At 38.6% G+C, this 72,089-nt stretch overlaps 1 protein-coding gene across 1 annotated transcript; it reads right to left on the bottom strand.

Annotated features, from left to right (window-relative positions):
• Positions 1-18,893: 18,893 nt before the first annotated feature.
• AKAIN1 (A-kinase anchor inhibitor 1) lies at positions 18,894-66,680 on the bottom strand. Its single transcript, XM_036905875.2, has 2 exons — positions 66,297-66,680; positions 18,894-20,911 (listed from the first exon to the last, which is right to left on the bottom strand). Exons 1-2 carry the CDS (start codon positions 66,310-66,312, stop codon positions 20,718-20,720), a joined length of 210 nt encoding a protein of 69 aa, XP_036761770.1. The 5' UTR covers positions 66,313-66,680; the 3' UTR covers positions 18,894-20,717.
• Positions 66,681-72,089: the final 5,409 nt, after the last annotated feature.

Raw genomic sequence — 72,089 nt, 5'->3', positions numbered from 1 at the left:
CAACAAATTCCTTAACCTCTGTAAGTCTGAGCTTTCAAATTTGTACCATAAAGGTGAAGGTAATATTTAATGTGGCAGGGCTGAGGATTAAATGAAATTATACTTTGAAAATGTTTAGAGGGGCAGAAGCTTAGAAAGTGTTACTTATTACCAATGGCTCTGCTGCCTACACCTGGTGCCTGGCCTTGCATCGGCCTTACACTTACATCAGTAGGTCTCCAGCAATTCCTGCCTGAAACCTGGGGACCCCTCACCTCTTACCTCTCAACTCTCCCACTGGCTTCTCTCTCAGGTTCATCAGGCTCCTTCCCCACCCCCATGCCTCATCATTTCACATTTCAAATGGAGCCCTCTGTGATATCAAGCTCTTAACTTGTCTAAAAGAAAAATTCTCTCAATGGTTGACCATCAATCAATAATTAGTACAGTAACAGAATTGTTACTGTAGGGGGCACCATTCTGGACCTGTGCCTTCTCAAAGCTACATGACTTTGAATTATACCCCCTCTAGGCTTCAGGTTCCATGGCTTCTCACTATTTAATGTCATTTGAGGCAGACCCCTCCAAATTCTCTTACTCTGTATTGCCAGCCTGTGGACTCTCTTAGCTCTGATAAGCCCTAGGAAAGCTTTACCTTAAGAATTTCATAAGTATCCTAGGTATGAACCTGCTAGTATTTTAAACAAGAGATATTTTCTGCTTTTAACTCAGGTGATATTCAGCATTAATTTTCCTTTTTGTTGTGGGGTGGGGACACTAACATGTTAAACAAATCAGAAATTAATCCAAATGTAAGAGTTATTTTTTCTGGCTAAGGTCTACAACTATTACAGAGTTAAAGTCAAATTATAAATATATGATGAGCAAAATATTCAAATATTTAATGTTTTTTAATCTAAAGTTCTAAAAGCCAATAAACAAGTATTATATAGTAGATTAAATTACACACAATATTGTTGCATAGAATTGATAATAAACAGAAACAAAGCTAACACTCTTTTTTTTCCTTTAGGAAGAAGAATTAGAAAAGGCAAAACAAAGGTTAAAGGGGAGAAGAAACCAAGATATGTAAGGTAATTGTATGCAATTTGTTGCTTCAAGAGATTTTAAATATCCAACCAGAAAAATTTTATCATGAGACTTGAATACGTGTTTATAGAATGATTATCAATAATCTTTCAGAAATCAAAACAAATGAAAAATTTATCAGAGAATTTAAAAATGGGCAAATTTTCAAGTTTCAAAAAGTATTACAGATTGATAAACTTGATATCAATAGCCAGCCACATTTCAGAACAGGTTATTAAAGAGATGGTTTGTGAACATTTCAGAAAAAAGCAATTACTAGTTTGTAACTGTATGTCCTCTAAAAATAGGCCATAACAACCACCTTTCCTTTTCTTTTTGGTAAGGACATCAGCTAGCTTTAGGAGATTGGGATTCAAGAACCTTGGGTTTGTGCGACTGTAGGCAAATCATTTCACCTGGGACTAAATATTCCAGAGTGTTTTCCCTACAAGTCACTAACAGTTATTTGTCTAGAAAGGTTCTGTGATGAAATATCTACAAGAACAGGTGGCTAGTGATCAACAGGTTTCATTATTGCAGAACTTCACAGAGTCTTTAAAAATTTTGTGTGCATTGTCAGTTTCCAGAAAGTGTGCTGTGGTGTACTGTGCTTCCCAACTTGGTCTCACAGAGAATTTTTTTCCAGAGCATCTTGTAGGACTCGGCTTCTACAGAACCCTGAGAAATACTGTGCTGAAAGTCCCTTTTAGTTTTAACGTTTTATGACTATATACAATGCTAATTATAAACCATTAAAGTCAATATTGTCACTATTGCTACAATTAAATCCCATAGTTTAGAAAGGCTGTGTCAAATTTTCTCACACATAACACATAAATAATAAAAACCAAAATACATCATATTTTTGAATTCTGAAACTTATACATCAAGTGATTCAAAACCCAATTTCAAACTAAATTTTAAGGCAAATTTAGATTCAGTTAAGCTTATTTTCCTATTAGTTTTTGTTGCAGGAGCTTTTAAAGTGTATCTCCTGATGGGCTATAATTCATTCAATTTAAATTGTGTGGTAATTCACTTACAAAAAGAAGCAGGATGATGGGGTGGGGGGTGGGGAGTGATCAGCCTGTTTATAATTCAGTTAGGTAATCCTGCATCGGTAATTAGATGAGAAAACCCTTTTAACTTTATCCACATTTGAAAGGAACCCAGAGATATGTTCCAGATATGCAGCACAAAAGGAATAAACTTTAGACATCATTCTATAAAAACATTATCTAATCACATTTAAATCATTAATATGCACCTTAAGGCTTATTAACAAAATACTTTATGGCATTGATCAATTAACATAAGGCCAATTAACATCTATGCTCTATATATGTACATAGATTCTGCAAAATCCAATCTCTCTATTTAAAAAAAACGAAGGATTCCTCTTCTTCCCACATCCCAGTCCCAGTGCCCTTGACTCTGATCAAGATTTTCAGGGAAATATGAGACTTCCCCAGGCCCTCAATTTCAGTAAACTTGAGAGAAGGTAACCTCTCCACCTTTTCCCTGCCTATATTCTCAGCTCCACATCTCTATTTACCTAGCATTTCAAAAATATACTTATTCTTTGCCAGACATTTTCTAATCACTTTGTTCTAAATCTAATCCTCGTAATCTGGCAAAAAAAAAAAAAACAGGGAGGAGTTATCCTCCAGGTTTACAAGTGAAGAAACTCAGGCTGGGAAAAGGAAAGGTCATATGTCCAGTGGTGGGAAAAATTGGGCCTTGTTTTCTAGTTGTTCCTGTGGTGCTTCCTACTTGTGTACATGGCAGGGCACATGGCAAGCTGTGGCCACGACTTGCACAAGCAGGGTGTTCGCCTTCCATTTCTGATCTCACCATTTGTTAGAGGATGGCTTTGGTCAAGTTACATAACTTCTGCACATCTCAGTTTCCCAAACTTAAAATGGCATATTGTGGTGCACACTTTATAGAGAGATAAGGATGAAACTGGTTAGCACACATAAGAGATTAACCATGGATTTTGGTATGTAACAAATGCTTATTAAAGGTTCTAATAATTACTTAAGTCATTTATTCATCCACATCACGTACACTAAACAATCACTCTGTACCAGACAAAGGAGTTACAGTCACTGCCCACATGGATTCTGTAGCTATTTTATTATAATTATTATGATTTACATGAGCACCACAATCACTTAACAGATGAAAAGACCAGAAAACTGAAGACTAGAGAAGAGTTGTACCCCATGAAGAGTAGTACCCCAGGGTAGGGGGATGGAATATACCTAGGTAGGCCACAGTATTTGAAAATAATATAATAATCAGAAAAATCAGGATTTTCATTTTTCTAATAGTAGTCATACCTCTATTTTCTAAAACTTCCATTCATCTCTTCAAACTGATTTCTTGGTAGCAGAATTTTAGGTTTAAAGAATAAGTTACTTAAACCAATATCTTAAGTTCTCAGTTGAATAGAGGAAAAAAACTCAAGGGACATCCTAACGTTTGGGAAAATACCCTGTGGAAATTGCAGATAGTCTTTTACATCTTGACTGCACAGACATAGTTTCTCTGGAGGACCCAGCAAACCCATTTTAATTCAGACTTTGGTTGGCTTCTACCTTGAGAGGTCTTTACAAATCACAGTTAAGACTCTGACTCCTGAGCACTTCTTGCCTTCTGCTCAGCAGTCATGTTCTTGTCTTTGGTTTGGTAATGCTCTCAGTACACTCGAGGGGTGATATTTAATGACAGCAGAAGAGATGGGGGTAGGTATGAGCAATATAGGGAGGCTGACATTACAGGAGATTATACCAAGAACTAGAATCCTTATGAGATCTGAGGATCTCTAGAAACCTCTCCATGTGGCCACAGAAGAAATGTAGTCAGATCACTTTCAACTGTAACAATACATAAAAGTGATTTTTTCAACATTTTTTCAATATGCAATAAATTTAGCATTGTGAGTTCTCTGATTCATGGACTTGAGTGAATACTCCTTTCATGTAAGTAACTCTTGTCACAAAATTATGTAAATCTTCATCCTCCTACACCTCTTAGTAGCTGCCAAAGATCACCATAATTTGATGTAATAAAATTCCCTCTCCCATTTCGTCACACAAGCAAACTAAAGAAAGGCTGGACTGAGTGGGATACACTGTCATCTGTGCCCCACCCCTAACATGCAGCACAGCTCAGAAAAGATGTTAGAAAGTCTGAAAGTACAACTAAAAATTCTACGTTGGCTGAGTACAAACTGTATTCAAGGCACCGCACTTTTATCATATGGGTATAAGACCTGCCCTAGGACTCATCCCCACAAGGCAGATGGACACTTCAGTACACAATCACAAGCATATGTGGTGGATACAAAGGTGGAGGCATTCTTGGGAGTTTAGGGCACTGAAGACAGTATTTAGACCAGTCTCACTGGTTGAATGAATGACCTTGGAAATGTGTAATACTTTCAGGAAGATAAGATGCTTAAGCTCATTTCTAAAAGTGAATAAAGATTTCAAGACTGAGGCTGGGGAAAGCATCCCAGGCAGAGGGGACTGAATGATCACAGACACTAAGGTGTAAAATCAAAACTAACTACAAGTATTTTAGAATAACTAAAGTATAAAGTGTTAGTTAGAAAGTGGCAGATAAAACTAAACAGCTAGAAGGCAGCTACAATTTACAAAATATTCTTGATATACCAAAAATGTACTTTTGAAATAAAAAAGGTAATAGTTTAGAAATTTTATTGAAAACAATGGTTTTTCTCTTCTTTTCTTACATTTCTCTAGTTCATAGAGATTTCACTGAACTCTCCTTTCCTCCATGGAACTGTTTCTGTTCTCCTCCATTTTCTATCTTAATAAACCTGTTAGTTTTTCTACTTTCAGTTATACACATTAGCAAAATAATATTTTACCTCCCTTCCCTACATCTTAAATCCATTTGCAAATTAGGCTTTTCACACAGTGCCTAGGATCGTAGGTTCTCGACTGAGTGAATTTGTGTGCTACTTAGAACTTCTCTAGCTGAGCACATTCCTTCACAGGTTTTCTCGAACAAATCCTCTGAATAAGGTTAATAGCTCACTTTTCCCTCCAGAGGGCGCACGAGGAACTTCCTTTCCCTCTATAAAGAATTATTCTTTTGTGGGTCAAGGACAAAAGGGAATTCTCATAGATATATAACTAGATCGTTAACCACAGGATATAGCTTTTAGGAGACTGGTTGTAGCTTTTATGGGTAGTATAAACAGAATTGAAGAAAAATATTTTCTTGGAACTTTTTTCCGCATGGAAACAAACTCTTGGTGGTTCTCAGCCTGTACTGCACAGGGGATGAAAAGGCTTTACCAAGGATTACCCCCATCCTTGGGAGCCAGGAGAGAATGAGGAGGGCTCAGAAAACACACACACACACACACACACACACACACACACACAGAGCACGTGAACAGCAGGGTACTTAGTCCTTCTACTAATGTAGCTGAAAAGATTTGCTTGTTTCCCCAGGTTAAGTAACCACATAACCGTCTTGGCACTGACATCTAGGTAGTATTAAGAATGCATTTGACTCCAGAACTTTCCACTCATTTAGTTCTTGGGACTCCACAGGACTGAATTTAATGACACCAACATTCGGATACCGATCACATACTGCCATGACTAGCAAGTGGAAGGGATAGAATGATCCTCTTTCTCTGATTAATAATAATAAAAAGAAGCACCAGAAAGATAAACTCATTTGTTTAAGGTCACAAATCTAATATTTTTGAACAAATATCAGCATCAGAGTGATTTATAATAGTTGAATGATTACATTCTTTCAACATGAACTCTAATTTTTAATAAACTTTTAATAAAAATAAGTTATTTGAGACAGGATATTAAGGTACTCCAAAAGAAAACTGTTTTACAAAGATGATGGAGAACACTTCTGTTGTGTAGTGTTTTTGTCTCATTTTATTTATCTAAAACAATAGCAGGACTCTGAGTTTATCACCCAATTTTGAATGAAAGAATTCTTTCTGGAAGCTAGTCTGGCAAGTTTCCAGGAAATCAAGAGGTCCTACGTCTGAAACAAAGCACTTTTTATGGTCCTGACGCTACAGAGGCCAGTTTCTGAAAAGAGTAAAAGTCTGTAAGAACCTACTTTTTTATGCAAATTATTTCTTTTTAATTCTTAGGTGAATTGTTACAAGAGAGGTCTATTTTTAATTTGTAACAAAGACAAAAAATGTTTACTTAATTTCATCCTAAACATACATGTTTGGATGTAGGACACAAATGTGCCCTAACACACACGCATAGACAGCTGTCTGCACATGGATGTGCACAATGCACATCTCTACATTGAGCTTACATCTCACTCCTTCCCTGATTCATTTCATCCTTCTTTCCTCTTTTACCTCTTCCTTTCATGGTTGGATTCAATGTTAAGGGAGTGATGAGGCAGAAGCTTGGTGCACATAAGAGATTTTTATAGAGGGGCACAACAGTTTGCAGAACGTTGGACGAAAAAGATGAGGTGAAAAGAGTCGTTACCTCGTACCAGAGGTTCCCGCCCCGCCCTCCGCAAGCATAATCCTAAGTGACGAGTCTGTCAATCTGTCCTCCCCGTGAACGACTGTGCATCAGAAAGCACACCAACGGAGAAAGCAGGTACTCAAGATTGCTCCAATGTTGTCATTCTAAAACAAGGTGAACACTGGGTTTTCGTTCTTATACTTGATCCCAGTGTCATAAGTGTGATCTGTAACTGGTACGGTATTACTGATACCGACATGTCTGCATTAATAATTCATAGAACCGGAGGATTTCCACTTCTGGGAAGGGATAGCCTAATGCTGTCACTACAGCAACTAGGAAGAGTGGATAAATTGCAAAAAGTGCATAAACTAAATAAAGTAGAGCAGTGTGGGTGCCATGAGAGCTGGAATTCCAGATCGGGGCAGTCTTTTCAGGGTGGGCCACTACCGACTATTTTCTTCTAAGGGGGAGAAGGGAGAGGGTGTTAGCTAAATAGGAGTGAAGACTGAGGAAAATGAAACCTGCAAGGATTTGGGCAGTCACGTGGACTGAATGGAAACTGAAGTATCCAAAATGAGGCCAGTTTTCCCCCAAAGGAACTCTTGCTGAATTCTGACACTACAAATAGGAGATTGGGGAACCAAGGACTTCAAAAGGCAGAGTGAAATTTCCCATATCTCATGATACTTAGGAAATGAAGTTCACTAGAAGAATGGTGTCTGCCTCAAACATATGAAACATTGAAATTCTTACATATTAGTAGGAGGATAAATGAGTTCTACTATGTTGGAAACCTCCTTGCAGACTCGAGTGAAGTAAACACACATACAATATGACCCAGCAATTCCACTCCTGGCCATTCACCCAAGGGAGATGATACATACCTACCCAAAAATATATCCAAAAATGTTTATAGCAGTTTTATGTGTAATAGCCAAAATTGAGGGGAAACCCTGGGAGAATTAATAAGTAGTGGTACATTTATATAATATAAAACATAGTAAATAAAAACAAATTAACACTTTTTGCACCAACACAAGTGAATCTCACAGACAAAATGTTGAGAAAACTACCAAAAAAGAGTGTATGTGGCATAATTCCATGTATATGTAGTTCAAAAATGAACACAATGAATCTATGATTCATTTGGGAGTCATCAACTGGCAGAGGCCTGGGGAACATGCTGCAGAGCTAGAAATTTTCTATATCAATCTAATGGCACTGACTTGGCTGTGTTCACTTATAAAAATCCATGAAAGCTATACACTCACATGTAACCTCATTAAAAAACACAAAAAACAAAGAATAACTTAATTTTAGAACTAGAAGGTGCTTAGTGACCACCCTGTCCAACTTCTGTCTTACATATGAGGCGACTGAGTCTCAGAAAACTGAAGATGCTTGTTAATGTCATACAAATAATATATTCATTTGTTCAATAAGTACCGGGTGCTTACTCTTTGCTGAGAATGTACTAAAATACAGGTTAAACAAGACAGACAAACAACCTGCTTTCATGAAGCCTATGGCTTAGCTGTTGAATCAGAAACTAAACAGATAACCAAAAAATAAACATCAATCACATTGTGATAAATGCCGTGAAAGACGGGCCCAGGGTGTTTTTAGTGATTGCACCTGAAGCTGGAACTCAGCTCATCTGGCTGACAGGTTATTACTGTCTTGCCTCCAACAACACTCCTTTTTCCACACACTGATCTTTTTAAAAACTAGGAGCAGATTATAAATCTACATGAATTTATTTCTCCCAATTTCAAAGAACAACCTTTAAGTGTAAAACTTAAGCAAAACAATAAATACATTTAAAGAGAAGCAAAAGAAAACCTAAAGGGATGACTGCCTCCCCGAACTTGCCAAAAAAGACTTAATGTCAGCAGACAAGGCACTGCTAAAATTATTGGACTTGAAATTTGTTTCCTGTTTGCTAAACCTCAGTGCTTTAGATTTATAAGGCGTTTGGCCTGGCAACAGCCTCTCAATCACTTTCCTTCAGCAGAGCAGCCTCTGGTGCCTGTTTATTTGATATTTATGTGGATGTATTGGTTATAAATTAGCTACCTTATAAAACAGAACTGAGATAAATCAATCTCAAGACAACTAAGACACTGGTAATAAAATTAAAATACACATCTAATTTCTTAACAAACTCACAGTCTATTACTTTGGGGATTTGTTTTGGAAGATGCCAGCAACTGCTCAGTATCTAGCTGGGAGAGATTGCCTCTGCAGAAAAGCTGGTCCAATTTTCCTACAACAAAACACAAGTCATTAGTAACCTCAGTTATCTTTGGTAAGAAACAATCATAACACTGTTGTCTTAAGTTTGGCTCCCTTAGAAGTAGACCCTGAAACAAGGATTTGAGGGAAAGTGGTTCATGTGGGAACTCACCTGAGGAAGTGCCAGTGGGAAGAGAGCAAAGTGAGAGAAGGGAGGCAAGGGTTGTGCACACCTAGGACTCGTCAGACTGGCAACCTCTAGGAAACTGGAATATGCCCTAAAGTTAGTCCACCTGAGGGGCAAGGAAGCTGGGATATTTATGTACCAGCTCCCAACCATCATCATTAGAAGGCTCCTCTCAGGACCATAGCTCCTTGGTGCATCCAGCTGCCCCCTGTGTGGGCTGAGCACATAGCTATAGCCAGAAAAAACCCATGAGTAAAAACTACTACTATTTGCAGTAAGAAGTCATCTGTGCATAGGGAAGCAGAAGTGCTGAGGGCATATGGATGGTCACCAACAGTAACAGCTACACATATAACTCTATTAGTGGAGCATTCATGCAGGTGTGTACAAGAGAGTTGACTCTTAGACACAAGTGTCATGCATGGAGGGAAAGCACCACTTAATTAGCTAAGTAGAAATCAGGTAGGAGAGGATCTACTACACCATAGTAACTTGCTTCAAATGCTGCTAGAGTCTTCCTGTTTAGCTTCAGCAGAAGAATAAATGGATAGTGGTCATGCATGGTATCAAGGGAAACTACAGATAGATAATATTTATGTCTTGCCTGAGGATTTCAGCCCTGGGCAAGTTTGCTATGGATGCAGTGAGACTAAGAAATGACAGCAGAACATTCTTGGGTTAAAAGAGTTTATACCTGACTTTATTTTCACGGTGGTAGATAGAGCACTAGAAGCATGTCTGCATCCAGCAGTCTGGAGGTATGTAACCCTCCTCCATCTCTATCTCTGCCCAGAGCACTGGGCAGAGCTCTTTACATAGTGACTCAGTCAATAATACCTTATTGCCTGCAGGTGTGAAAGCATTAGCCTGGCAGGAGGCCAATTACAACATCAAGTAGTTTAGGGTCAGGTAAGGATCCTGGCCACAGGAACTTCAATTTTGCCCACGTCATGTAATTTATTTTTAATTCAATGAAAGAGAAACTAAATGAATTTTCTCAGCCTTAAGTAAATATCTCATTGTCAGAAGATATTTTCTAATACATTCCTCTAAGGATAATAAAAGGAAATATGAAATTGATTAAGAGGTTTGTATTCTTGGGTTTTTTAAACTACATCATTCAACTAAGATCTTGTCAATTCTCTTTTTTCTCTAATAGATGAAGTCATTAGCATGACATCACTTTCCTTGCCTCACCTCCTGGTTTTTATTAGTTATATTTTTATATTGCCAACATATGACAATTTGGAACATTTTTTGTTTAGCCTAATTTTCACAATTATGTAATAGTCACTTGGTATTTAAGTGAAGGTACTGCTCCCACCAATCCTTTCCCTGCAGCTCTCCCATTCCTAGATTCTTTATTTTGATTTATCTTCTAGTTGTTTGAAGACCATGGTCAAAAAATTTTTCCAGGAATGCCCTTGATAACCAGTAACCCATGAAAATACATATTTTTTTTTTATCAAGGCATCATTCACATACAATCTTATGAAAGTTTCACATGAGCAAAATTGTGGTTACAACATTAACCCATGTTATCAAGTTTCCTCCCACAACCCATTGCAGTCACTGTCCATGAGCATAGTAAGATGCTATAGAGTCACTACTTGTCTTTTCTGTGCTATATTGCCTTCCCTGTGACCCACCTACATACATTATGTGTATTAATCATATGCCCCTTAAACCCCATCTCCCTCCCTCCCCACCCACCTTCCCCAACCCCTTCCCTTTGGTAACAGCTAGTCCCTTCTTGAAGTCTATGAGTCTGCTGCTATTTGTTCCTTCAGTTTTGTTTTGTTGTTATATTCTACAGATGAGTGAAATCATTTAGTATTTGGCTTTCTCTGCCTGGTTTCTTTCACTGAGCATAATACCCTCTAGCTCCATCCATGTTGTTGCAAATGGCAGGACTTGTTTTCTTCTTATGGCTGAATAATATTTCATCATGAATATGTACCACCTCTTCTTTATCCATACATCTACTGATGGACTTCTAGGTTGCTTCTGTATATTGGCTATTGTAAATAGTACTGCAATAAACACAGGGGTGCATATGTCTTTTTGAATCTGAGATCTTGTTTCTTTGGGTAAATTCCTAGGAGTGGAATTACTGGGTCAAATGGTATTTCTATTTTTAGTTTTTGGAGGAACCCCCATATTGTTTTCCAAAACGGTTGAACTAATTTATATCCCCACCAACAGCATAGGAGGGTTCCCCTTTCTCCACATCCTTGCCAGCATTTGTTGTTTCTTGTCTTTTGGGTGTTGGCCATCCTAACTGATGTGAAGTATTATCTCACTGTGGTTTTAATTTGCATTTCCCTGATAATTAGTGATGTGGAGCATCTTTTCATGTGCCTGTTGGCCATCTGAATTTCTTCTTTGGAGAAGTGTCTGTTCATATCCTCCACCAATTTTTTAATCAGGTTATTTGCTTTTTGGGTGTTAAGGCATGTGAGCTCTTTATATATTTGGATGCTAACCCTTTATTGGATATGTCATGTACAAATATTCTCCCATACTGTAGGAAACGTTTTTGTTCTGCTGATGGTGTCCTTTGCTGTACAGAAACATTTTAGTTTGGTGTAGTCCCATTTGTTCATTTTTACTTTTGTTTCCCTTGCCTGAGGAAATGTGTTCAGGAAAAAGTTGCTCATGTTTATATTCAAGAGATTTTTGCCTATATTTCCTTCTAAGAGTTTTATGGTTTCATGACACATTCAGGCCTTTGATATTTTGAGTATACTTTTGTGTATAGAGTTAGAACATAAGCCACTTCCATTCTCTTACATGTAACTGTCCGGTTTTGCCAACATGAGTTGTTGAAGAGGCTGTCATTTTGCCATTATATATCCATGACTCCTTTATTGTATATTAATTGACCATATATGTGTGGGTTTATATCTGGGTTCTCTATTCTGTGCCATTGACCTATGGGTCTATTCTTGTGTCAGTACCAAATTGTCTTAATTACTGTGGCTTTGTAATAGAGATTGAAGTCAGGGAGAGTAATCCCCTGAGCTTTATTCTTCCTTCTCAGAATTGCTTTGGCTATTTGAGGTCTTCTGTGATTCCATAGAAATTTTAGAACTATTTTTTCTAGTTTGTTGAAGAATGCTGTTGGTATTTTGATAGGGATTGCATTGAATCTGTAGATTGCTTTAGGCAGGATGGCCATTTTGACAATATTAATTCTTCTTATCCATGAGCATTGGATATATTTCCATTTATGTCTTCCATTGGTGTCTTCTTTAATTTCTTTCATGGGTGTCTTGTAATTTTCATGGTATAGGTCTTTTACATCCTTGGTTATGTTTATTCCTATGTATTTAATTCCTTTTGATGCAATTTCAAATGGAATTATTTTCCTGATTTCTCTTTCTGCTAGTTCATCATGCATATATAGGAACACAACAGATTTCTGTGTATTAATTTTGTATAATGCAATTTTTCTGAATTCAGTTATTACTTCTACTAGTTTTGGGGTGGATTCTTCAGGGTTTTTAAATCATGTCAACTGCAAACAGAGACAGTTTGACTTCTTCCTTACCAATCTGGGTGCCTTTTATTTATTTGTGTTGTCTGATTGCTGTAGCTAGGACCTCCAGTATTATGTTGAATAAAAGTGGGGAGAGTGAACATCCTTGTCTTCTTCCCAATCTTAGAGGAAAAGCTTTCAGCTTTTTGTTCTTAAGTATGATGTTGACTGTGGGTTTGTCATATATGGCCTCTATTATGTTGAGGTACTTGCTCTCTATACCCATTTTGTTGAGAGTTTTTATCATGAATGGATGTTGAATTTTGTCAAATGCTTTTTAGCATCTATGGAGATGATCATGTGATTTTTGTCCTTTTTGTTGATGTGGTGGATGATGTTAATGGATTTTTGAATATTGTACCATCCTTGCATCCCTGGAATAAATCCCACTTGATCATGACAGATGACCATTTTGATGTATTTTTGAATTCAGTTTGCTAATATTTTGTTGAGTATTTTTGCATCTATGTTCATCAGGGATATTGGTCTCTAATTTTCTTTTTTGGTGGGGTCTTTGACTGGTTTTGGTATTAGTGTGGTGCTGGCCTCATAGAATGAGTTTGGAAGTATTCCCTACTCTTCTACTTTTGGAAAACTTTAAGGAGGATGGGTTTTAGGTCTTCTCTAAATGTTTGATAAAATTCAGCCATGAAGCCATCTAGACCAGGGGTTTTGTTCTTAGGTAGTTTTTTGATTATCAATTCAATATCATTGCTGGTAATTGTTTCTGTTCAGAGTTTCTGGTGCTTCCTGGGTCAGTCTTGGAAGGTTGTATTTTTCTAGAAAGTTGCACTTTTCTTCTAGGTTATCTAATTTGTTGGCATATAATTTTTCATTGTATTCTCTAATAATTCTCTGTATTTCTGTGGTGTCCATAGTGATTTTTCCTTTCTCATTTCTGATTCTGGTTATGTGTATACACTCTCTTTTTTTCTTGATAAGTCTGGCTAGGGGTTTATATATTTTGTCTATTTTCTCAAAGAAACAGCTCCTAGTTTTATTGATTCTTTCTATTGTTTTATTCTTCTTGATTTTATTTATTTCTTCCCTTGTCTTTATTATGTCCCTTCTTCTACTGACTTTGGGCCTCATTTGTTCTTCTTTTTCTAGTTTTATTAATTGTGACTTTAGACTGTTCATTTGGGATTGTTCTTTCTTGAGGTAAGTCTGTATTGCAATATACATTCCTCTTAGCACCACCTTTGCTGCATCCCACGGGTTTTGGGATATTGAGTTGTTTTCATTTCTTACCAATTCACATTGCTTTGCCTCTGTTTTTATTTGGTCATTGATCCATTGATTATTTGGGAGCATGTTATTAAGCCTCCAGTTGTTTGTGAATTTTTTTGTTTTCTTTGTATAATTTATTTCAAGTCTCATACCTTTGTGGTCTGAGAAGCTGGTTGGCACAATTTCAGTCCTTCTGAATTTACTGAGGCTCTTTTTGTGGTCTACTGTGTGATCTATTCTTGAAAATGTTCCATGTGCACTTGAGAAGAATGTGTATCCTGCTGCTTTTGGATGGAGTGTTCTGTAGATGTCTGTTGTGTCCATCTATTCTAATGTATTGTTCAGTGCCTCTGTCCTCTTACTTGTTTTCTGTCTGGTTGATCTGTCCTTTGGAGTGAATGGTGTGTTGAAGTCTCCTAAAATGAGTGCATTGCATTCTATTTCCCCCTTTAAACCTGTTAGTATTTGCTTCACATATTTAAGTGCTCCTATATTGGAAGCATAGATATTTATAATGATTATAACTTTTTGTTGGACTAATCCCTTTATCGTTATGTAGTCTCTGTCTTTGTCTTGTTACTTTCTTTGTTTTAAAATCTATTTTGTCTAATACAAGTACTGCAACTCCTGCTTTTTTCTCCCTATTCATTGCATGAAATATCTTTTTATTTCCCTTCACTTTTAGCCTGTGTATGTCATTGGGTTTGAAGTGAGTCTCTTGTAGGTAGTATATAGATGGGTCTTGTTTTTTCTTTATCCATCCTATAACTCTATGTCTTTTGATTGGTGCAATCAGTCCATTTATGTTTAGAGTGATTATTAATAGGTATGTACTTATTGCCATTGCAGCCTTTTGATTCGTGGTTACCTAAGATTCAAGGGCAGCTTCCTCACTATCTGGCATCTAACTTAATTCACTTAGTATGCTATTTCAAACACAATCTAAAGGTTCTTTTTTTTCTCCCTTCTTTTTCCTCCTCCTCCACTCTTTATATATTAGGTGTCATATTCTGTACTCTTTGTGTATCCCTTGACTGACTTTGTGGGTAGTTGATTTAATTTTCATTTGCTTAGTAATTAATTGGTCTACTTCTTCTACCATGGTTTTATTTTCTCTGGTAAAGCTATTTAGCCTTAGGTGCACTTTCATCTAGAAAAGTCCCTTTAAAATATACTGTAGAGACTGTTTGTGGGAGGTAAATCCCCTCAACTTTTGCTTATCTGGAAATTTTTAAATCCCTGCTTCAAATTTAAATGATAATCTTGCTAGGTAGAGTATTCTTGGTTTGAAGCCCTTCTGTTTCATTGCATTGAATATATCATGCCACTCCCTTCTGACCTATAAGTTTTCTGCTGAGAAATTTGATGATAGCCTGATGTGTTTTCCTTTGTAAGTGATCTTTTTTCTTTCTTTGGCTGCTTTTAATACTCTCTCCTTGTCCTTGATCTTCACCATGGTAATTATTATATGTTTTGCTATTGTATTCCTTGGGTGTCTTGTGTTGGGAGATCTGTGCACCTCCATGGCCTGAGAGACTATTTCTTTCCCCAAATTGGGGGAGTTTTCAGCAGTTATTTTCTCAAAGACACTTTCTGTCCCTTTTTTTCTCTCTTCATCTTCTGGCACCCCTATAATGCAAATATTGTTCCATTTGGATTGATTGCACAGTACTCTTTCTCTTCTTTCATTCCTAGAGATCCTTTTTCCTCTCTGTGCCTCATTCTTTGTATTCCTGTTCTCTAATTTCCATTTCATTTACCATCTCCTCTCCTCTAACTCAGCAAATGTGCTTTTAAATCCCTCCATTGTGTATTCCATTTCACATACTATGTTTTTCAAAGTTTCTATCTCTCTTGAAGTCCTCCCTGAGATCTTGAATATTTTTCTGTAGCTCCATAAGAATGTTTATGATTTTTATTTTGAAATGTTTATCAAGAAGATTGGTGATTTCAGGTTCACTGAGCCCTCTTTCTGGTCTTTATGGGATATTTGTTTGTACAAAATTCTTTTGCCATTTCATATTTCTAGTGATTACTATGGAATAATAACTGTATAGGTGGCACCCTCTAGTACCCAGAAGCTCAATTCTCTGGAACTGCCGAGCATATGGAGTGATGGCAGGGGTTGCAGGAGTGTGCAGCTAGTGCTCTCCAGGAGGAAAGAGCTCTTTCCTGCTTCCTGGCTGCAGTGCCTGCCTCCACTGCCATGGCCAGTGGGCTGAACATGCAGGGAGGAGCCTCTGCATTATGCCCCTATAGCTGCCATTGGCAGAGTCACCCTCCAGCTGGCCTGGTGCAATGGTGGAGTCAGCAGGTGTGCAGACCAGTGCATGCCTGGAGGAAGGAGTGGCAGGCTGCATATTGCAGTGGGTGGCCTCAGCACTGCATTGCCAGCCAGGGGGATGGTGCCCCTGAAGTTCCTGAAAGTCCCCAACCTGCTGTGTTGAGTGTGCCAGGATGATTTTGTCCACCTGTTCTTTCTCCTGAGTAGCAAGCTCTGGTAATCCTTGCCCCTCTAACAGCCCTCTCACTGTTAGGAAGTCTTTCAAAGTACCTGCCTTTATTTTGTCCCAGAGCAGCTAGTTATGGATACCTGTTCTCCACAAGCTGCTAGTATCTCAATCTCTCTGAGTATTTCACCTCAGGTTTGCTTTCCAACCCTTCTAATCTCCAGAGCACCATGTAATCTGTGTTCATGCTCCAAGAGCAGATCTCCAGGGGTGGGTGTTCAGCATTCTTGGCCTTTTACTTCCTCCCCACTCCCTTTCTCTTCATCCTGCCTGTGACCTGGGGTGGGGGGTAGGCTTGGGTCCCACTGGATCACAGTTTTGCTGCTTTACCCTTTTCTGTGAGATCTTCTTTTCCCCAGATGTAGGCGGTCTGTTGCAGTCTTCAGGTTGCTCTTTCAGGATTAGCTGTGTTTACTGTATTTTTGTGTTATATGTGGTTTTGGGAGGAGGTTTCTGCATCACTTCTTATGCTGCCATTCTTTCCCCCCTCCCATAAGAATATTTTTGTTTGCCTTTATTCCTATTTGACATCTTGGCTGGGAATAATACCATTACTTTGTACTTTACTTTTTAAAGTGCAGAGCTACTTTGTACAATCTTCTCCCTTATACTAGAGTACTGAACGTTTCTTTGAAGTAGCATAATGCCAGCCTGATGCTATTTACCTTTGTAAATTACTTGCCTGGAAGTTTCAGGAATTTTTCTTTTATTCTGGAACTATTGCTGTTAAACATTTTTATCCATTTTTCTAGAATTTGATGATTTTTAAATATGCATTTTTTAAATTCCTTCCTTCTCTTCTTCTTCCTTCCTCCTCTCTCTCCTCTCTTTCTTTCTTTCCCTTCATCCCTCCCTCCCTTTCTCCTTTCTCTTTCTGATTGTCACTTCTGTCTTGGAGAAATCACTTCTCCTATTTCACCTGTTTCTTCCCAATGGCCATTTCTACTGCACTATAGACAACAGACGAATGATAAAGTCACTACTTCATTCACCTTTCTCCACATGTGCATCAGGATCTGTGGACTTAACCACTGTGGCTTCTGAGGAACAGACGAAAGATGGGTGAACTTGCCCAGCTCTGTTATGATCTTTTTTATTCCCTCTTTCCAGTTTTTTTTTCTTCACTACCACCTTTTCAGGTTAATAGCATTGAACTGCTTCCATTAATGATGATTTTTGTTGGCCCTTTACTATTTTTGTTACATTTCTTATTCAGAAAGTTATTCTGTAAGGCAGTTTTATTCTTCCATCTTAACATAGATACCCCCAGAATTTATATTCTTCAGCTTCCTAGCTAAAGGAGATGCTCACAAAGTTCATGGTCAGTTATTCATGTATTCTTCTGCCCACAATACTCACTTTTCACCACCTAGGTATACTTCCCCTCTCCAAGAGTCAGTATGACTTTACCTGCAAAAGGAAAATAAGATCCTCCTGACTGCACCTTATTGTGAGGTTGCGGCAATGAGATACATGAGCTAATGTGTAGTAATATACTTCAGAAAGCTTTCTCACACTTGAGAGATATCATCATAATGACAATTTCATTATTGTAGTTTCCACATTCTCCTTACATGAACTGAAGAATCTGCTCAAGTGTTTACTCTTTACATGTATACCTGATTTTCCAGAGATTTTACTCATTATTTTGCTAAAATTGTTACAGTGGATAAACTCAAAGTTCCCTCTCTGTATTTTTTTTCATAGAGACCATAAAACCTTGAAATTAGCCAGTTATTCATTCCTGATGGCATAAATACAATGATTATTTTTATTTGGTTGATTGATTTATTCATAACCTGAAATGCTACCCTAAGGGAAGACTAAGCAGCTAAAAAAAAAAAAAGGTGTATGTTTGTGTGTGTGGGAAGCCCACGAAGCAGTAATTTATTTTGCTTCTCTTTATAATACTGTTAACACCAGAGAGATTATTACAAAAGAGCAAAGTCACATAAAAGGATTTCTCTCTTTAGTCTACTCCAGGGACAGGCAAGGCAAAAGATGAACAACTGAACACAGAGTGGGAAGCCCACATATGCCTTGCCATGGAGTAAATCAGAAATATAAAGGACATTAAATACATCTTCCTACTAATTCCTAAAACCAAAATCTATGTGCTGGCTTATGATAATAACCAAGCGAAAGCCCATGAAGTTCTGTAGGCCCCTTGAACATGCAATAACTTTATCTTTGTACTGAGAGAGAGGTAATTAAGAGTTTAACAGACGCATTTATTTTTATGGCTTAGTCTTCTTAGAATTCTGCCAACATAGCACCAATTTATGGAGTGCAGGGATTGCTTCCAAGAACTTATCAATATCTCTGTTGCTTGCTGTGGATGTTCTATCTCAGAAACATCATGAAAGACACTCAACTTTCCAGATCCACTTACCTTTACTTCCTGAGATCAAAAGGTCACTTCTTAGCACACCTCTTTTTCTTTCCAAGCCTCAAGAACCATCATCCCACATTTCCTCAGACAGTGCAGTGCAAGCCCTTTCAGGGTCATGATATGTAGGAAAACAGCCTTGGGATGCCTCATTGTCCAAATATACAATGAGCCTAACAGTAGGGCTTAGAAATATTTCCTTAAAATGACATAATTTGGAAGCTGATATATTTTATTTATAAACAATATTCAGATACAGAGATTAATCAGATGTTTTCAAAGATCCCAAATGTATTTGCACAGACATGCTAGAGAGGAAAGATTGTGCATTTATGTGTTTCTGCCATGTGATAGTAAAATCCAGGGCTGGTTACGTCCAGATATTTTAGTAGACCTGGTGACATATCACTTACAAACTACAAGCATTGGGTTAATTTTTTCACTTGTGGAAATTTCTGAATAACTTCCCTTAATACCTTCATTCCACTGTCTACACTGTGTAACTACATCACATCGTGACTTCAGGTCAACTGAAATTAATTCTTCAATTGCTAAAAGAATTTATGAATAAACCATATTTAAGTTTTAACCCCCCTGTGCCCTCCTGCAGCCATTCTCCCTGTGAATTTTCCATCATGTGAGCTAGTTTAAAAGAGCTGAAAAGAGATTGTTTTCACTCATCTATTATCATCAACACTATCCATTCTGAAAAGTGTAATATATTAGAATTCTAAAAGTGTATCTTAATATCAGTCACACTTTATGCTAATACTTTGCTTTTTAAGAAAACTATGTAGATATTGATACTCTAAAGCCAAAAGTTTTTTTAATAAAGGTCTAATTCTTCTGTCCCCAACAGCACCAACTTGGTAACTTTGGTGAAGTCTGGGAAATGGGGCTCTAAGGACTCCAGAGAGATGTGCATTATCCCATGGGGGTGGAGGAAAGCTCATACTGCTATAATAAAGATGATGTTTTCATACACACACGTGTGTTTTCATAACTGCATTCAAAACACTGCCACTTTTTTGTTTCTACTGTATTTTCATGCTTCAAAGAGTTGAAAAAATAGTTTTCCCATTGTAAGTGTAACTTATTCCTGATATATGTGATTTTCTAATCTCAACAAAAATAATTCTACCTTGTGGATAAGAAAAGTTTCTTTTAGGAGGTACTAGTGCAAATGCAGAGCCTAATGACAACAGAACATTTATTAGGCCCCAGAGCTCCTCCCAAGGACACTGCAATACCATACTCATTCCCTGGTGTATCTCCAAGATGGAATCTACGATTCCAGTTGCTCTTCATGGGGCTGCTAAAGAGTTATTGGGAACTCATGCATATAAATTCACCTGTCATATTTTAATCTGGAGAAGGAAAAAGAAATCCATAATATTTCCAAAGGATTTCTACACAGAGTAAACACAACTGTCAAACAATTGAGAGAATTGAAACTGAAATTAAGTTCTTGCACAACAAACCACCTCCTTTTAAAAAAGTAATATAAATGCATGCCTTGTTAAGATCTTGAGGGATCCAGTCTTAGAATTTAGCTTTGCTTAATTTGATCTTGGACCTGACCCTGGTTTATAAAAAACTTCAATTCCATAATCAAAGGTGACAAACTCCATTACCTCACCTTTCCAGCATGTCTTTTAAAGTGTTTTAAAGAACTTAGCATTTCAGCAAAAAAGGGGCTGCTGGTTGAATTCACAGCATAAATGCATAAAAGACAAAAGTAAATAAACATGACAGGTCATTTTTTAATAAAGAACTTTAAAAGTGAATTGTGCTGCAAAATTACTTTTGCAATTACAACGTCGTGTTTGGCTTCACTATGTTGCAGAGGCACGCATTAAAACAAACAGAATCTTCTAATGCACTCTTTGAAAACAGTGCTTCTCAGCCAAGGGCTAGCGCAAGTTCATTCTACTGCTAGGTGCCGATGACACTTTGGTTTCACTCTACTGGCAACATTTTGGCAACACATCCTATACTAAGAGGAAGGCCAGAAACCAAGCATATGGCAGGAGCCAAATGCACTGTGTTACTTCTTTTCATGTTTCTTGGTTAGTTCCCCCACGCCCAGCTGGAAGCTGCCCCGCTTGTCCGCAGTTGCCTCTTCCCTCTGCCGCCTCTCCTGGGAGACCTGCCGCACAGCTTGCAGGATGGCATTCTGCACAATCTGTTTGCTGGCACTCTGCAGCTTTCCCTCTTCAGGCTCATTTCCAGGTTTCTCACCTAGCCCAAAATATGAAAGGGAAGTGAAAAGAACAAAATTAATTTTGGGAACCGTGACAGGAAGGAGCAAGAGGAATCGGGGAGGGAGGGAGACTATGGAACATGCTAGAGTGGCTCAGTTAACAGTGAGGAACCTATAGAGCCCATATCATTACCACCTTCCCTTCACCCTTTCCAACAGAATCTCCATTTGTTTGCCCCTGGAATATGGGGTATTCCAACTTATATTCTCACTAACCCAGAATCCTAGGCTGCTAGCAGTGGTCATGAGACATAGTCCTGGCCAATGAAGACCTCTGGGAAAATTTTTGGAAAGGGACAGAGTCATGCGCCTTCTTTGGACTTTGGCACTGGTCCCTTCTTCCTGTGTGGGATGCAGACATAATTGCCATTTGGTGCTACAGCTCTCTGACAAAAAGCATGGATTTGGAAGCCAACATTCTGGGCATGGTTGGGGAGAAAAAAAGAGCCCAGTTTTGAAATCATTCAGCATCTGTGCCAGCCATGGACCATGTAGCTCTGGACTTCTTTCTATCTGAGATATAAATAAACTCCTGTTTATTTAATCCACCATTAATCAGATTTTATGTTACTTATAACCAAACATATGCCTAACAGAAATGTCTTCATGGGGCTGCAAAAGAATACATTGTTACTGAATTCATATTAAGCTCAATCTGCTCCTGGAATAGCATCCCAAGGAAATAAGTCATTCATTCATCCTCTGTAATATAGAATAGGGATGGGCAATCTTTTTCTAAAGAGGATCAGATAGGAAATATTTTAGACTTTTGGGCCTTACAATCTCTGTAACAACTACTCAACTCTGCTATTGTAGCATGAAATCAACTATAGACAGCACAAAAATGAATATGTATGGTTTTGTTCCAATAACTATTTACATATATAAAAAAAGGCTACAGGCCAGATTTGGCCCATGGGCCATAGTTTGCCAACACCTAATCTAGAGTGGTGGGAATTTTCTAGGTAGAAGGCAGGTAGTCTACCCAATACTGATTCTTCCCCTTCTTGCTTAGTTGAAAGCAAAACAAAACCTTGATTTTCTTGGGCAGCTACATAACTAGGTATAGCTAATTCTGACCAATGATGTGGAAGTTCACTTACAGAAAATTCTGGAAAATGTCTTAAAAAGGGAATAGGCAGATAAAGCCCCCTTGCCCTCTCTCCATCCCACTGCCAGTAACTCTGACACCATGAATGTCACTACAGGGGTTCTTACTAACCATGAGGGAAACTTTATAATGGAAATCATTTTCAGGTATTTGGAAGGAAAAGAGGGAGCTTGAGAACCCAGTGACTAAGAACCCACCAGATTAGTCCTCAGCAGCTCACCTCCGGGCCTCTTTCATGTTAGAAAAAATATCTTATTAGACACAATGTTATTTGGACTTTCTTTTATTATGCAGCAAAGTTATTACTAACTCATACATGGCAGAACATCATGAATCTAACATTTGGCTAAAGTGCAATTGTGAAAATTTTAAATTCCATCTGCTTATATTTAGAGTGATAAATAGAATAGGCATCATTCCTTATTCAAAATAATCTTTTCAGGTGTCTCCTTTATTCAAATATGCTGCTACCATGAAAATATATTTAAAATGGGGGTGGCTTTCAACCAGGACTGATTAACTGCAGAATATATAAACCCATGAGAAAATCTGGGTTTTCATCACCCAAGAGAATACTGAGTCATTCTGGAACACTAGATAGCTCTTATCTCTTTAGACAAATAATCGTCATTTATGCAGCATTTGTGTCACCAGCACTATCCCCTGAGGGATTTACAGTCTAGCAAATAAGGCAAGATGAATCTATTCAAAATTAAAGGACTAAAATTCTCAGCTCCCTTCCCTCTAAAAAAGCAAAACAAAATGAGCAATCAACACTAAACCAATCAAAGAAGGAGTCAGAAGCTACAATGTGTAACAGACTGAACCTTTAAATTGGTAGAGAAGAATACTTCAGATAGTCTCTGTAGAAAAAGAGTGAACAGTAATATTAAGAGGTACAAGGGCACAACAATTAAGAACATGTGTTTTGAAGCACTTCAGAGCTGTGTCCAAGTTCTTTCCACCACTAATAAGTATGCCATCTTGGGCAGAGTCACCCCAACTCTCTAAGTTTGTTTGCACATCTATGAAATGGGCAAGTAGGACCTCTTTTAGAAGAGTTGTTGGAAAATTAAGTGAGATAACATGTACTCAACACTCAGTGTGGTTTCTGAGCACCCAGTGTCCACCACTATGTATTGTTTAGGGTATGGATCAGGCTGCTGTAACAGAGAAACTCAGAGAAAATAGATGAGCTCACACAAGAGCTATTTATTGCTGTCTCCTGTAATAGTCCAGAGGTACTCCAGTGTATAGGCGGCTCTGCTCCACCAGGTTATCTAAGGAGTCTACTTCCTTCCACCTTATGATTGTGTCATTTTCTACTATACTGCATTCAACTGCTTAGTGGAGCTGGTTAACCAGTATTCTATTTAGATATGGAAGGTAGCCAAAGAGAAAATTAAATTTTCTTTTAAAGAAAGGGCAAGCAGTTTCCTCTTAAAGAATTATCATAGAAGTTACAAACACTCTGCTCACATTCTATTGGGGAAACATAGTCACATGGTCACACCTAGCTACAACAGGAAGCCACTGGGGATACTAAGAGATAGAATTGCAAACTGTGTAGCCATATGCCCTACTAAACTCCGGAAGGTTCTAACGCAAAAACAAAGAGGCAATTAAAGATTCTTTAAAACTTACTTCCATGCAAGGGCGAAGGCTAAATCAAAAAGGGAGGGTATATATTTGTAGCAGGTCAAATTTGATAATTCAGGGAGCTCTGTCTACTACCACTACATAGCATAGGTGTGTAGACAAAGAAAGTTCAAAAGGTCAATGTCTGGTCCTGGAAAGACTGTCTTAGTGAAACTAGATATGTGTTAACTCAAACATCCCTGCTTTTGCAGCCACTTTTCTGTCTTTGTATGGAGCAAAAAAGAATCTAGGATGAGAGTAAGTTGAATCCTTAGAAAAAACAAAAATCTACTCTAAATTTTGCTGTGACCTAATATCTGAGCTGAATTGTCATGGCCTCATCCATCCATTATGAAGATAAATTGATTAAAGTCAAAGGCAGTCTATGTCATGTTGTGTCTGGAGGATCATTTTAGTGACTCACAAGGTTGGTTTAACCCTCACTTCCTTCATTACCACTTTGCTCTGGGTCATGAATATCTATCTGCATTGGAAGAACTGAGACAAAACTAGCTGGAACTGAATGAGGAATAAAGATGAGGGTAAAAGCTCCTGAGAGCATTGAGACAATACGACTAAAACAAAAAGTTGTATGTGGACCCACAAAAGACCCTGAATAGCCAAATCAAAGAAAGAATAAAGCTGGAAGTATCACACTTCCTGATTTCAAGCTATATTATAAAGCTACAGTAATCAAAACAGTATGGCACTGACATAAAAACAGACACATAGATTAGTGGCATGGAATCAAGAGCCCAGAAATAATCCAAGCATGCACAGTCAACTAATGTTTGACAAGGCAACCAGAAATACTGAATGGAGAAAAGGCAGTTGGATATTCACAGGTAAAAAATGAAACTACACCCCTATCTTACACCAGTCACAAAAATTAATTCAAAGTGGATTCCAGACTTAAATATAAGACCTGAAACCATCAAACTCATAAAAGAAAACAGGAAAAAGGCTCCTTGATATGTGTCTTGGCAAGGAGTTTTTGGATATAATATGTCGCATAGAAGCAGGAAAATAACAAATAAAGCAGGAGGTACTACATCAATTTAAAAAGCTGCACAGCAAAAGGAATGATCAATAAAATGAAAAAGAAACCTACAGAATGAGAGAAAATACTTGCAAACATATGTCAAAAAAGGATTAATATCCCAAATGTGTAAAGAAAGAACTTTCACAACTTAATAAGAGAGAAACAAATAATCCAATTAAAAAATGGGCAGAAGACCTGAATATACATTTTCCCAAAAAGGAAATATAGATGGTCAACAGGTACATGGAAAGATGCTCCACATCACTCATCAGGAAAATGCATATCAACACCACAGTGAGAAATCACCTCACACCTGTTAGGAGTACTAACACAAGAAATAAATGCTGACAAGGATATGGAGGAAAGGGAACCCTGGTGCACTATTGGTGGGATAATATATTTGTGTAGCTATTATAGAAAACAGTGTGGAGTTCCTCCAAAAATTAAAAATGGAACTACCATTTGATCTAGCAATTCCACTTCTGGATATATATTCATAGGAAACAAAATCACTATCTTGAAGAGATAGCTGTATACACACATTCATTGCAGCATTATTCACGATAGCCAAGACATGGAAACAATCCAAGTGTCCCTCAACAAATGAATGGATAAAGAAAATGTAGTGTGTGTGTGTGTGTGTGTGTGTGTGTGTTTTGTCTTCCATCTATATGAGATAATGGATGTTAACTAAATATATCATGGTAATCATTTCACAATATACGTAAGTCAAGTCATTTTGCTTATACCTTAAAATTTTACAATTACATATATTGAGAGTATATACTGTATATTGTATTATATATAGTCAATTATATCCCAATAAAAATGAAATAGAAAAAGGTTTAAAGACCACAGCTGCCTACTGTGTGTTAGGCATTTTGGCATGCAAAGAAAGATACTCTTTCTTTGGTTACCTTAAGTTTCCTATTGTTTGTTACCTTAAGTTTTTTTGCGGGTGGGGGGTGTAGTTGCTATGGAGATATATATGTCATAGCCAGATATGGAAAATTTGGCTGAATCTCACATTACAATTCATAAATTAGAATAATACAATATAGCTCCAATAATTGGATTATCCAGATTGTTCTCTGCCAGTAGAGTTTCACCTCTCCATGAGCTACTACCAACTAATAACTCCTGTTTTCTTCCAGACTCTTCATGACTTCAAGGCATTTACTTACCCTTATTTCTCCTTATTTATGACTTTTGTGCTTCATGATTTTACATACTGCTTTCTCTCTAAGGGCATTTCAGCCAAGGCTCTCCTTACATATGCCTGATTCTTAACATATCTTCAGTTAAAATTCCTGCGAGAGACCCTAAGCATCTCAGCAAACCTCCATTTTCCCTGAAAAACAGCACCTTCATGCCAGGCCACCCTCAGGCCAGCCATAGTGTGAATGCCCATGGCTCACTGTGGCCAAATCAGCTGTGGCCTGAGAGGTAGGATGAAGAGGTGAGAACACGGTTACTTGGGAGAAAGGCACCACCCAGGCTCCTTGCCTTGGCAAGGCACAGCGGGCAGAGCAGGTATTCACTGGAGTGGCTTCACCCAGTATAATAACCGAGCGGTGCTCCTACAGCATTCACTTGAAAGGATAGGGTATTTGAGAACATCCTGGTGGAGACCTTTAATGTAAGTACAGTGCAAAGAGATTACGTCCTGACAGAATGCAAAGCCAGCCACAGAAATCCTCAGAGTTCTGCCATTTACGTATATGCATTAAATTTACTTGAAATGAATGAATCACCTACATGTTGTAGGTGGCCAATTTCCTACTTTTAAATGGTGCAAATGTCCCCTAGCCTAATTAGCATTTACAAAACCATTTTGGTATTTCTCAAGAGATAAATCGATTTAATTAGCTTTAAACATAAATACATTGAAATCAAGAATGTGATATAACCAAATTTGTCTTCAGTATCTTCCCACCTTGAATCGTTACCTGCCTCTCTTTATGCACACACACTTAGGCATCCCTGTGGTTACACTTCCCTGTGACAACAGCCCAGCCCAGCCCATGGGGCCAGCCTTCCAAAAATTACACTGAGCTCTGTGGCCTCCCTAACTCAGATGGTGTCCACCTGCCCAAGGAGAAGGTGTCTGAGGAACTCAGTTGCAATATGGTTAATAATTGGTCTTAATTCCTTATTTATATCCATGAAAATTGCGCTTCTAATGGCCATAGGAAGATCCTCCTGATAAAAATGAACATTGTTTCCCCTAAGAACCTGAGTGCCATTTGCCTCTCTTACATTATAACCCTATTATATTCCAGTGAGGTGGTTTTAGGAAACGTCTGTGTTCCCATTTTGAGGCAGAATCTGATTAGCAATTTTCCCTGGATTACACAGAGAGTATGGCAGAGGCTACATGGTAAGGAGCATTTCCACCTCTCATGCCTCTGCTCTGGGTCACTGCATATGCAGACTACAGAGGCCCTACCAGGGCTGCTAGGGTTCTGCCATCACTGCTGCCCAAACTCTTCTGGGCACAGTGCTGCCAATGGTGACCACCGAACACAGTGTTTCTCTTCCCCTCTGATTACTTGAGACTATAAAGATAGTATTGTCATTCATCAATGACTAGGCTATGGAACACAGAGACCAAGAACTAATTCTGGTCCATTATTAATGGGATGATAGTCTATTTTCCATCTCCATAACTACAGGAATTTTCCATGAAGGGCCAGATGTTAGCACTCACTCATGAATGCCAACTGCTAATGAAGCAGCTCTGGCTGTCCTGCTTTGCCACTGAGCAAGCTGGTTGTGTGACTTCCCAGTGATAGAAAGCCACAGCTTCTGAGTTTCAGTGTGCTGTGCACTACACCAAGCCATGTTGCATCTGCATGCACCATAGCCAAACCAAAAGTGACATTTTAGAGTTCACAAAAGGTAGATCAGAGATAGACAAGGCAAGACAGGTCCTGGCAGGTGTAGGATACTTTAAGTTGGAGTGATGCCCCATTATTATCACCCTGCCCCTAGCAAATCTGGGACAGGGCATTAAGAATCACCCCTGACTCTGCCTGCAATGGCCAGGCCCATCATTTCAAAATGTGGCAAGTTTCTCTCATAAACTATACAGAGTTCTTTATTAAAATGTCCTATAGAAAAAGATGAGCTCAATCAGAAAGATATTTCTTGAACATCTCTATGCAGGGAACTATGGAAGAGTAACATAGGCCACTAGGCCAAAGCATTTCATTCATTCATAAAAGAATTAGAGCACTTACTGTGTGACAAACACTAGGCCAGGTATTAGAGACTAAAATATGGAGCAGAGCAGTCATGAATCCTGTCTTATTTGAGTTTACAATGCAGGGGCAGAGTCTGGTGTTGGTCAAATAATCAAACAGGTTTGTGATTTTGAGCTGCATCACATGTCATGAAGGGGGCACAGGTTGCACACTACAAGGGGACCTGGTCTGGGGGTTGGGGAGGGAAGCCCGGACAGAGGGCTTACAGGTTAACAAGGCATTAACCAGTAAGGGGAAGGTGGGAGCAGGAAGGGAAGAACATGTCAGGCAAGGAGCTCAAACCGTGAGTGGAAAGTGTCTGTGGGAGGTGGGGAAGGGGGAATACGCTGTGGAAGGCAGGCCAGGCCAGTCCAGACGGGGAAGGCTCTGGGAGCTTGGGAGAGTCTGTTTCTGAGAGTAAAGCTGCCACGTATCATCAAATCTGTGCCACACAGGGTGGCGGAGAAGTCTGAGGGGAATCGTTATGGAGGTGGGAACATGCAGGATTTACAGCAGGTCTTGAAAGACAGACAGCATTTGGAAAAGCCAATGGGAAAAGCAAGGGAATTCTTTCCCTGGCCACAGAGGGCAGGACAGACATGGAGCTCACTGACTCACAGTGTCCTAGAAAGTGTTTACCATGTAGAGCTACCTAATTATTTTAGGACATAATTGGATTTAAACTGTACCACTGGGCTGCAATGTATTATTTTTAGGAAAGCCATAAAGAATAGTGCCAACAAAGCCTGATAAGGAAAAGACAATCTAGAAATCAAATTTGAGTATTCTGGCCAAGAAGAGCAGACAAATTTTGAAAAAGAACAACAAATAGGGAGGACCTAATTTAGCAGCTATCAGTCATAAAGCTGTAGTCATTATGAGAGTGTGCTGCTGACATAGGAAGAGGAAAATAGAATGGAGCATCCAGAAATAGCCCTACACACTTGTGGTCACCTGGCTTATGAAAACCATGACACTGTAGCACCGTGGAGAAAGGACAGCGTTTTCATACAATGGGGTGGAGACAAGTAGATACTCATACAGAAGAATAAGGAAATTCGACTACCTCAAAATATACATAAAAACCTATTCCAGGTGGATTTCTTATCTTTATTTGAAATAAATAAATAAAACAATCTGGGGTACAGAGAATTTTTAGGACAGTGAAAATACTCTGTATGACACTATAAGGGGGAATACATGCCTTCGGACATTTGCCCAAACCCATGGACTGTACAGCACCAACAGTGACTAAGGAAAACTGTGGGCTTTGGGGTACAATGGTGCATCCATGTGGGTTCGTCAGCTGTAACAATGCCCCCCCCTGGTGGGGATGTGATCATGGAGCAGGCTGTGCATGTGGGAAGTGGAGGGGCCTGTGGAAAAGCCCTGTACCCTTCCCTTGATTACGTTGTGAACCTAAAACTGCTCTGAAAGAAAACTGCCTTTAAAAGACAACCAAGCTTTTAGAAGAAAATAAAAGAGAATATCTTTATGACCTGCAAGAAGACAATAATTTCTTAAATAGAACACAAAAAACAACCATATAAAGGAAAAAATTGATTAAGTGGACTGTATTAAACTAAGTGGATTTTGTCATGGAAACACAGAGAAAAAGGCTTTTCACTTGAGGAAGTTGAGGCAGGGAAAATGCTTGTGAAATGCCACTTGGAAATGCTGTAAGTATTTAATCTTCTGAATTATTTATTTAGTAAATAATTTAATTTAATAAAATAATAAGTTATTGTTATTTCTTGGATAACAAATAACTCAACCAAGACTGGGTTACGAGTTCAGAGAGCCCCAAAAGGCTGTTCTGACCACCACGTGATTTCTGTAAAATTTAGCTATAGGTTTCCCTCCTTTCAATCCCAAAGACTAAGCAAATCACATTCCTCCCCAGCTCCTAGTTTCTTACAGTCAGTAACAGCTCTGTTATTTCTGTGACTGAAGGATTTAGGAATGGCAATCCAGAGGAAAGGGGAAACCAGGAGCTTCTCCTGAAGCTAGGGCGTACAGGGCACCTCACACAGGACTGATGAGATGACCATGCCCACGTCAATCAACAGGGGGAGGATGGGGACCGGCCACCCTGTGACAGCTGCTACCCAGCATCTCACCCTCTCTAATCTGCTCGCTTCTCCAGAGTGGCTGTGTCCCCCAGTGCCTGTTCTCCCGTCCCAGAGCCACCAAACAAACCCGGCCCAAATCCCGCCATTTCCCCGTGTTCCCATCCGGGATGTGAGGACACCACTCTCAAAACACAGGTGTTAGGTGTCCAGGGCACAGAAAAAGGAGGAGCCATGTGAGCCTGTGTAGTGAAGAAAGTGACAATTTGAGACCCGGATGAAAAGCAGGACAAACTTGGAATCCTGGGGTTTACATACTCTCTTCCCTGCCTCAAATCTGGGTCTTTGCCCAGCCCGAACTCACGCCCTCTGCACAGACCCCCCCTCCAGACCACCTCCACCCTGGACCGCCGCCCACGCTGCAGCCTCTGCTGCCCCCTGGTGGTGACTCGTAGAACGCCGCAGATGGGGGACCGGCTGTCCTTCGGCAACGAGCTGTCTGCCCTGGTTCCTGCTGGATAGTTTGTGCACGTGTCTGTACAAATGTGGGAGCGTGTGGGAGTGTCAGTGTGTAAATGTGTGAGTGGTGATTGGTGGTGGGGAAATCCTTGATTCGTGAGACAAAGGTCTGGTTAGTTTAACAAACACATTTAGAATAGGGAGCACATCCATGGCGCTTTCTGACCACAAGAACTCCTGTAAGCCCATTTACAGATTCGTCCTCCCGAGAGGCGGGAAATCCAGTCCCGAGGTTGCCTGTCCTCATTCAGATGAAAATTGCTTGAGTGAATTACTAGATCTCTTAAATATTTAATGAAAGATTCTGAGTTCCTAGGCAAAACTAGCCACATGCTCTTCTTTCCTACCCATTGTGGAAAGAGAGAAAAGGAAGTTAAAAAGGAAGAGAGAGAGAGGGAGGGACTGAAATTAGCTGTCTGAGTGACTTTAAAGGAATCCTTAAGAAACAAAAACAGAAAACCCTCTCACACTTTCCTTCCTAAAAGGAACAACACAGTCCTCACAGTCACCATTTTTCTGCTAAAGAAGGAATCAAATTCTCAGCTGTGACAAATCATAGAAAGTGCAAGTCTATAGTTTAGCTAAATAATCTCCCAATAGTGGCTCTCCATCCCTGGAGGATGTACATATATAGCAAGTATCTCAGGAGGTTAACCAGAGGGAGATGATGCTCTGACATAAAGTAAAATCTCTTCTACTCTTCTTGAAGGAACAGCTCCCAACCTTTTGAAGGCGATTCCTTTATAGTGTCAAAATATTTCACATATCCCCTCATAACACAATGACAAAAAGAGATGAATTCAGTGATGTTTTTAGATGAGTCTGAATGTTATCCCAATAGCCTACAAGTGATTCTGAAAAACTGCAGGGTTGAAGTGAGACTGTTTGTTCCAACCACAGAATGTGTGAGGTACAAACACGGCATCCTTGTCCCTTGAAACAGTCCCATGGCCCTAGGGTCTTTCTTGCTCCCACACCAGGCTGGAGATGTTAGAAGTTAAAAGCAGACAGATATTATAAACTAATCCCTAATGATGGCATGTGGTTAGGGGCCAGGGCATGGCATGAAATTAGAAGCCTTCCCCACCAGCTATCCTCAACTTCTACCCTCTCTTAAATAGTCACTCATGAAACATTGTTTAAATGTCTAAATGTGCCAGGTTTGTACAAAACAGGCCAAGTTTTCACCTCCACAATAGAAGTGATCTCTAAGATTTCTCAGAGCTTTTAAATACCAAAAAATATTTTAAGACTTAATTTAAAAGGTGAACAGAGATAATCAATTCTCTCAAATATTTAACAGAAAAAATGGAGGCCCAGATAGCGTGTGGAGTCACTTGGGGCCCCACCCTGTAAGTCCCAGAGCCGGGATCAGAAGTGCATGCTCCAGAGACCTCCTATGTATGACTCTTCCTTGCTGCTGCCTCGTCTTCAGGAAGGCAAGGAGGATGGCAGCCAGTGGCAGAGCATTTCCTTCTCTGTACAAAGTGGAAAACATGGGACATGTGCCCTTGCTCACTTCCTAATTGTTTTTTTTTTCCTTATCAAACCCCTGTCTTCTTACTAAGCCTTCTATTCGACCTTCTGCTTGCTCCCCTGACATCAGCCAGAGTAACCTTTTTAAATGGAAATCCAATATGTCACTCAGCTGTTTAAAATCTTCCTGGGCCTCCCATCACAGCTGGAATGAAAACTCAGCCTCTTGCTTGGCCTTCAGGGCTGGCTAGGTACCTGTCTCTGGTCCAGTTTCCTGCCTTCTTCCCTCTCTCACTTGGCTTTGGATTCGATTCATCAGAGATAAGATCCAGTTTTGAATGATGAATAGCCTGTTAGCACTTACTATTTGTCTTAGACTTTTCAGGCTAGTGTAACATAAATCATAGACCAAGTGGCCTAAATATCAAACATTTACTTCTCATGGTTCTGGAGGCTGTAAGTCCAAGATCAAGGTGCCGACAGATAGGGTGTCTGGTAGAACCTGATTCTTCGTTCACAGATGACACTCTTCTTGCTGTGTCCTCACAGGGTACAAGGATTGAGAGCTCTCACTGGATCTCTTTTATAAGGCTACTAACCCCATTCATGAGGGCTCCACCCTCATGACCTAATCACCTTCCAAAAGCCCCAGCTCCTAACACCATGGGGGTTAGGACTTCAACACATGAACTTTGGGAGGACACAAACATTCAGTCCCTGCCACGGCAGGACCCTGAGCAGGCCAGGTTCCTCACCTATCAAATGGTCACAATAATAGCACCTCCCTTCATTGTTATGAAGATTAAATAAGTGACTATTTGTAAAGTGCTTAGAGCTGTAACTTAAAGTGGTACCTAAGTGTCTGTTAAATAAAAATAACAAAAATAAAGAGTTTGTATCTACATGGATTCCAAGCAGTCTAATTTTGTCCAAAGTGTAAAACCTTTCCGCTGGCCTCCCACCACCTGCAGCAGTGTGGCCTGTAGCTTCCCAGCACAAGTACTGAGAGGGAAGCCTTACATGTCAACACGTCTTCGTCTGTTTCTTCTCAAAAGGGAATGAATGTGTAGCTGTCAGAAATGAACGTAGCATGCGCATTGGCTAGTCTCAGCATGGCCTGGGCCCGCTGGCCATCTTACCTCACCAGGGCAATTGGATCCCCAGGGAGCAACACCATCTGCCTTGCTCAGCCCTGTGCCCTGGACCTAGCCCAGCCCTGGCTCACAGTAGACATTCAGTGTTTGCTCAAAAAATGATGTTGCACTGGTTTTCCAGTCTCCCTTTTCTAGTCTGTTCTTTCCTCCCCCACCCACCCATCTCTGTCTCTCTGTTCCCATTAATGTCCTGTTCTTGGCCTCCTTTGGTACCTTTTGCTGCTCTACAACAATTAGGGTTCAAGCACAGGAGCAAAGAGCTGCAGAGACGCACATCTGCCCAGCTCAGAGCCTCAGCATGAAAACAGCACAGAAAGTGCCCTGGAGTGAGAACATCACAAAGGCTGCCCCCATTTCCAGGCTACATATAACTCAGCCACTTAGCATTTTTGAAATTTTACAAGAAGGCCATACCTCTCACATCCTGTCTTCCCAGTTGTCTCCATCCTCTCCTCCTTTTGCATCCCTATAAGCCTCTCTGAGGGTTAGTTCTCAACTCCCTCATTAGATTTCAGAACAAGGCAGGGTGAAAACAAGCTCCTGGCAGTGGATTCAGTCACATTCCCAGGTGATTTTGTTCCATTGGCCAACTGTTTGCACACACAATCCACATGTTTATAAACTCCCTGAACCCTGCACACACACCATAGGTCCTGCTGACTCGGAGGCTCTGGAGCCATCAGCCTGTGCAGAGAAAGCCCCAGTCCTAGAGGCACTGAGTGTGAATCCCATCTCTGGGCCTTCCTGAGTTCACCTGAACAAGTCTCAGCTTTCTCATAAAGTCACATAACACAGAGTATATTAAGGCAGAGGAATGAGAAGACAAGTCACCATTGCTTTATCTACATCTTGGACAAAGAAATACAAAACTCCTTCTTTAGCCATGAGTTTCCTTGGGCAAGATTCTAGTATACGTGGCTTTAATTTAATTTACCTTTTATATATCACCAGAATCTTGGCTCTCTCCGCTGTGTTGGGGTTAATTAGAAAAAGAGAACAGGTGGCTGGAAATAGAAAAGGAAGTGAAGAACAAGATCAGATGTTTTATGTCTTTTTTTTTTTTTAGTGATATTTCAGAAGGAAAAAGAAGCTGAAAGAAAATAAACCCAGACCTCAGCAGTGTTTGTTAGAGCTATGGGACAGGGGCTAGTTCACGTGCCTCATCCTTGTGTCTCATGGAGCTTTAGCTGCCAACATCAAAATTCCAAGTCAGAGCACAGCAGATGTACTGAGCATCTGGCTCAAGAACCAGATATGGAAACAAGGTGGAAGGAAGTGGGGGAGAGATGGCGGCAGGGAGGAAAAGAGAAATAATATCTCTGAGGATGCAAATTAGCTACCGCATTAACTACATGCATCTAATTAAAATTGTAGATGTTGCCTTAAGAAGTTTCTAGCAAGAGCACTATGGTAAGCAGAAATTAATTGTATAAAACACATTATAATAAGTTTAAGATACATAGGTTTCTATTGATATACTCCTTAAATGCTGTCATTTTTGCTTTATTTAGTGAAAATAATGTATTTTCATGGGTTTGCACAGATAGATTGATAGTCTACAGTACTTTTCATCTTAATTTTTTTTCATGAAATCTCAAGTTTCTCAACCACAAACTCTTCTACCATACTTTTTAAATGTTTCCTGTTGAATAGTTTGTTCGATCACCACTCCATATAGGAACTAGACACTGGCAGGCTCTCAGAACCCACCCAAAAGTCCCTCTCCAATCACACCCTGTCTTTCCTGAAAAAGGTAAACAACCTTCTGAATTTTCTCATAATCATTCTCTTGCTTTTCTTTAATATTTTACTGTGCATTTATATTGTTAATTCTCTTAAGGAACAGAAGTTGTTTATTTCAATGTAGTCAAGTCTACCAATTTTTTTCATTTCTGGTCAGTGATATTTTTGTGGTTGAGCTTTCTCTCCTGAGTTTATGAAGTCATTCTCCTCTATAGTCTTCTGAAATTTTTTATAATTTTGCTTTTACATTTATGATTTTAAGCCACTTGGAATTGATTTTTGTGGTTGTTGTGAGATAGGGATGTGATTTAATATATTTTCACATGGATAGTGAATTGCCGTAGAACTGTTTTGAAAAGTCTGTCCTTTCCCTCCTGACTTGCCATGGCACCTTCATCATAAATCAAGTGTCCACATATGTGGGGAGCTGTTATTTGGTTATTTATTCTTTCCCACTGGACTATTTGACTTGCACCAATTTCTCTGCCTTAAATGCTATCACTGGAACAGCAAGTAAAAATCCATCTTAGTTTGCTGAGATCAGGGAAATAGGAGAGTCTTGGGAATGAAGAGCAAAAATATTGTAGAGAACATCTATTCCAATTCTTCATTTTACAAGGACTTTGAAGCCCAAATAAGGCAGTTGCTTGTCCAAAGTAACATGCCATGTTACATCACAAACTCAGATCTCCTCATTCTCAGACTACAATCCTTTCAAAGTAAAATCTGAGCATCCTGGGGATTTTGAGGGCAAGAGGAGTGTGATTTTTGGAAAAGAAGATAAATAAAGTTAACTTGATGAAAGGGAACATGAGTGAGAAGCCAGAGCTTTTATTAAAAATGTAAGTATTTATTATTGCATTAGAGGAAAGAGGCACAAGCATTTCATTTTGATTTTGTCATTGGTTGGGTTCTAGAAAACAGGATAAAGGACAAGTATCAAAAGTAAAAGCTGGAGAAATTGCACAGTTCAGCCATATCTTGAAAAGTGAGCCAGAAAAATAAGTGTGGCAGAAAAACAAGGCAAGAAAGCAGAGAGAACTGTGGATTATTGATATTATTTTAACCACAAGAGTGATAGTAGCCAGGAACTCAAAAGGAATCCACCAAAGTAGACTAAAACAGAGCAGACTGACCCTGTAGTACTGATGGGACTCCAATATATCATAACCAACTTATGGGGATAGTACATGCAAATGATGGGAATAACAATAAAAAATGGAGCTCTTCAAGTTCTGGGGAGGTTTTGTTAGGCAGAAAGAAATGCATGGGATGAAAAGGAGAGAGGGCCCCAAAAAATGATTCAGGGAGTTGATCAGATAGAGCCAGAGGGCCATAAATGACTCAGAGAGTTAATCAGATGAAGCCACAGGGTCTTAGAGTGACTCAGGAAATGTCCAGGGTCCCCCCAGAAAAGAAACATCAGAGGCACAGGCATAGCAAAGCCTGTCCTCATTTTACCAGTCAGAACAAGCCTAGAGGGCTGACAGCTGTCAATCAAGGACCTCTCTGCCCTGCCAAAACTACATCAAAGCCTCAGAATGAGCAACCAGGCCTGTCTCACCTTAGGCAGGTCCACTCTGTTACTCTCTGCAGAATGCATTAAAACTGACTTTGCTTTCTTGACTTTGGTTTCTCTTCTCACTATATCTGACTTCCCTGTGACACCGAGCTGGGTTCCTTCCTTCCTTCCTAACAGTTTGGGATGAGCATGTACAACAGACAAAAAAGAAAATTATGTTATAACCAATAAGAAAATGATTTACATATAAAAGGGCTAACTTGAGTCTATGCACTCTAAAGAAATTCTAGGGACTCAGGTCAAAGTCAGTGAAAATAACAAAATATGGAGTTTCATGGCCACAGTGTCTCACCTCAGCTATTTAAGAAAGCATCTTCTCTTGAAAAGAAACCTCAGATCAGGAACCCAGGGCCAAGACAGGAGGATCACATCTCCTGGTCCCCTGTATAAAGATTCACAGCTCTGATGGCCTTCTCTGCTCTTGCCCTAGAGGGCTGGGGCTGCCAGAAGAGAGAAATGATACATGGAGGCATTCAAACATTTATTGAGCATCTACTAAGATCCAGGTAATTCACTAGACATTAAGGATATTGAGATAATGCAACATTCCCTGGTCCTCAAGATGTTCATAGCCTAGTTTAACTCATCTTTCAAATCACACTAGAAATGCTTTCCCAGGTTTAATTCATAGGATAAATATGAAGATAAAGAGCTATAATAAACATCAAATGGTATGAAGAGTTGAATGTATACATATATATATATATATATATATATATATATATGATGAGTTTCTTTCTAATTCTTCCATGAGTTTAAAATTGTGATTTTGCATAGATTTCTCTTTGGAAAGACCTAACGTTAGCACCACTAGAGTGTAAAGAAGGGCTTATCCCATCACAGCACAGGTGCTAGAAAGCAGAGAAGTCATGAAGAGCAATCTGTTACAGGAAATGAAAGATCTACGGGCCAGACCTCAGGCAGGTCACTGGAATTCTTGTTCCTTTGCGATTCTCAAAACCTGTATCCCAAAAACTCCCTAGGATTGAGAGCTACAGTGAAAATTGTATGGGGTATAGCTCAGGAATTTACATATTTAGCAGTGACCACAGATAATTCTGATGCAGGTTTCAGATAGGCCACCCTGTTATTGGAGGCTCACATTTAGTCTATAGAGAGCATGAAGAAGTTCACTGGATAAGTGCCCATTTAACAGTTTATTTAATTAACAACAGCCAAGCAGATGACTCAAGCCCCAAAGTACAAGGTGGGCCTTTTCCATTTATTAATTGAAGATTAAGATTCCATTAATCTTCAACCAGATTTTGACCATTAATTTCAAAATTCTGACTGTTACTTCATCTATCCCATCTCTCAGTCCCAAACTGGCATTATAGAGATCAGCATCACTGGGCTTTTCTCTTTCATTATAGATAAATTTGTCAAAGCCCTCATGTTCATGGACAATACTGAAACAACCTTTTGTTGGGTGGAAGTGGCCCTGCTTCCACGATAATTTTTGGATCAGTGGGAGATGGAAACAAACCAAGTGGAAAATATTCATATTCTACTTTGTTGTGAGGACAAAGACATTGACCAGAAATACCCTCAAATTAGAAGCTCTTATCTATGGAAAAATTGCCTCTCATATATATGCTTTAAAGTCTTTACATGTTGAACTAAAGTCATGTCTTTTTGGCAACCTTCAAGCTATTTACCTCAACACTTGATTGGAATTAACAACCAAAAATTAAAATGGTTTCCAAGAAGTAAGAAAATTAGAAGACATACTTTCAAATTTCATGAAGCATTAACAGGTGAATCAATGTAGAACATTTGCAAATAATAAAAGAGGAATGCTGGCAGATAATGTTATCAATATGTGTGTTCAGAAGGCTGAACAACATGAGTCAATATCCTTTGGATCCATCTGGTTTACTTATGTGAGTCACATAATGTACTGGGCAGTTTATTTTAAAAATCTAACAGTACAACAATTGTTTTTGTTTTTTTTTAAACTGTGGGGGAGGGTTGTAACTCTAACTAGCAAATGAACAGAAAAGATCAATACACATATGAATATATATCATAGCCAATACTGTGCCTGTACAGTAGCCCCCTTACCCACAGTCTCTTTTCCATGGTTTCAGACACATTGCCAAAGGTCACCAGTAGCTCAAAGCCATGTCACAATGTCTACAACATTCATGTCAGTTCATCTCATCATGTAGGCATTTTATCACCTCACATCATCCCAAGAAGAAGGGTGAGTAAAGTACAATAAGATAGTTTGAGAGAGCAAGAGACCACATTCACCTAATTTTTGTGCAATGTATTATTATAATTGCCCTATGTTATTATTATTGTTGCTAATCTCTTACAATGCCTAATTCACAAATTAAACTTTATCACAGACATGCATGTATACAATATAACATAGTATATATATATAGGGTTTGGCACTATCTGCCATTTCAGTCATCCACTGGGATCTTGGAACACATTCCCCATGGATAAGAGGGGACTACTGTATTTGGAAAACATTCTCTAACCTCATGCAAAAATTCCAGAGCAAGATGAAGAAAGGACAGTGAAACAAACAAACAAACAGCTTATATTTTAATTTAAGGTGCAAATATAGCAAAGTGATAATGACATAAACATTATTAGTTCCTGTTCTTACTACAAAGTTCATTTGCTTTAACAGGCTCCGAGGAGTAAGTAGTTCACTGCTTATGATTTGGGGTACAAGTAACACAAAATAAAGCCACAGATATATTGCAGGTATATGACAATTCTGTATGTATTTTACCAAAATAAATTTTCATTTACTGAAAAAAAATTACCTCTGGAAAAGCAAGTAAAAAAGTCTGTATCTAACTTCTACTTCATTATCTCTATTCGAATGAACTTAACTATTTTGCATGGAACTGAGAAGGTCAAGATCATACCGATATTCTGAGATGAGCCAGAAGGCTCCATTCCCTTCCAGAATACAGATAGCATCTTTTAGTCATGTAAGCTCCCTTCAGTGTATCCACAATGGTCATGGGGAAAGTTGTTGAAAGTGAGTATCTTAACAAAACTTCATCACAACATTTGAAACATTTATAGCACCTGCCTTACAACTAATACATAGTAAATTAGTGTCATCCTTTATACAAAGGGCAGCTCATAACATTTTATGTCACCCATATATAACATAATAAATTGGCACAATAACATATTCCCAGTGAGGATGGGTAAGGGGATTGCCACATTGACTGGTCTTTTTGAATGGATATTAAAGAGTTGGAGTGAAAAAACACTAATTTTTATTCCATTATATCTAAAGATAACAAAAATTTTAAGTAACTTTAGCCTCAATTTTTGAATTAATTCCCTCCTTTCTAGGCCATTAATTATGAAAATTGAATTAATTTTCAACTCATCATTTCATTTCCTGCTGTATACAACTGGTGTCTCTCCTATGTTTATTCCAATCTGCCAAATAGGTTGTAAAGCATGAAAACAAACTGAGGAAATATGGATCAGTACAAGTGCCATTAAAAAAGAAACCCAGCAAAATATTCTATTGAAATGTTTCAAACTCTGTGTTCTGCTTATCAAGGGGAGATGTCATCCAAAACTTTAATTGGTACCTAATAAATGCAGATAAAATTGGCCATCAGCTTCTGGCTCTATCCCATGCTCAGCTCGTAATTGGAAGGCCTGCCTGGCAGATGCCTGTCAACACTCCGAGGGTGGTGGAAATGAGGAGGAATGTGCAGAAAGAACAGTAGCGACAAAGCATCCACTTCCTTGTGCTCCATCTCCTCTCTGGAATTATAGCATGAACTGAGACCCCTCAGATTGTGTCAGAATAGCAGCACTCTTGGGCCATGCCCTATTTTCAGAGAGAGTAGTGATGAGAGTTTTTGAAGATGAAATTGTTTGGATCTGAGTACTTGCTCTACCTTCATGCTGCCCTTAAGTCAGGTAATAGGGAGCTTCATCCACAGGTCCCATGTGGCCTACATGGAAGGTGTAATACAGGAAGAGAAGATATAGGCTGAGTCTCACCTCCTTCTAAGGCAAGCACTGCCAACCCTTCATGTCAGCTGTTAAAAGTGAGCTTGGCTAACCCTCAGGAACCTTCTCCCACAGTGCTCCAAATGGCCTTTGCCAGCTGATTCTTGCAGAAGGCAGTTTGCAGTCCCTAGAAAGAAGAACCCACACGGAGAATGGACATTCAAGGTCCAGACTCACAGCCAGCCTCACCAGAACCTGCTAAACAACTCGGACATTCACTTGACCTGTGTGCCTTCAAGCTTCCTTTTCTAAAAAGGAAAATTTCTCTGATTTTCAACATTCTAAAACAAGCTATGCAATTATTGTGATGATTATTATAATTGCTTTTAAACTGCTTTTAACAAATTATTAGATAGTACCTAGAAAGATTATATGCACCTATTAGTGAGAAGGTTCTCTAACCTAAATAACAAGTTACTTAAAATGTCATGTTGTTTATCTGTAAGCCACCATCTGATTCATTATTATATTACTGACTACTGGTAGGAATTCAAATGCTCACATCTTATAGCAATGCATTTGGCTTTTGCTCTGTTGTCACAACAAAATACTATAGTAGTACTTTTCTGAATCAATAAATTTGACTCTTCAAGCACTACTGAGTTGCCAGCATTTCCCTTATCCAGTGCTATTTCATGGAAAAAGGCACCATTTTGTGTCCAAAAGCAGAAAATTGATTTTCAGGGTCACCACCTTTCCACATAATTCATGGAATAAGAGCTATATTTAAACCACATCTCAATGACAAACATGCAGGAAAGATGACAGTTGTTGATAAAGTCAAGTCCAGCTAGAAGGGTCTGTTCAACATAAATAAAGAGAAAGTCAGTACCTGATTTTGTTCTTGGTTCCTATTTCACCATTGCTCAAAAGGACATTTGAAATTGCTTTCATAGAAGTTGACGGAGCATGATTTAAAGTTGCAAGAATGTTAATCACAGTGAGCATCTTTAGTTACTGTAAACCAGAGTTCACAAAAACATGTGAGCATCTGTTTCATTTTGAATCAGTTATAGGCACTTTAGAATATGTTTCTGCTCCTAAAGTCACATCTCCCTTGTTTTCCACCATCTGCAAAACATAGCATGTGACTGGCTTAGGTGACAGTGACTAGCAATTCGCTATGCTAACATGCTGGATGTGCTAATTATTAAAGAATGGCCCTGCTTCTGTCTCATATTAAAAAGAGAAAAGAATGAAGTGGTATAGGAAGGACATTGTAAGTGATTTGAAAATATTTTTTAAATTTTAATATAATTAAAGCAGTGTGGTCCTAGCACCAGAATAGACAGACGGGTAAATGGAACAGATTAGAGAGCCCAGACCTAGAATTTGGTGATGATGGCACTTCAAATAAACCAAAGAAAGATACTGAGGAAACTAGGTAATTTTAAAAAAATGTTTTTAATCTATAACTCCAGACGAGGAAAAGAATGGTGAGTTTTTAAAAATGAAGACTATACGATATAGACACATATGCATGTGGTTGGAGAAATGAAATGGAGAGAAATGGCCCTGAGGATGGAGGATGGAAGAACAAAAAATAATAAAGTAACACACAGGGCTTCTGCAGAACCAGTGAAGACAGTGTGTCATCAGTTAAATGCGATCAGTTAAGTTCAGCACATCTGAGGTCAAAAAAAGAAGAAAGAAAGAAAGAAAGAAAGAAAGAAAGAAAGAAAGAGAGGGTATGTAGTGAATATATATCTGATCTTGGGAATAAAAAGTTCTGCTAAGAATAAAAACAAGGAGAAAAGAAAAATGATCAGTTTACAATATTACAATAAAATCTTCTGTAGGTCAAGAAAATCATAAATAATGACTTTAAAAGGCAATAAACTAAGGAAAATATTTGCTATGCAAAAAGAGATTGCTATCTTAATATGTAAATAGGTCTAACAAATCGATAACAATCCTGATAGAAATACGAGTTAATTATAATGAACAGTTTACAAAATAAATAGTCAAAATGATCAACTAAGCACAAGCATTAGCCTGTGTAAATTCCAATGTATAAAAATACAAAAAGGAATAAACCCACAACCATGAAAAGAAGGGAGAATGAAACAGGCTGCATCAATGAAGAGAAAGCTCTAGAAATCTCTGGAAGAAGGAAAGCATATGATACTGAGTAAACATAGGAAATAAGAAACTCTGGGATCAGAATCCTTAGCATAGTGGAGGCAGAAGTAAGTAGGATTCAGGGCAGACAGAAGGCTTGAAGACAAAGTAATGTGCATTCATCCTTCAGTCCTGTCCTCAGCCAGAGTAACATGATAGCATGCTTTTCACCCCAGGCAAAAGCCAGCCAATAATAACGAATAAATGATGGCCATTCTCGCTCTCACGTCCACAAGATGGCTGCAATAGATCCTGGTATCAGATCCTCAAAAAGCAACATCCCAGGCAGAAAGTGGACTCCTTCCTCCTTTTGGCTATTTGTGAGAGCTAGGAAAGTTTTACTAGATGCCCTCCCCCCTTGCCACCCTCCACACACATCTCAACCATCAGGCTTCCTTTATAATCTCTTTGGTGTCTGGCCATCACTGAACCAACTACTGACAGCAGGAATGGAACAGCCACTGTAGCCCAGCCCAGTGAGCACTCACCTGAGTCAGATGGTGAAAGGTGGACACCTGGACTCTTTTACACAAATGGAGAAGTTGCTATAGTGTCTGCAAGTATCAGTGTTTGCCACATCAATGCTGTTAGCTTTGCAGAAATACCAGGCAACATCATCCCCTCAAGAGTTTATAACACTTGAATTGACAACAGAATTATGTTTTACAGGGCAGATTCTCATAAACCATTACCAAACTGTGGTAAAAATAGCCACAGAACAGTGTTTTGAGTTTATGGCAGCGTCCTGGCTTTACCTTTAATATTTTGTTTTTCACTAATCCCCAGGGCAAACTTTTTCTACAGTCTAGTTGGCACCAGAATACACACCACATTTATTCTCCCACGATCGTCTTTATACATGGCCCCCCTAAAGGGCTCTGGGCCAATCTCGGCAATAAAATTACTGCCCTTGCCACTGGTGCTGCTGTTTCTAGATCCCTTTTATTGAACACTTGCTTATGTTGCTGGCACAGCTAAGCACGTCTTGTGAATTGTCTCGTTCTTCCCTCTAACCACCCATAAGGAGCAACGCTGCTTCCCTGCATGCAGGCAGAACGATAGGGTCACCGTGTAGCTGCTGCCATGGAGACGCTGTTCACTTGCCCTGACCCCAGCCCAAGCCAAACACTACTTCCCCTGCGTGTGGCTGCTGCCTCCAAGTCTAGACTCCTAGAAACGTGGCATTTGGATGACATGGATAATAAATGTGCTCATCTTTCCATATGAGGCAATTTTCCAAAAAGAGGATTAGGGGTAGTGAATGCAAATGGGACCTAAAGGAGGTGTACTAGTCAGGGTTCTCCAGAGAAACTGCATCAACAGGGGAGGGAGGGACAGAGAGAAGAAGTGAGAGAGAGGGAGACGGAGAGATTTTACAGAGCTGGCTCTCACAGTGTGGGAGCTGGCATGTCCAAAGCCTGCGGGACAGGCCGGCAGGCAAGAGGACAGGCTGGCAGGCAAGAGACACTGGCAGTTGCTGCTGCAGACTGGAGTCCAAAGGCAGCTGGAGGAAGCACTTCTTCCTCAGGGAACCTCTGTCTTTTCTCTTAAGGCCCTTTATGGACTGGATGAGGTCTACTGATACATGGAGGGTCATTTGCTCTACTCAAAGTCTGATGATTTAGGTGTTAATTACATCTGAAAAATACCTTCCCAGCATCATCTAGGTGGGTATTTGACCAAAATCTGGGTACCACTGCCTGGCCAACTGACATATAGAACTCATCACAGGAGGGTTTGGGTGAAATTCACAGCATGGACAGCATGGATGCAGCTTGTCAGTGCAGCCATGCCTTCTGCCTGTGACCATAATATACACATTCATGAGCCAAGGCCCTCCTCCCCAGTGAGTTCCACACAGCTCAGCTCCAGGAAGCCAGGCTGAACTGGACTATGAAATGGAATCAACTAGCTGTCAATGGCCTACAAGGGAGTGTAGGTAGCATCCTTTCCACGCCAGCACCATGAGCATGGATCATGTTCCATGTGCCTACTACAAACTAACAGGGCACCTCCAGTCTCCTCTGAGGTCCCTACGGGCTCTAACAGACAGATTTAGAGAATTAAGATAAACAAAAAGTGAGAAAAGCACTTTTTCCAAATTAACATATTTCTGAGTGAAAAAATAAAGCTTTATAATGAACTACCCACATAATTCTCTAGGAAGTAAGCTAACTCTCTACCATCATAGCCAATGCTCAGCAATTACAGTTACTTTTCACCTGCAACCTTTCAGGCCTGTACCAACCTCAAGTTTTAATAACTGCAACTATTTGAGTTTTTACACTGGGTACAATTATATGTGTATATGATTAGCACATCTCCTGTATTACTAATTCACACTTGGGGGATATTCAAAAAATATTCTGATTTTTAACAAAAATACTGCTATTATGCATTATATGGCAAAAACCGTGGTACTAACAATTTTGGCTAAAATTCATCTGATCTTATCAATCACAAAATAAAGGCAAAAATCCTATTTTGCACTGGACACAAATATACTGAAAGTTACAGAGAAGACCTATTCCTTTTATCATCAGGCCTATCTTTGATTCCAAGGATGTCTGGAGATAGAGCATTCATTATTTGTCTTAGTTAAATACTTAGAGTTCTAATCCCAGAACTGCCAGCTCTGTACACCTCCAAACTCACAGTCTGGCCTGAGGTAATATGCACTCAGAAGGTTGGTCTCATTTTCCTGGATGGCTGAGCAACTTAACCTCTGAGCTTCCATTTTCTTATGTTTAAATTAGGGGTTAGACCAGTTACTCCAGAATTCTGAGTCCCTACTAACCAAAGAATTTATACAGTACCCTAGCACATTTTACATGCTCCATAATAACACAAACACATTCATATTTACTATTTAATATAAGTTAAACATTTTATGTATGAATTGACTCATTGAATCCTCATGAAAGCCAGGTTAAATAATTAGAACTTTGTGTTTTCCGAACACACCAATATCTCTGCCCCCACCCAGTCTTCTTCAGAACTTTGCCACAAATCATCAAGAGATTAAATCTATTTCCATTCCCCTTGAACTTGTGTGGGCATTTGTGAATTCCTCAATTAATAGAATATGGTAGAAAGTACGTGCATGACTTCCAAGGTTAGGTGATACAGCTTCCACCTGGCATTTTCTCCCTTGGGATGATTGAATAGGAACCCGGTCACCATGCTGCATGGAGAGGGCTCGTATAGGTGTTCCAATCAAGAGCACCCAGCTAAGATGTTAGCTGACAGCCAGCATCAACCTCAGTCATGGAAGTGAATGCACCTTTGGATAATGCCAGACCCCAGAATTTGAGTCATCTGAGCTGAGGAGCAGAGCCAAGCCATTCCCTGCCACCCCAAACTGAAGACTTATGACCAAAACAAATGATGTCATACTGTTAAGCCACTAAGTTTTATGGTGGTTTGTTATGCAGCAATAGATAATTAGAACAAGGCTGATGATGTTTTATTAATATTTTACAGATGAAGAAACTGAGGCAAAGAGAGACTAGGGAAAGTGTCCAGGCCACACAGCGTGTAAGAAGAATCTGAACTTAGGCAGTCTGACTCCACAGGCTGGGCTCAAAGACACTCTGCTTACTTTCACTTAATAAATCATTATTGAAAGAATGATTAGTCATTGATTCATAGCCCTACTTATTCCTGGTGATATTTCACAATGTATCTTACCTAACCAAATTGTTTAATATAGTATATATTTTAAATAATTTATATATAATTGTATGTATTTTCCCCAAAGAAATCATGTTACCAAAAGCTAAAATCATTGATAATATATTTTAGGGGGAAGAAACCCCTATATCAGAAGAGTTTTTCTTGGCATCTTCTATTTATGCTTCCCAAGAATATAACATATTAAAATTTTACTGCTGGGAGAAGCAATTTCTAAGAAGTCTCACTCAATTCATTTATACTGTATCTATAAAATCCCTCTGAGGAATATATTAAGACTATAAAGATCAGGGTCCTGCCTATGAAGAAAAGAGTTATGGTGGAAGAAAATATGGGTAGCATCTAAATTACGCAATTTATGTTTTAAAGTTTATAGCATATTAGATATTTTGAGGTAAGATAAATGATTTGATGAAAAGTCTTATGCAAACATTGAGCTATAATGAATGAAAAAATGTTTTATTTCACAATTGGTTAAAAATACCTAATCCTTAAAATCCTGCAAGTTGATATTGTAATGTGCAATTTCTTTTGGAGGAGAAAACATAGTCAAGACAACTGGCAGGTGTTGTTGTTTTCCTAGACTCTATGCCTAAACATGCTAAGCCCCCTGAGGGCAAGGGTTACATCTCTTTAGCAGTAGCCCAGCCCTGGCACATAATATTTGCCCAATAAATAATTAATTAATATGAACCAAGCTCTGTTATAGATGCTGGAAATTCAGAGATCAGGCACAAAGAATAATCTTGAACTATAGTAGTGCAGAAGCATAGTGGGGTTGGCAACCATTAAACACTTGATGGCATTGATGGTGGTGAGCAGCAGCAAGGGCTGTCAAAGCCCCTGGCCTTCTTGGGCATGATACCCCTCTGCCATCTGCTGTGCATGTTTAGAAACCTAGAAATGGAATTACAGCCACATAAAGAGGATGGATTAATATTAGGCTGGCTGAGCTCTTGGCTCACCCACTCCCAACATTCTTCGTGACACATGAAAACCACAATCTAAAAAGGATGCTCTGAGCACTTGCCCGGAGCCCTCCAACTCCATTCATTCCACACCTGCCCTTTGCTCCCTGCTCTGGGTTCTCTGGCTGTATCAGTCTGCTTTTCTCCCATGATACTTTTTTTTAACACTTTCGGACTTGCAGGGAAGTTATAATAGTGCTGTGTACCCTGGCATTGGAGATGATGTGGCTGGACTAAGACAACCCAGTAACCAGCACAGAAAGGGGCCCAAGTTCTTGAGGGCTGCCTCTCCCAGTGCCCTGTCCTGTGGGACAGCCAGTGCTCCTGAGGATCCCCTTTCCAGGGGCACTGCCTACAGTGATGCTGAGGTCCATGTTCCACACCCAGGAGTGGTCAAAGTCCACCTTGGAGACCTTGCCTGGCCTCACCAGCAAATTGATAGAAAAGAGCAGTGAGCAAAACTGCCCCCTTGGATGCAGCACTGAGGGCCTGATCATTGCAGAGTAAACAGCCCCTCAAAAAACAGAAAGCAGTGTCTTAGGTTGCATGACCATGACATTGTAAAACACAGAGCAGGTCCCACCAGGGAAGCAACTCCACTGCAAAGGAGAGAACTGACCTGTGTGCGGGCCTTAGATGCTCTTCAGAGGCAGAATGCCAGCCTTTCCAGCAGTGTCTTTGATGTGCAGGTCTGTTCTGGGCCCTGCAGGAGGTTCAGCAGCATACCTAGGCTCTAGTGACTAAATACCAGTAGCTGGGCCAGTTTTATGCTCTATGACTGGTGCAGTCACAGGACCCTGCACTGGGTTTAATGCTCTGCTGTTGCCCTCTTGACATTCTCAATAATCTTCAATCTGAACTCGTGTTTTGTGAGTGAAGGTTAGTGGGAGAATGGCATGCAGCCTGCACAGGGGAGCTGCACAGAATGTGTCATTGCTTGCCACCCCATTTGCATATGCCTATCACTATAGCAGTGCCCCGTGAACACAGAATCCCAGTGGATCATGATGTGTGTGTGTGAGTACTTGAGGCAAGTGTGCTATGTCTACACTTGAGTGAGGGGTTGGGGAGAGGCCATACCTGCTGTTAGAACCATAACTTAGAACACAGAAAGAAGGAATGGCATTCTAAGAAACATAAACGACTAAGGGACACTATCATATTCTTTCTTGCTCTTGTTACTTCCTTGAATTAACTAACCATTTATGTTGAAAATGACAAAGCAAGAAAGAGAAAGATAGGGTGATCCTTAATTGCTTTACTTTCAGTCCTTCCTAACATATCAGCAAGACAAAGGTAGAGCGTGTTGGCAGAACATGTGTGCTTCAAGAACTGAAATAAAAACCTTCAATATCTGTTGAACCACTGTGTTGTACATTTGAAACCAAGTAAGACTGAATATCAATGATACTTCAATAAAAGATAAAAAATAAATAAAGTCAAGGGATAAAATCTGAAACTAAAAATTGAAGAAACAACAGAATAAGAATATTACTTAGAAAGATGGAAGTAAATATCAGAATAAACAATGGTTATTTTATCTGGAGAGTGAGACATAACAATGGGGAGCATGGGGTAGGGAATGCTGGTTTTTCATTAACAGTATTGTCATAATGGTTTGCTTTTAACAAGAATTTATATCATTAGATTAAAAGTAAAGCTTAAGTGAAAAAACTGTATTTATAGATTTCTATAATACCAACTTTTGGGCTCATATTCTAAAAGTCAGACAACAGTGCTATGTTATATTACTTATTTACAATAGCCAAGATATGGAAGCAATCCAAGTGCCCATCAGTAGATGAATAGGTAAAGAAGATGTGGTACATATATACACAATGAATAATATAATGTAAGAGGCACAGGAAGCAGATTAACTAACTCCAAGTCAGATAGCAAGTCAGCCATTAGAAAGGAAATCTTGCCGATGGTGACAACATGGCTGGACCTAAAGGATATCGTGCTAAGTGAAAAAAATCAGAGAAAGACGAATACCACAAGAAACCACTTATATGTCGAATCTAAAAAACAAAACAAAGAAGTAAAAAGGAAATGGACACCTAAATACTGACAACAGACCATTGGTTCCCACAGAGGAGGAGGGTGGGAGGACAGGTGAAATACGTGTAGGGGATACAAAGGCACAAACTTCAAATTATAAAATAAGTTAGTCACAGAAATGGAAGTACAGCATAGAGGATATAACCAATAATGCTGGTACAGTAACAAGGGGTAACTACACTTACCATGGTGAGCACTTAGTAATGATCAAATCGCTAGATTGTACACTGGAAACCAATATAGCATATCAGCTATTTTCCAAAAATAAATAAATAAATTTCTATATAATTTTATCAACTATTTTCCAAAAATAAATAAATAAATAATCACTATATAATTATAAATTACTTTACATACTATATAATAATTACTATATGTATTTTGCTATATGAAATAAAACAATTCAATAAATTTTGTGCAGAAATACATATGCACGTACAACCTATGAACTTTGAATTGCACAGTTTCATCGATTCTGCATATGAGTTTTTAAAACTAATATTGCAAGGAACTAAAATAAATGGTAAAATTCATGCTAATCATTTAAAATTTCAATTTTTCTTGACTTAAGAAAACATTATGCAGCAAATCGTAAACACTATGTCAAGAGAGAGAGGCCGGGAGATGCGGAGGTAGGAGAGGAAGACCAAAGGAGAAAGGACAAAGCCTTACACGTTTAGTACCTTTAATGACAAGCCAAGTAACGTTTTCCAAAGCCGTGTTGCCTGTATGATTCACACATTAACTTAGAATTCTTTTTTTAAAGAGTTGAAGACTAATCATTTTAAAAACTAAATATGTATAATTGCCTTTTATGGCAATATAACAAACCATGGGGCAACTCAATCTCAGGATTTCCAAAACAAAGTGGAACACTTAGTATGTGACATAGCATTAAATATTTATTTTCAGGCTCATGCATTACATAGAATATACTATAAATAATAAATATGTTATTCTTATCTCACCATATAACACTGCTTCTAAGTTAAATTGTATAACAAAAAAAAAAGTCTTAGGTTAAGGGAAAACTGATTTGATTATATATTTACCTAGATTCTTTTCTTTTATGTTTGAAATTTGCAGTAACATGCCCTTCTGCAATGTGAAACCAAGAAAACTGTCACTATTTCTCTATTTGACCCAAATTATTGTAGGAACACAAAAGGCTTAGAACGTCATTGGAGCAGATATAGAGGAGTTCCTGGCACATATATCATGGGTTCTGCCTTATTTCTTCCTCATCTGTGACTTCGTACCTGTCTAAGATTCATGCCTGTGGGCAAACCACCCTCGGTGAAAATTCCTGATTGATGTCCCTCTAGGACCATGTGCTTCTGCCTTCTGCCTTTCATTGGAGGACTGCACTAACTAGGTTTTGACCCTTACCCTAACCATAGTAGGACTCATCTGCCTATAATTATATGGATCCTCCTGCTAACTGATGAGTGTAATCCTGGCTATATGACCACAATGGCCAGTGAGTGACAGTCCCATCATGAACAAGTGGACAAGACCACTCCCAGTTTCTAAAGAATGTCAATCCTGCCAATGACCAGAGCAGGGTTTGGGTGGAAAGGCCCCATGTGGGCAGCAGAGTTAGAACCCTCTCTTGATTTTACTTTAATGGGATGACTATGAGGTAAAAAGAAAGGTGAGCATTTGTTCATTCATTCATTCATTTATTCAACATATACCAAGCACTTGTATGTACCCTGTTTTGAGAAGAGAAGACACAAGAGGAACAGGAGAAGAGTCAGGCCAGCTGCCTGCCTGTTGTAGTTGCCCTTTGAAGTGAGACCGGTGGTTGTCAGACCAAAAGCACACTCAACCACCAGGAGAGTTTTTAACAAACACTTATACTTAAGACATGCCACAAGAGATTTTTCTTTTACCCCAAGGGCTGGACTTGGAGCATTAATAAACTAAATTTTCAAGGTATTTCAATGTGTAGTCACCACTGAGAACCCCTGAGCTACAGGACAGATAGTAATGGGATGGGCTGAAGGGACCAAGAAGTAAAATATTTATGATCAGATCAAAATCCTGAACCTCTTGATGTATTCATATGCTAATTTCCTTTGGGTTCTCCCGTGTTTAATCAAAGTCCACCTTAGCTATGAGTGGAGAAACAGGAAAAGACATGCCTACCCATGGTCAAGGCAATTCTTTAAAGGAAGCATAGCACACCCCCATCCAGGCCTGGTGGTCACAGTGGTCATTAAAAGCAGACTATCTCAAGCAAAGATAAGTAAGCTTCAGTAGCCAGAATCAGGCCCAGATCAAATACATCTACTCCTCTTGGAGAGTCTCATTTCAGGACTTCAATATATTCCTGCCTTCAGGGCATCTTTGTTGTCTAAAGGTAACAGAGACTTTCTTTATAAGGTACACTTCTGTACCTAAAGGGGACAAAGGGACTCTCTTTCCTCCCTTGGGAGTCACTGCCTTCCCATCTCCCACCCCAGCACTCACCAACAGAGCCCTTCTGCATGGCCCAGTGGAACTAAGGAACAGTCGGGGTAAAAGAGGGTTTCTCTACTGAAGAAAGGCTTTCCTTTCTTCTGAAGCAGGCTTTCCAAAAGGAATCAGACTCAGACGAGACAGTCACTTCTTTCCCCACAGAGTTGATTCATCCCTCTTCTTCATCCCCATCTACTCTCTGCCCTTCAATATAGAACCCTAACCCTTTAGGGTATATCTTTATATTAAAGTCCACATACTAACCACTAAGCAAAGTACCTGGCACAGAGAAGAGAGGCAATGAATGTTGAAGAAATGAATGAAAATAACCAAAGTATTTATACCCCAGCCCCACTCACCTACGTATGGCCCTCCCCAATGTCCCAGCTCCACTCCCACCAAGGCTACTACCATCTCTTTCCCCAGGCTGCATGGGACCCTCACTGAGAGATCTGCTCCAGTCTAAGGTGTTGGGTGGAAGAGTGGTCTTCTTCTTCGTACTGAGTCCAATCTAGTGATCAACACTTCCACCCAACTAGCATCGCCCTACAGGCACAAGAAAGAATGGCAATGTAAAGGAAACTTTAGAGGCTGTACTTCTTGACAGAAGTTATTTTGAAAGCAAGACAACTATTATGTATTGACTTGTACAGCATGGCCTGATGATGTGATGAGATAATCTATTCTGAGGCATGAGTCAAATTGTAATTAAGACTATAGGAACTTCATTCTAAATACCACGGTTTTGGGTGATCAAATCTCATCTACAGTACTGCAATAAACATAAAATTTCATTTTTTATTACTGAAAATGTAAAATGCAAATGAAAAGGCAGAAATAGGTATATGAGAATGTTAGAAATTAATTCCATGGAGACAAAAATTAACAACTTCTGCCAGGCAACACATGATGTGGATTCCATGGTGGCCTCCTGTCTAAATACTAAATAGACGCAACATATGTGGTTAATGAGAGGTGTCCAGAACAGAGCTATTACATTCAAAATTTGAATGTATTTCTTGAGTACCATAATCACTAATTTCTCTCATTTTAAAGAAAAAAAATGTTTAAGGAATTGAAGAAGGCATTTCATTTTTGTCTACTAGTTTCAGCAAATAGATTATCTGTGACTATTTGGAATATGAAACAGCATTTCAGCCACAAGTTAAGGAAAAACAGTTCTCATTTGGCATTTACTTTATAAAGTTGTTCCTTTAAGAAAAATGCATGTGACATACCTAGCATACAGTAGGTCTTCTACAAACGTAGCTCCCTTGCCTTTTCTTACATTTATCTCCTCTGCTAATAAACATCTGTGCTGAGAACTAAGATACTAGGCCTCTAAGATGCTGAGGAGGACAACTATTTAGAAAATGACTGAGAAAGAGGCACAGGAAGCAGATTAAATATCTCCAAGTGACATAGCAAGTCAAGAAAACTTTTGAAGGAAAACTCCAACCCCTCTCCTCATCTCTAGTGAATGACTGTGTGGTTGTTTAGCAACAACATTTCTTCATAAGAAGAAAACAACAAAAAAAGCTTCCTTCATAAGAAGATTCATGTAGAACCAAAGATAATATTCAAAGAATACAGGCACAAAATAACAATTATAATATCATATAGTCATGGGGATGAACGTGCAGCATAGAGAAAGTCAATAGTTCTGTAAAATCTTTTTATGTTGACAGTAACTACATTAGTTGGGGTTTGCAACTAATAATCCAGATAACTGTCAAATCACTATGCTGTACACTTAAACCAATATTGTATATCAACTATATTTCAATAAAAAATGTATTTTAAAAAGGCACAGAGAATAACAATTTCTCAAATCCCCAAATAGAAATTTACCCTAAATAGTGAAATATATAAAACATAACACATTATACCCTCACTAGAAAATCATCATTCAGCTTTTAAATTTAGACAGGATCAGGATTATTCAGATCAGCAAGATGGCCATCTGCTTTTAAGCATGCAGCTGCTAGCCTTTAAACAGCAGCCTTCCATGATTCATAACTTATTCATCCCAGGATGTACTCAGACATCTGCTTTATCATCAGTTCAGCTTGTCATAGCATTTTGCTTTAAAGTTTCATAACCTCTACCGAGGTAACATAATGAACCAGTCAGTCAGTCTTCCACAGAAAGAATCAACCATATAGCTCCCCATGACTGATGGTCCAATCTTGAAATCATATACATACATAATGTACACAAAGAGCACATTATTAATCATTCCCTTTTAAAATAATATCAACAGTAATAGTTACCATTTAGCCACTGTGGGCCAGGCCCTTCATCTTTACCTTCATTACTGTTCTGGAAATAGATATTATGAGCTTTATTTTACAAACAAGTGAATCAGCAAGACTGGGTGACTTACCCAATGCCACTAAGTGTGGGCATGGCAGATGTGAGCTGTTGGAACCCAGGCCTATCTCCCACCAAATTCAAGCTTCTACAGCAATCAACTTTGCCTCGTATTTGAATTGCTGTGGAATAACTGAAATATTCTCACCAGTTATACGGAGAAAGAGAGACTCTATTTAGCCCAATGCCATTCACTCTCAACTCAAGAAATACCTTGCTGATGGCACTTAGTTAACATAAATGCTTTGAAAATTACAAAGTGCTGTGTAAATTTATTGGATCTTTTTAGTCTCCTGGTCAATTTTTGGTAATCCAAGCTGTCTATTTTTTTCGCACTTTCCATCACTAAGCACAGCAGCCTGGAGAAGACGAAGAATTCAGGAAGTGTGAAGGGACAGAGCCCTTTTCTGTGTGGTTTAGAGAACACCATGCATACTCTAACATAGAAGAAGAGGTGCTCAATGTAAGATTTTCTCCAAAGGAGACCAATCTTACCTCTTCTCTTTGTCTCTAATTCTAGTGTACAAATCGTTTGTTGCTTGCTATTATTTAAAAACTATGTTTTACATAGAAAATAGGTGGATCCAATGTCAAATCTCAGTTCTGAACCTAAAACTGGCCAGACATTCTCAATCTTACTTTTATCACCTGTAAAAATAGGGATAATGATACCTTGTGTTCTATGTCATTTTTTTTAATGATATGTAGAAGACAACTGAGTGGCATGAGATGATAATAGTCCATTCTGTAAACAATCATGTCACCAAATAACATGCTTGTCAGGACAACATTTTTGTTTTAAAAAGTGGGACATATATTCATAGAAATAAGGTCTGAGAAGTTTTATATGAAATATTAACAGTGTCACTGCTGGATAATATTGTGATTTTTATTTTCTTTTTTATTACACTCACTAAAATTTCTAAAACTGTAACAATAAAATTTCTCAAATGAAATATTATTTAATTTTAAATGATAATGGGGAATTAGAAAATACAGTAATTACAGAAGAAAGACATCTAGAGAGTCAGTAGCCAACTTAATCCTAACTTAAACCTTTAAAACCCTGCATTTGATTAAAAAGCAACACCCAAAAAGATGCTGCCTACAAGAAACCCACATTTAATGTAATGATAAATGTAATTAAAACATAAATGGATGGGAAACAATATACAGTCTATTCTCATTATTCACATAGTTATATTCTACAAAGTAGCTGCAAACACTGAATTAGCAAATATGGAATCATGCTTCTAAGGGAAATACAGGGTTAGGAAGGTTCCAGTAAGCCTCTGGTCAAAATGTTTTTGTCAACTGGTCAAGGTTATGTAGTATGTTTTTTATGTGTGTTTTGTTTAAAGACACTTTCTTTAATATATATTGTTGATTCAATAACATTGATGTCATAGCCAACAGCACTATATTTCAAGCCTAAATGAAGTTTATCTAACAATTACTTGCATAATGCATATCACAACCTTCTTGCACTTAGGGCACTAGACAACACCTCAGCAAGTAAGGACCATACCAAACAGTAAAATCATCAACAAAAGCACAAACGTGTGAAAATGAAATAGGCCACTAAAAGCACACTTGTTTATGGCATGAGAGCTCAAACAAGAAGACAGTATATTGCCTTGTTCAACCTCAGCTGGCAAGACTGATGTCAGGCAACTCAAATTTTTGTCACTCTGTGCATGTCCCGAATGACAGAGAAAGTGCTGCAAGTATTGACTTTGATTGATCTATCTTACAAATGGATTTCAGTGAGTAGGAAAATTTGCAAGTATGGAATCTGTGATAATGAGGATTAACTCATTTGTAACCTGCAAATACTCATCCAAAAAAAGTTGGAATGACTATGTTATTATCAGTGCAGAGATAGATAGACTCCAGAGTAAGAAAAATTACCAGAGATAATGAGGGGCACCGCTTAATGATAAAAGGGTCAGTTCACCAAGAAGACATACCAATTCTAAATGTGTATGCACCTAATAAGAGAGTTACAAAAATACATGAAACAAAAAGTGATAAACAACAATGAAATTCAATTTTTTTTTGGCTAGATGTTTCAGCATTCTTCTCTTAACCAATAAACCAATAGGCTGTACATGAGCTAGGATACAGAAGAAATGAAAAACACTATCAACCAACTGTATCAAACTGACATTTATGGAGTATTCCACACAAAAGAGCAGAGTACACATTCTTTTTAGTGTACATGAAACACTCACCAAGATAGACCATATTCTGCTTTACAAACATACCTTACCAAATTAAAAATAATTGAAATCATATAAAGTCTGGTCTCTAACCATAATGAAATTTAACTAGAAATCAGTAACAGAAAGATATGTAGGGAATCCCAAAATAATAGAAAACTAACACACTTCTAAATAATCCATGGGAAAAGAGGAAGTATCAAGAGAAATTAGAAAAAAATTTTGAATTGAATGAAAATGAAAATACAACAGTAAAATTTGTAAGATATGCCAGTGCAATGCTTAGATGGAAATTTACAGCATCAGATTTTTTATATTAGAAGAAAGAAAGATCTCACATAAACAAGCTACTTCTAATCTGAAGTCTAGGAAAAATAAAATTAAAATAGATAAAAAGCAACAAAGAGGAGAAATCAATGATATTGAAAACAGGAAAAACAATAAAGAAAATCAATGAAAACAAAAAAATGTTTCTTTGAAAAGATAAAAACAACTAACAAACCTGTAGACAAACTGACAAAAAATAAATAAAAAACACAAATTTCCAGTATCAAGAACAAAAGGCAGATATCAGTACAGACCACACACATATTAAACAGATAACAAGAGAATACTACAAACAAATTTATTCACAGAAATTCAACAAATTAGATGAAATGGACCAGTTCCTTTAAAAACTACCAAAACTCACCCAAGATATACAGAATGATCCTATATTAAAGAAATTCATGTTTGAAGAACTCCCTACAAACAAATTTCTAGGCCCAAATGGTCTCACTGATGGATTCTACCAAACATTTAAGGAAGCAATTATACCATTCTACATCATCTCTTTCAGAAAATCAAGGAGGAGGGAATACTTCCCATCTCATTTTTGAGGACAGCATTACACTGATGCCAAAACCAGACAAGAATGGCCCATGAATAGCAAACTACAGACCGATGTCTCTCATCAACATTGACCAACAAAATCTTCAACAAAGTATTAATAAACTAAATCCTTTAGTATACAAAAAGAATAATATATCATGACCAAATGAGTGTTATCTCAGGAATACAAGGCTGGTTCAACATTTGAAAATCAATCAATGTAATCCACCATATAAACAGTCTAAAGAAGGTTACCCACAAGATCATAGCATTATAATAAGGAAAAAAACTGACAATGATCAGCAGTTACTGTTGCTTCTACAAGAGAGTTAAGCAAGATTATAAGAAACAAGCTGAACATACAAAAATAATATTTCTATCCTAGCAATGGATGTTGGAAATTCTTTTTAAATGCTATTTACAGTAGCTCCTCTCAAAAGAAATGCTTAGGTAGAAATCTATCAAAATATTTGCAGATTTATATGCTACAAACTATAAATGCTGATGAAACAAACCAAAGAAGAGCTAAATAAATGAAGAGACAGATCATGTTAATGGATTAGAGATACAACATAGTTAAGATACTAATTTTCCATGAACTGATCTATAGATTTTATGGAACTCCAGTCAAAATCTTGGCAGGATATTATATAGATTTAGATAAAATGATTTCAAAATTTAAATGGAAAGGAACTACTACAGCCAAAATGATTTTGAAGAGAAGAAAAAAATTGGAGTATTCCCACTACTTGATTCTTCATTTTTTGGTATCATTAATCTACAATTACATGAGGAACATTATGTTTACTAGACTTCCCCCATCACCAAGTCCCCCCCAAAAACCCCATTACATTCAATGTCCATCAGTGTAGTAAGATGCTGTAGAATCACTACTTGTCTTCTCTTTGTTGCAGAGCCCTCCCCGTGCCCCCCCAACATTATACATGCTAATCATAATGCCCCCTTTCTTTCCCCATGTCCCTTATCCCTCCCTTCCAACAGATCCTCCCCAGTCCCTTTCCCTTTGGTAACTGTTAGTCCATTCTTGGGTTCTGTGAGTTTGCTGCTGTTTTGTTTCTTCAGTTTTTTCTTTGTTCTTATGAAGTGAAATCATTTGGTACTTGTCTTTCTCCACCTGGCTTATTTCACTGAGCATAATACCCTCTAGCTCCATCCATGTTGTTGCAAATGGTAGGATTTGCTTTCCTCTTATGGCTGAATAATATTCCATTGTGTATATGTACCACCTCTTCTTTATCCATTCATCTACTGATGGACACTTAGGTTGCTTCCATTTCTTGGCTATTGTAAACAGTGCTGCGATAAACATAGGGGTGCATCTGTCTTTTTCAAACTGGAGTGCTGCATTCTTAGGGTAAATTCCTAGGAGTGGAATTCCTGGGTTAAATGGTATTTCTATTTTGAGTTTTTTGAGGAACCTCCATACTGCTTTCCACAATGGTTGAACTAGTTTACATTCCCACCAGCACTGTAGGAGGGTTCCCTTTTCTCCACAACCTTGTCAACATTTGTTGTTGTTTGTCTTTTGGATGGTGGCCATCCTTACTGGTGTGAGGTGATATCTCTTTGTGGTTTTAATTTGCATTTCTCTGATGACTAGCGATTGGAGCATCTTTTCATGTGCCTGTTGGCCATCTGAACTTCTTCTTTGGAGAACTGTCTGTTCAGCTCCTCTGCCCATTTTTTAATTGGATTATTTGCTTTTTGTTTGTTGAGGTGTGCGCACTCTTTATATATTTTGGATGTCAACCCTTTATCAGATCTGTCATTTATGAATATATTCTCCCATACTGTAGGATGCCTTTTTGTTCTATTGGTGGTGTTCTTTGCTGTACAGAAGCTTTTCAGCTTGATATAGTCCCACTTGTTCATTTTTGCTTTAGTTTCCCTTGCTTAGGGAGATATGTTCATGAAGAAGTTGCTCATGTTTATGTCCAAGAGATTTTTGCCTATGTTTTTTTCTAAGAGTTTTGTGGTTTCATGACTTACATTCAGGTCTTTGATCCATTTTGAATTTACTTTTGTGTATGGGGTTAGACAATGATCCAGTTTCATTCTCTTACATGTAGGTGTACAGTTTTGCCAACACCAGTTGTTAAAGAGGCTGTCATTTCCCCATTGTATGTCCATGGCTCCTTTATCATATATTAATTGACCGTATATGTTTGGGTTAATACCTGAATTATCTATTCTGTTCCACTGGTCTGTGGCTCTGTTCTTGTGCCAGTACCAAATTGTCTGGATTACTGTGGCTTTGTAGTACAGCTTGAAGTTGGGAAGCAAGATGCCCCCTACTTTATTCTTCCTTCTCAGGATTGCTTTGGCTATTCAGGGTCTTTTGTGGTTCCATATGAATTTTAAAACTATTTGTTCCAGTTCATTGAAGAATGTTGATATTTTGATAGGCATTGCATTGAATCTGTAGATTGTTTTAGGCAGGATGGCCATTTTGACAATATTAACTCTTCTTAGCCAAGAGCATAGAATGAGTTGCCATTTGTTAGTGTCCTCTTTAATTTCTCTTAAGAGTGTCTTGTAGTTTTCAGGGTATAGGTCTTTCACTTCCTTGGTTAGGTTTATTCCTAGGTATTTTATTCTTTTTGATGCAATTGTGAATGGAATTGTTTTCCTGATTTCTCTTTCTGTTAGTTCATTGTTAGTGTATAGGAAGGCAACAGATTTCTCTGTATTAATTTTGTATCCTGCAACTTTGCTGAATTCAGATATTAGTTGTAGTCATTTTGGAATGGAGTCTTTAGGGTTTTTTATGTACACTATCATGTAATCTGCAAATAATGACAGTTTGACTTCTTCTTTACCAATCTGGATGCCTTGTATTTCTTTGTTTTGCCTGATTGCCATGACTAGGACCTCCAGTACTATGTTGAATAACAGTGGGGAGAGTGGGCATCCCTGTCTTGTTCCCAATCTCAGAGGAAAAGTTTTCAGCTTCTCACTGTTCAGTATGATGTCAGCTGTAGGCTTATCATATATGGCCTTTATTATGTTGAGGTACTTGCCCTCTATACCCATTTTGCTGAGAGTTTTTATCATGAATGGATGTTGAATTTTGTCGAATGCTTTTTCAGCATCTATGAAGATGATCATGTGGTTTCTGTCCTTCTTTTTGTTGATGTGGTGGATGATGTTCATGAATTTTCAAATGTTGTACCATCCTTGCATCCCTGGGATGAATTCCACTTGATCATAGTGTATGATCCTCTTGATGTATTTTTTAATTTGGTTTGCTAATATTTTGTTGATTATTTTTGCATCTATGTTCATCAGGGATATTGGTCTGTCATTTTCTTTTTTGGTGGGGTCTTTGCCTGGTTTTGGTATTAGAATATTGCTGGCTTCATAGAATGAGTTTGGAAGTATTCCCTCCTCTTCTATTTTTTGGAAAACTTTAAGAAGCATGGGTATTATGTCTTCCACTACTTTATTTTAAGACTTACAGTAAAGGTGTAGTAATCAAAATGGCATGGTGTTAGTGGGTGCATAGACATACAGATAAACAAAATAGAAAGAAAAGCCCCAGAAATAGACCCACACAAATACACCTAATTAATTTGTACAAGTTGCAAAGGTAATTCAGTGGAGAGATATCTTTCCAACAAATGGTATTAGAACAATTGGACATTCATACGAAAAAAATAAACCTTGACCTGTAATCACACCACATCCAGAAGTCAGCTTGTTGAGGACAGCATATGTGTGTCCCTCCAAAATTCATATGTTGAAACCCTAACATACAATGTAATGGTATTAGGAGTTTGGGCCTTTGGGAAACAATTAGGTTTAGATGAAATCATGAGGGTTGGCATCTAGACTACAATTAAATCTAAATGTAAATTTATAAAACTTTCAGAAAAAAACATGGCAGAACATCTTCCTGACCTTGAGTTATACAAAAAGCTCTTAAATATGACAGCAAAAGCAAAATATATAGAGGAAAAGAAAATGATAAATTAGACTGCACCAAAATTAAAAACTTTTTCCCTGAAAAATGTAAGTCTTAAAAGGATGAAAAGTCATCTACAAACTGGAAGAAAATATTTGCAAGTCACATATCCAACAACAGATTTGTATCCAGAATATATAAAGAACTCAAAACTCAACAATAAGAAAACAAACATAATGCCCAAAAGACTGGCAAAAGTTTTGAATAAACACTTCATCAAAGAAGATATACATGTGGAAAATAAGTTCCTGAAAAAAATTATCCAAATCATTAGTCATTAAGGAAATGCAAAATAAAATGACAAAGAATACCATTGCATACCTATCAGAAGGACAAAAATGAAAAGTAACTAGAGTCTCATACATTGCTGGTGATAATGCAAAATAGTACAACCTTCCTGGAAAACAGTGAAGCATATACTTACTATAAGATCCAGTATTCCCAAGCCTAGGTATTTACCCTAGACAAACGAAAACCTATGTTCACATATACACATACAGGAGTGTTTACCACAGCCTTATTCATAATCACCAAAGATTGAAAACAACCTACATATCTTTCAGTGGGAAAGGGATAAACAACTGTAGATACATCCATACAATGGAATACTACTCAACAACAAAAGGAACAAATTCTTGATAAACAGGACCACATGGATGAATCTCAGAGGCATTAAACTGAGTGAAATGAGACAGTTTCAACAGGTTATATATTGTATGAGTCCATTTATATGACATTCTGGAAAAGGCAAATCTCTAGGGGTAGAAAACAGATCAGTCATCACTAGGGGTTAGGGGTTGGGGAGAGGGCTTGACTAAAAGGTAGAAGATTTTTTAGTACAATGGAACTGTTTTGTGGTCATTACAAAACTCTGTGCATGCATTATAACTCTTAGAGTTGTACACCAAAATGTCAATTTAGCTGTATGTAAATTTTTAAAATAATAAATTAATATAAGTAAATTTATGCTAAAAAAAGAGAATTTATTTGGGTTGGCAGATTGTAAACCTTACAGTTAAGACAGAATACCATATAATTTATTTATTCATTGATCTTTCAGGAATTGGTAAAAAGTTTATATAAATAAATAAAAGCTATAACTACCTTGCAATAAATATTTTCTTAAATATTTTGGATAGCTTTCTTTAGAACTACTTTGCTAAATATATTTCATAGTAATCTCAAAAGTCAAGGGTCTGGCTGTCTAATTGCTTAAATTATACCATTTTTATTCTGTTTTGGCATCCTTGTAATCATAGCTTGCTAATTCAGGTGCAAGAGAAGAAAGAATTTTTTGTTGAGAGTTCAACTTATTTGAACACAGTCCAAGCAAGTCAAGTATATACCAGGCCCACCCACAAAAGAGAAGTGCATTAATCCCTATAGTACATACTAATTATTGGGGGAAATAGGAAATGGCCCAGGGATAAAGAAACTTCTGTCCTTACTTTCCACCTATTCTTTATTAGCTCTTTCTCAAGGGAAGAGGAGTTGCTAATCTGATGTTTCAGAGTCTGGAATTTTTTGGGTGAAATGATGGCATTAAAAAAACATGAATTTGTGAACATACTGTCTTTCTCATCCTGGAATAGGCCAAGAAATATACTGATATTCTCTGTGCCCTTTTTCACTTCCAACACCAATGTCCAATGGTCTTTCTTCTTTCTTCCACTTTGACTCTGTCCACAAATTGGTAAGAATGCCTTGATATTCCCCCACAAACCCAACAGAGCACCATATCAGAAGTCCAGACAACTCCTCTCAGAACTCCTTTTCCTCCCAATGGAAGCTGTTGCTATAGCCACAGACTAAGTGCTTGGGTCAGTTTAGTATCATCCACCAGATCCAAAGTGTTTTCCCCTATTAGTTGTGTCACCGTCTTTCCTTTTGCACTGGTTGTATGCTTCTAAATCTTCTCACATTGCTGTACAAAGATTGCACTCTCAGTTTAAGGGCAATAAAGGAGGAGGAATAAATAAGAGATTTAGGAAAAACAAGAGGCCACATTTTTGCCTTTTGTCTCTGCCATGTGCTCCAACTTAGTTCAACTTTTATTTAGGGATATATGATAATTACAGAGAAATTAATATATTTATACTTTATTCATCATTTAAATGTTATTAATTCTGTATAATTCCTTTAGAAGAAAGAAGAAATGACTGATAGGCTTCAAGTAACTGAATCCTTAAATAATTAATAGTCATGGCCCCTTATCTGTTAGGGGTTTAAAAATTGGTATGCACAAAATTAAGACCCTCCTAACTTACAAAGTCTATGAATGGTATAATAAGGAGGAAAAGTGTAGAACTGAATTGTCTGCCCTATGTAAACTGAGAAACCACCCAATGACTCTATCCAACTTAAGCCCTGTTCCTTGTAATTATAGACTAAATGAAACAAGACAATGCATATTTTATACCATATGATAAAAGCAAATCCTAACTAGAATTATCTAAAGTCCCACTCCATTTCTCCCTCATTTCATTGTACTTATGGACTGAAATTTGCTTCATGAACCTCTGTCACTTTTTACCTTTGCCATTAAAGTAAGCAAAAGAGGCAGCAGAACCATTCAAAGGCAAGCCAATCCACAGAGGCATGGCCAGAACTGGACCCCAGGATTCTTGTATTCTTTCGGTAAAATCCAAAAGTTATAATGGGTTTTGAAGAGCATGGTACAACTAACCCAATTTGTGAACAGCTCATTGTTAATTTATTGCTATATTCGTCTTTAATTATTATTTTATTTTATTAATTTTGGGATGATCATAGTGAATGCCTCTGTTCCCTCACTTCCTGAGTGTTAGGTAGACCTGGACAAAGGGGTGGGGGAGTATTTCCCTTGACTGGTACAAAACATCTGGGTCCCTAGATTATAGATATTTAGAAGAGCAATTGTCCTAGAAATGAGGTTGTAAAGCTGAAAATCTGGCAGAGTTCAGAACCATTTCATTATTTTGATTTTCTTTCAGAAGAATAACACTAAATGAGTTAGAAGCCATATAAACCCGTAGATAAGAAGATGAGATGACATAATATTTTTAGCACCCTGTTCTTATTACACCAAAATGTTTATTATTTTTCAAGAGAAATGCAAAATTAAAGAAATGACCTAAAAAAGTGTTTCCCCACAGGTTTCTGGACATATCCTATCCAGGTCAATTTATGCCATCTCTGACAGTTATGAATTACTTATATTCTTCCCATAGGAAATAAACTTAACTAAACTAATACAAAACCTGGAAGCAAAATGGAAATGTAAATCCCTGTCCACATAGTGGGCTGCTTACACCAAGTCAGTCCACTCCAGAAATTCCTTACTGCTCATTGCACAATCTTTCACCCACAATTTAGAAAATGCCTAGTTAATATCACCCAAACACCCTAACTCGGGACAACCAGTTTATCCCCCACCTTGGAAGTGGAAGGACATTTACTTGCCTTTAGGCTACATCTGACTTCGGACCAAAAAGCAGCTACTCCTAAAACTGGTGAGGCATTTGTCAGGAAGATAGGCTCTGGGGTTATAGGAGAGAGAATCAGAGGTCACAAAACTCCACCTGAGGCTGGCAAAACTATCTGGAATCAGCCTCCCTGTGGTTGGTAAAAGAGAGATGATATTGCTTACCTCAGAGGGTAATTTGAAGATCAAATGAGATAACGGCATAAAAGTGCTTTATAAAGCGCTTAGTAGTTTATAAATGCAACAAACAGCTGTTGTTTTACAACTTCACAGATCTTGTGTTGATTGAATAGCCACTGTATGGAACAGTTTCTCCCCTTGGATTATTTGGGGTGGGAAGCAGGGTTCCTGGTCTTTCCTCTAAGGCAGTCTGGGTCAGAACTCAGGTGAATAACATAACTGACAGAAACTCATTCCTGCCTTCTCAGCTAGCATGCTGATTTTGGGGTGGAATTGTGGTTGGGACTTCCTCTTCTCAAGTTTGGCTATTTGAATTTTTTGAAGCCCAGACTAAATTCTTCCCTTTTAAAAATGCAATATATACCTTTCCTCCAGCTATCTGAGGTCCATGGTCACAGCAAATGAAAACCAAACTTTCAGGTTAAAGAACTACAACAAAGTCAAAGAGTTTGAGGCTCCTGTACTCTCTTCCTTACTCCCGTTTTTCTACAGCAGTCTGTAATCAAAGCAGAGTCTGGAGTTTAAGTCAAGAAAAAAAAAAAAACTTTGTATCAATCCCTAGGACAACTACCTCCATTTACAATCACCACCCATTCCCCCGCTGCTCCCTGTTTCTGACCCCACCTGAAACACACCCACGTCCTTGCTGTTGAGGGGGTGGGGCATGGGGATGCTCACGCAAATGTACACACGAGCACACTCAAGTAAGCCCATCAACCCGCAGACAAATCTGACTCTTCGCCAACTTACAGCCACGGATAGCAGCGAAGGAACCAAAGTCCTTCATCGTCAGCTCCAAAAAGACAACGCAACCCCTGCCAGCGGCGCCGCAGTAGCAGCCTCTGTGCTGCAGCCTTCGGCCGGAGTTTCAGCTCTAATCCCTTAAGGAGTATTGCTCCTCTGCCCTTTGTCCCACCCTCCTGGTCTTCATCCGCTTCTCTCCTCACGAGGTCGGGAGGAACCGGGTCACTGCCACTTCTGCGGAAGGGCGAGTGGCAGCGAAGGAGATTCCCACCAAAGTAGCCCTAAGCCCACTACTCTTTGCCCCACCCCTCCACCCTCCTGCCCACGTAGGCGCTTTCTGCTGCTGGCGGAGGTCCCAGTTCTCAAGGTGCATGAACTCCAATGGGATGTGGAGGAGCCAGACGGAGGAGCAGCGGCGGGACGATAGCTGGAGATTGTTAGGGGACAGATGGGGCGGGACTGGGGAAGGATGAAGACGTCGCACAGAGGCACTCTCCCGCACCTCGCGCATAGACAGTAACTTCAAAACGGGCAGACAGGCCGTAAGGTGAAGGCCTTTTCTCCCTAACCTCCCCCTTCTTCCCCGCCCCCCTCCCGGGCACTTGGTGAAACAGCAAGGTGCAGGTGTACCTGGAGCGAACACCATGATTTCCTCCAGCCGCTACGCCCCTAGGCAGAGAGAGAGAGAGAGAGAGAGAGAGACGGGCAGACGCAGGTTGGAAGGAAGGTGCTGGGCGCCCCCTCCGCGGGTCGGGATGGTCAGCACGTCGGACAGCTCCCCGCCCTGCGATCCCAGGGCCGCAGCTCCAGCCGCCGCCGCGCGCGCCGACTCCACAATGCACTGCTCCGCCGGCGGACACCGCAGCGGCGGGAGGAGGAGACCGAAACCCTGCTCAGTTCATCCCTCACTCCTGTGCCAGCTCAGCGTACCCTGCTGCTTGGGGAGCAGAACTCTTCTGCCGCTTCCGCGGGAGAAGGAAGATCGGAAGAGAAAGAGAGAAAAAGGTAATTGTCTGGCTTCCCGGCAGGGGGACGGCTAATTGCTTCTAATTACCTGCTGTCGCTCGCTCCCGTGGATATTGGACTGACATTTAGGATGGGTTTGCCCTTTTATATATATGCGTATGTATGTATCTCAGAGAGCTTTACTCTAGAAGATAACTCTGAGTTCTCCAAGTTGCGCTGGCTCTCAACAGAGGGGTGAGTGGGCCCTTAAAGTTAATCAGTCCTTGGGGTCCGTGACTCCTCTCTTGCCTGAGTCCCAGTCTTCTGCTAACGTCAGAAAGAGGGCTGGAGGGAAGGACAGGATGATTGTGGGGCACGTGAGGGAAGCGCCACTATCAGGCCTGGCTCCCAGGCCGCCAATCTCACTCTGAAAGCTCCTTCACCTGGATGACCTTGAGAGCCAGCCAGGGCAGCAGAAAGAGACCTTGGTAAGGCAGGTCACCTCCACTGTAAATTCACACCCTACAAAATGGTGACCCAACAGAGTCTCTTTGGAGTGTGAGAACAATCCAGGGGCCTTCACCCAGATGAAAGCTGTGCCCCCAGGTACAGCTAGTTCCCCTCTAAAGGTACTGAGGCATGCCCCATACTTACTTCATGTTTCTAATCCAGTGCTCATTTTAAAGCAATATCTACCTCCCCTAAGAAATGCTTGTGCAGTGTGGACAGCCAACACTTGGTGTTACCCAGCTTGAAACAAGTCCATTTAGGTTACAACCCCAGAGTTAAAGTGACACAGGATACTCCAGCCTAAAAGCAATGTCAGTTGCTTTGGGTTTTATCTTCGATTTTTGCAGCTAAATGGAGTTTTCCAAGAACAAAGGGTGATCGAGGTCATCTCCAGTGTTTCATATGGTTTCTCCACTTGTACTTTTCTGGAAAATAGATATCCTGAAAGTACAGTATTTCTTAATAATTTGGTTGGTGGCCATAAGTTCTACACTCTTTTGGCAAATAGGAAGCATTCAAATAGCCTTATTGGCACTGGTTTTGTTCAAAGCCATCTGATAGATTAAAATTGCAAATAGTCTTACAGCTCTTGAACCACAGTTTGCATGGAGGCATATGGGCAGCCTCAACATAACACAATCAGTACTGCTCTCAGCACCTGGCTCAACACGGCTTGAACAGGTGGGGCCTGCCTCAGCAGCAACAAGGTGCAAGTCAGCTGATGGGCAGGATGAAGTGTGTGCATGACAGGATGCAGTCCTCTCACTTCCCCAAGTTACACCAGAAGCCAGGGACCAATGATGCTTTGGTCTGTCTTTTTTGCTTTATCACCAGAAGTGTAAAACACTATTTGAAACAATCTTTGGATAACTGAAAGACTTCTTTCTTTTAACACAAAAGGGCTCTCTTTTACAATATTTCTTAGTGGGCTTTATTCTCCTATTCATAAACAATTACTCATGATTAAGATCAAGAAAAAGCAACTTAATGTATGAAAAGAAAAAAGACTTGGGAATCAGTCAGGCCCAAGAAGAAGAACATCTTCACCATTTAAAAGTTATCTGTCTTATCTGCAATATGAGGATTAAGGTATCTTTAAAGCTTTTTGTAAGGGTTAAATGTGATAATGGATTAATGAACAAATTAAGAGAGCACACAGCCCCAGTTAAACCCATTCAAGGACATTGCTGATATCCAGAGAATAGGTTACACCCCATAGGAATGCAAACAAAATATCTTAGATCAGTATTTCTCAAACATGAATATACCTATGAATTCTGCAGAAATCTTGTAAAAATGCAGATTATAATTCAGTAGACCAGTATGACACCTGATATTCTGCATTTCTAACAAGTTCCCAGGCGACATCCATATTATAGGTGCTGCTGGCCTGAAGACTATATTTTGAATAGCAAGTATTATATTTGTCAGCATTTAAAAAGAAAGAAATTGCTGTATTTCCTCCAGCCTCAGACCACATCTTTCTAAATGTTAAATAAGGAAGGAACCCAGATGGATGCCCACAAACTGCCAATCTATACAGAGACCAAGATAGTAGTAGAAAGAAAGAATGCCTGAAAACTGTCCCAGAGCTCCTTTGATTAGCCTGCTGTGGCAATAGGAGGTAATGTGATCCAGTAAAGACCTTGACTGCAACAGGTCAAGGACAGAAGGGAAAACTCTTTTCTGCCCCATCCTGAGCTGTTCTCTGTCCTTCTTCCCCTCATCATCTCTTCACTTTCTCTGCTCAACACACCACTGCCAGAGAACAGTTTAGCCCCAACCCAGTTCTTGATTGTTTATATTTTAGTAAACACAATTACTTTTCTTTCCAATAAAACCAAGGAACTTTAATAAATTTTTATTTACAGTTATTTCATCAGTAAATTGTATATTCAGCGATATTATCTCCAGTTTTTACTATACTGGAGTTATTATTCTGTTGCTTAAATACCCTAGTAATGCTACTGGATTTTTTTATTTCTTAATGTAAATGATCAATTTAATAAAAGCATATTTTGTAGGAAAATAAAAATTCTCTTATTCTATTTATTTTTTACTCTTTTAATATTTATTTTGTGTTCTATTTATTCATAAGAGCCAGATTTTTCAATTGATCATTTATAGAGTCTTCACAACTAATACTTAAGTTCTCAATATAGTCTCACTTTGTCTCTGTTTAAACACCTCCACTCAGGGTAACCCACTCTCTACTCAAACAGTGCATTGCATTATGAAATAACTATTTAGGCACCTGCCACTGCCACCAATACCACTATACCTGCTTCTGGCACCTCATTTCCAGTCAGTGATGGGATTGGTGATAGGAAGGAAGGTAGTAAACAGGTTGGACTACATGCCCCAACATTACTGCTTTGGCTTTAAGCTTATAAACCCCTATGGATATTTGAACAAGGTTCTGGATGAACTAGAAGGCACAAAAGAAAGAAAAAAAAATAAGATATTCACCTAATAGAACCGTTTGTTTTACTTGGAAACTTGACAATATTTTATACAAAAATGAACATGGATACATTGTGAAGTAGTGGGTCATGTGACATATTAACATTAAATTGGAGACTGCAAAGAAACTACCATAAGCAGACAAGGGCTTTAACTTTCAGATTTCCCCAAGTTCCTATCCATTCCCTTTAACATTAACTTATTCCACTCTGTCTTAGAGCTTTAACAAATAGAAAAGTTTGAAAACCCATTCTGAAATATTCCCATTGTTTCCATTATTTGCAGCTCACCTTGGCACCAGCCATACCCCAATTCTTCCCACTCCATGCTCATTTTAAATGCATTATTCGACCAGCTAAATTTTTAAATAATTTTTAACATCTCTAAGGACACTTGAAATAGATTGAAAAGAAGCATTTTCATTATGAAGCATTAAACCATAATTGTTTCCAAATGTCTTGGCTTGTAAGTTTTAAATGATTACAGAAATGAAGTGCTAGAAAAGCACTCTTTCCTTCTTCTAAGAGCTGCTAGCAGTCATTGAATTGGGCCTAAGGAAAGGCATTGAGGTGAATTAAAGAGAAATAAAAAAAGGAATGAAAGAATATGGAATAAAGAGACAGGAAAATAGAAAATCTGAATGAGGAAGAAGACACTGAAAGACTAATCTTTGTGCCATTCAAACTATAAGGGCTTAAAGAGAACGAGGTAAAGATACATATAGAGAGGGAAATGGCATAAACCGAAAAAAATGAAGAAAGAAGATGTAATAAAGGGGAAGGGAGAATAAAAATAATGACTGTACTACATTGAGAAAAGAAATGGGAAATACTAAACTTTGCAGGCTTTATGAGTACAGGACAATCTCTCTGTAGGTTTGCATTTTATGAAGCAGTTTATGAGTCCTGTGAAATGCTTTCAAAGAGACATTGAAATAGCCATATTTTCTTAAATGAAATATCAGCAAAATTCCTCATTTGAAAAAGCACATTTGATCAGCCAAATTCTTATAGTATGTTTATACAAAATGAATATTTTCCCAAAAAAAAAAAAACTAACTTTGTTTGAAGACCTTTTTTCCTCCCAAAGAACTATGTATCAATATTTATTTTTGTATTAAAAGTTCTTCCAAAGCAAAAAATAAATTGTTGATTTTACTAGATAATAGGAGAGGGAGGATCAGTTGAGGACAACATTCAAATTAAAACTATCTTAGTTTTTGAGGAGAAGCATAAAGCATTCAACTCAACATTCAACTCATCTTCAAAATTGTGAATATATACTATAAAACTTTACTCAATAAATTTTGCATGTATAAATCTGTTTGTATATAGGTTCCACACTAAATCAGTTTCAGAAGAGAAAAATCAATGAGAAAAAAAGACTGGAAAAAATACAGCTGGAAGAGAAGTAAAAAGAGATAGGAAAGGAATACGGGGAGGGGAAAGAAATATGGCAGGAAATAGAAACTGCTCTTTGGGAAGGTATATACATACACACACACACACACACATATACATATATGATAAACTTTTTTTTTTTAAATATGATGACAAAGAAGCAAGCCTCAATACAGTCCAAATTGAGAAATTAGGTGCTTTTCTCATATCCTGCTCCCTTAGTCTTTATGTTTGGGAATACATTTAATTATTGCCTTTTGGAAATACGTATTATTTTTTTTAAACAGTCATGTAAACCTCTTCATTTTTATTTAAAAATTCAGTTCAGAATTAGGAATCACAGTATTCTTTCAGTATCAGAGAAGAATTATTCTTCAGATCATGGTAACTAAAATCACAGCAGTGCTGACCCATTAGTTACCTTTTAGCTTATTTTAAAAATCAGCTTGTAGTTGGAGAGATTCTTTGCAACCTTAGAGCAGGCAAATATTTCCTAGACAAGAAACAAAAAGCATGAGTCAAAAGAAAATAACTGATAAATGGAACTTCATCAAAATTAATATTTTCTGTTATCTAAAAATACACTGCTAAGAAAATGAAAATATAAGCTACAGACTAGAAGAAAATATTCACAGTATGTATATTTGACATTTATATTCATAATTCCTACAACTCAGTAAGACAGCAACCCAACTTAAAACTTGCCAAAATGTTTAAACACACTTCACAAAAGGAATCATTACTAATATATTACTAATGTATTACTAATAAGCACATGAAGAGTTCTCAACATCTTTAGTCATTAGAGAAACATAAATTTAAACCACAGCGAGGTATTATTACATACTCAGCAGAATGGAGAAAGATAAAAAGACTGACAATGCCAAGTATTGATAAGACATGGAGCAACTAGAACTCTCACACATTGCTGGTGGGAATGTATTTGATAGCTTCTTAAAACATTAAACACATACTTATCCTAAGACCCTTCCAGTCTACTTGTAGGTAGTGACCCAAGAGAAATGAAACTGTCACAAAGACTTATGCTGGATATTGACAAGTTTTATTCATCTTAGCCAGAAAATGAAGCAGTCTCAAAGTCCAT

This window comes from Manis pentadactyla, chromosome 6 (genome assembly GCF_030020395.1).
Source record: "Manis pentadactyla isolate mManPen7 chromosome 6, mManPen7.hap1, whole genome shotgun sequence".
NCBI lineage: Eukaryota > Metazoa > Chordata > Mammalia > Pholidota > Manidae > Manis > Manis pentadactyla.
Note: the sequence above shows the minus strand (reverse complement) of the source record. Positions and strands in the feature narration are given on the sequence as shown.